Source organism: Hyalella azteca, unplaced genomic scaffold (genome assembly GCF_000764305.2).
Source record: "Hyalella azteca isolate HAZT.00-mixed unplaced genomic scaffold, Hazt_2.0.2 contig17278, whole genome shotgun sequence".
In the NCBI taxonomy this organism is placed as follows: Eukaryota; Metazoa; Arthropoda; class Malacostraca; order Amphipoda; family Hyalellidae; genus Hyalella; species Hyalella azteca.
The window spans coordinates 72-72,160 of record NW_025947067.1 but is presented as its reverse complement, the minus strand read 5'-3'; the positions used below and the strand labels follow the sequence as shown (position 1 = coordinate 72,160).

The following is a 72,089-nucleotide window of genomic DNA, read 5'->3' as shown; positions in this document are numbered from 1 at the left end:
TTACCATATTCGATGCTATATAAGGCCCGCAGCGGAAAGGGGCGGTGAATTCCACTGCCGTGTTTCTGGCGTGAAAATCAAATCCTATTCTTTTTCAGGACGGACGACTGAAGACCATGAAAGCCCCTTGCACGATCCCGGTTGGTTTAGGAGTTACAAACAAACTCACCCACATGGTTCACGATTCTCAACTGTCCACTCATTTCAAATACTGTCCGAGAGGAAACTTCATTGTCGGTGATCCTCGCCAATTTGACGAGGTGAGAAATTGTCAGTTTAACGTTACGCGAGTTTATATTGACATCATTGGGAAGTCTATGAAGCATTCATTGAGTCTTCGAGCATTGTCTCACTCTCCAAGAAACATCGTCCACTCATAACTCATGATATATAAAGCTTTGCTCCAATCAGCTGCAGTTGTGGCAGCATGCACTAACTACAATACCACTACCATGCAGTAAGCATCTAAAGGGTTTCTTGCATTTATCACTGAATTAGATACGAACAAGTTTTTTGCAGGACATGTTAATAATTCCAAAATATGAATTTTATCCTGCTCCGCATGTCTGTATTACATGAATATTATTTCTGTATATCATACCGTGGATCAATCACTGTGGGTTTTACCTAACTCGGACACGTTCTTTTCAGATATTTAGGGTCTACAGCTTCAACCACGACGTCCCGACGTCTACATTTCAACATAACCCACCGGCTCTGGCCAGCACGGCGCAATTTATTGCTTCCGCATACTGGACGTCTTCATTTGTTCCATTTATTCTCAGTGTAACGGGCGAAATCGTCATCGCCTGCGATATCACAGGAACAGCCATCGACTTTTACCACTTGAGGGCGCCGGTACTGACCAAAGTTCCAATAGATTTAAAGCCCTTTCGTAGTTTAAAGACCAACTCGCCGTCCTCAATGGCGTTGAGCCCAAACTTAGACATCTTCGTGACCGGTCATTGCTCTGGCCGAATTGTATGGTATAATCCTAGACTTTGAATCAAATACACTATAGAATTTTGAGAAGGTTCAATAAAACATTTCTTTACCGAAGGTGCAGAGGTACCGTTCCACTCAATTTTCTGTGTTCTTGATGAACATTGATTGGCTAACAGTTGGCCTACAAAAGCTTTACATTTCATATTTGATTGAGAAGAGTAAAAACAACCTAGATAGGGATTTTAATTGTGGAGTTAAGTAGTTATGTGGACAGAATTTTGTTTATTTCTCTCCCGTCTCTCTCTTGCGGGTAGACGCCTCGTGTGGGCCATGAACGAATTTTGACGTGAGAAATTCGAACTAAATATATCTTCCCTTCGCGAACAATGTTTATTCTTGTATCCCAGTGCGAGATAGTTTAATTGCAAACCATTGTAAACAAACTAATTTCAGAATTTTGAATGTGTTCACTGGCTTGTGATGCCTTCTAGATGAGCATCAGCAACTTCAAATACAGCTTTTATAAAAAAGTAACTCTTATTGAAAACAAGTCAAGACGAATGTGAGTCGTTTCATTGCCCAGCTTTGTTTTATTCTCCAAATCATCAGCAGTGGCCCAAACTAGCTGCCTCAAGCAGCCTCAACAAGCGAGGCAATGTAAACAATGATTAATTAAATAGGCTTTACGTCGGCTTCACATTGTGGAGTAAAAACGTGAACGTGCTCTTGCACAAAAGTTATTATTCAAATTAATTGCAAATTTATTCATTCAAGGTAAAATCAACTATGTGAGGACAAATAATAACAATTTTGTGTTATTATACTGAACTCAGATTATATAATAGAAATTTAAAATTCGTAATGGGCTTTTTTTGAGGCATTTTAACGGATCATGAAAAATTTGGCTCAAGCAGGCGTGACTTGATATCAATCTATGCTTTTCACCAGAGTAAATTTAATGATTATTATCTTCGTACTGACATGTTTAGGTTCCTTAGAAAATTAAAGTCGGCGTTCAAAAATAATTTCCAATGTTTCGGCACAGGTTCTCCAGCAAACTACAAGTAATGTTATTTAGTCACGTATTTACTCTGCGTCAAATTCACGGGACCGTGTGGATTTTACTTAAAAAAATATATATATGATGTTTGAAAGCGAAGCAAGACCAAAGTCCTGTGTAGACAAGTCCTCGCCCCACAAGTATATGTTTCAGTCACAAGACGCGTTTATATTGGTCATGTCAAGACCCGATTAGAAAATTCCTGCTAGAGGCCAAATTATGTTGACTCAAACCATATTCCAGTATGGAGCGCGAGCTAAGTTGGCCAATCAGACTTTACGATAATAAGGCATTTAATTTTACCGTGCATTTACGAAACTAGTTTTATATACGCATTACAAATTACTGTATTTACGTTAATAAAGTAAACGCTTTTATAAAAAATTAGATTGAAAAACTCTGACCTCAAGCATTTACTTTTCCATCTTCTGCATTAATTGGTGGTTATTTGTTAAAGGATGTATTTTTTTGTAGAAAATTTCACTGCTAGCTGAAAGGGATTGCTTAGTTTTTTAGACCCATTAGGTGTAGTCTAATGGGCCTTCCAAGCTCGTGCTCAATACTGGAAAATGATTACAGTCTGCATAATTTGGCCTCTATCAGAATTTTCCAATCGGTTCTTGACATGACGAATATGCGCGCGTTTTCTGATTGAAGCCAACTTGTGTGTGGAGTACACAGCAATACACGCGGCCTCTCACGACCCTGGTACACGTCAGACATTAATGTTTTTAACTTTCAAATCAAACTTCATGTGGATACATAGTTTTAATTTGTAGGTCTCTTGATCGTTTGACGCAATGATTGATGAGGCTAGATAATATTACACTTAGGGTTTAATAGAGCAACCGGTCCAGAAAGATTAAAATTTATTTTTGGAAACTGAATTTAATTTTTTAATGCAGCTGAAAAGTTGAAAGCACGTGGATAAGATTCAATTCAATTTAATCTGGGAAGAAGCATAGATTTCTAATTCCTCAAAGTGGATTAAGCTCATTTCTTCCTGATTCCTTAATAAAGAGTCGTATATCTCAAGTCGGACGACTTTGAATCGACCTTAAAAACACTTGTTTCTAATTTTTAATTTCTATTATACAGTGCGAGCTTGATAATTATACCAACTCGTTTTTATTTATCTTCAGATGGTTGATTATACCATGTTCGCATCAAATTATCAACGATTTTAAAGCAGTTAAACAATAACTTTGGTGCCAGAGCACGCTCAGGGTTTTGCTTCATATAATTTCCATCGGACAAAAAAGCAGTTTATTACTGCTTCCCTGGCCCCGCTTAATTGTTCAGGCTGCTTGAGGCGGCTAGTTTGGACCGCTGCTGATGATATGGGTAATGGAACGACTCACCTTCGTCTCGACTTGATTTAACTGTCACTTCATTATTTCGGCTGTATTGTATAAATTGATGCAAATCTAGAAAATTCCGTGACAGGACCGATGCTGTTTAACGTCTTACAAAGGACCTAAGAGAGTGGGAGTTCACCCTGGAGACCTTCAAGAGACAACTGATCATGTTCCTGGGCACAGTCCCTCATCGTCCGCCCTGCATCATTACCAGCGGCGAGAAGCAAGCAACAGCATCGTGCATATCAGGTGGCCCAAATGAGGGCGCATATGCGCGATATTCAGAGGCGGCGATACATCGTGGCCTGGGACTGCTACGTCCCAAACAAATACTAAGGATACTAAGGCATGATGAGCCAATGAGCACTTTCTAATGTTTTTAATTTATTAGTTTAGTTCACCGGCCCAATGTTTTACGAGTTCTTCAGCTGTTAATGTATTTTTCACTGGAAGACAAAAATAAACATCGTTCTGGAAGGGGAAGATATAATTACTTCAAATTACTCTGATCAAAAATCGTTCATATAATCCGCAAGAGGCGGAGTCTCGTCAATGCACGGTCGCTTACATGAGGCGTCTACCCGCACGAGAGAAACAAGAGATAAATAAAGGAAATTCTGCCCACATAAGAACTACACAACTAAGATCCCTGTCTAGGTTGTTTTCAATCTTCTCAATCAAATATTAAATGTATAACTCATGAAGACCATTTGTGCCGATCAAAGTTCATCGTGTACGAAGACAAATTAGTGGAAATACAAGGAAATGTTTCGTAGTACCTTCTCAAGATTCAGTGATGCATTGCATCTAAATTCTAGGACTATACCATACCACTGGTCCAGAAAAAAATGGGCCGGTCACGAAGATGTCTAAGTTTGGGCTCAACGCCATTGCATAGCATGAGGACGACTTATTGCTCGTGATACTATGAAAGGGGTTCAAATCCATCGGACCTTCGGTTAGTGCAGGCGCCCTCAAGTGGTAAAAGCCGATGGTTTCAAAGATATCACAGGTCACGATGATTTCGCCTGATGCACTGAGAATAAATGGAGGACTCGAAGTCTTTCGATGTCTGGAGGCAGTAAACTGCGCCGTGCTGGTCAGAGTTGGTGGGTTATGTTGAAATTTGGACGTTGGGACGTCGGGATAAAAGCTGTAGACCCGAATTTTCTGCGAAAAAAGTACACAAAAAAGATAAACCTACAGTGATTGATCCATTGTTGATTTACAGAAATTATATTTTATTTCTTTATTTTCTTTAGCTAATTCATCGACAAAATGCAGCACACTCCTTAGACGTTTGCAGCTCCATGTTATTGGGGAAGCTGTTATGAACAAAGCTTCAAATCTCAAGTACGAACGTTCCATTGACCATCATGAATGATGAATGTATGATGTTTGTTGGTGAGTGAGACAGTATCATAGTCAATGCTCGAAATCTTAACGAATGCGTCACAGACTTCCCTAATGATATCAGAATGAGCTTATGTATCGTTAAGCATGTCAATTTCTCACCTCGAATGGTCCACAAGGATCACCGACGATGTAGTTTCCTCTTGGACAGATTTTAAAATACTTTGACAGACGAGAATCGTGAACCATTGTGGGTGAGTTTGTTGGTAACTCCTGAACCAGTAACCACCCAGAATGGGGCCACTGTGTTCCATGATCTTCAGTCGCCCGTCCTGAAAAAGTATAAGATTTGCTCTTTATGGTAGATATGGGAACGCATCGCCCCTGTCTGCTGCGGGGCTAGCTGCAGCTGAGCATCGTATAAAATACTGTGCATTTGTACTTCATCGGTACCTCATAAGAGTTCGCCTCAACATTCTGTTCTAGTCGAATTGCCTGCTCGACTCTGTGAAGCTTTACATCTAGTAAATTAAGCACAAACCAATTTACCTATAGCAATAAAGCTAATTAATTGTCGGAGTATCATTGGCAGATCAAGGCACGCATTGGATAAACACGAACTCACTCTGATACTATCTGTTGACTCATAACAGACATCCGGACATGCACGCTGGATGCATTTCGATCAAATTACCAGTCATAATTGTGCAATGAATTTCAAAAATTATTTGCACAGTATTGATTTTTCGCAACAGCGGTCTCGAAGGACCATGTAGGACCAAGTCTGTGCAAATCGTGACTGGCAACGAATAAGTTTATTGTGGTTTTAGTGGCAGTTTTGCAGCGATGGCTATGAATTGCTTCTCACCTCAAACTGTTTGAGAGCTTCGTGCAAGGTTGCTAAGGAAAGATTGTGCACAGCTAGGAAGCTCTCGGGACTGGGTTGGAACACAAGGCAGCTGTCGTCCGGTGCCAGGCCGAACCAAGGATTTCGTGCCCATGGATTACGGAAGGAACTCACAGGCGTCGCATCTCCCGACGTCGAAAAGCTGAGAAGTTTTGACGATTAATGTCGAATGCCAATTAACAAAAGCGATTGTTGAACTTGCCTCTTATGTGGAATATAATATTTGTAGAGCTTGAAGTTATAAACGATAAAAATCTAATTAATCAAACATAACATTATATGCTTCTTTATGCTAAATTTGTGTCCATATAAGCAAACTGCTGAGTTCCCGATAAGAGTGATAGTAAATAATATAAGATTAATGAAAAGTACTCAGAAGTTATTGTAGCATAATATTCCCGTACGATTCATTCACTCAAGCCACATAAATCATTAAGCTACCGAGTAGCAGCCTAAATATATTAACCAAGAAAAATAATATAAACCAAATATTTCGAATTATACCCTGTTTACCGATCCGATGAATACAAACCTTGATTTATTGTATAACGATATTTTCCAATGATCACCGGACTTGGAATCAAATACGTTGGTCAGGAGGGACCTCTCCTTCTTGGAGTATACATATTGATCCACCATCGCATCACGGAAAGAAATCCTTCCGACATGTGAGGATGAAAACCTCAAATCCCAGAGCTGTAATTCTGGATTGTCTTCCATACTCCAGCAATCGAGGATCAGTTCGTGATTGACGTCTGTGAACCTTTGGGTTTAGAGAAATAGTTATTTGTCCTGCAATGAAGTTGGAGCAGAGCTGAAAATCAATCCAATAGAGCAGCAATCGCCACGTCAATGTAATACAGCCTAGAGTGTTGCAAAATATGCCAGTTTAAGTTATTTTTTGATAATTATCCGCACCTGCAATTGAAATAAAATGCTGAATTTCATTGCACGGTGGTTCATTCAATTTAAAAGTTAACACTATTAATTGTCTCCGCATCTCATGCGTCACAAGGGCTGCATGGTGTGACCCCATGTAGCCCTTGGACCCCATGTAGCCATGGAGTGTTTTTGATCAATCAAAAAATATGGAAGCAGCGAGTTGGTTAGAATACGAAACCCGCTCATTAATTGTGAACATTCTAGTACTATATCGGCAAGGTGGCCGGATGGTTGAGAATCGGCGACAAAGCCTATAACAACGCTTTTACCGCTATATTATNTTGCTCCAGAATATTGTAAGAGGATCAAAAACAGTTTACTTTTTGTTTCCATGACTCCGCTTGGTTCAGGTAGCTCGAGACCGCTAGTTTTTAAGTTAATTACTTTAGACAAATGGCCTAATGGCTTACCAGCGCTCCAGCTAATAGACTATCTCGCACTGGAAGTCAAGAATAAACGTCTACGAGAGAGACAGGTGATAAATAATGAGAATTCTGCTGACATAACGACTTAACCTCCCAACTAAGGCCCTTGCTCGTTGGTCTTCACTCTTCCTAAATTAAGTCATGGCTATTGAAGGTCAACTGATAGCCAATCAATGTTTATCAAAAACCAAATCAATTGAGTAGAAAGGTAAGGAAAGAGGTAATTGTTCTATTTTTTTAAATTCTGTGATGCATTTGATTCAAAGCCTAGGATTGTGCCATACCACTGGGCCATAGTACTGAGCGGTCACAAAGATATCTAACGCTTGAGTCAAAGCCATCGACTTCACAGGTCTCTCACTCTTTAAACTATAGAAAGGTTCTAAATCTATTGGAAGTTTGGATGGTACTGGCGCTCGCAAATGGTAAAAGCTGGTGCATGGTTCCGAGGCATCGTAGGCAATGGCGATTTCGCCGCTTGCACTGAGCAGAAGAGAATCCCGTTGGGGATATCGGTCAGCGGATGCAATAAATTGCGCTGTGCTCGTCAGAGTCGGTGGGTTTTGGCAAAATGTATTGGTCGGGACGTTGTGATCAAAGCTGTAGACCCTAAAAAACTGAAAAGAAAGTGTCCAGGTCAGGTATACCTATAATAATTATTTCATGTAATAAAGTACAGAAATTATCTTGACATATTACACATACGAAGAGCAAGAACACATCGTAGACTTCTCTGACGTCAAATAGAGCCTATATAACTTCAAACATGTCAATTTCTCACCGAGTCAGTGTCCTTAGGAACAACTGCGATGAATTTTCCTCCGGAACAGATTTTGAACCTTCTCCTCTGAAAAGAATCGTGTACCATGTGAGTGAGTTCGTTTTTATCTCCTGAACTACCGGTGATCGGACCACTGGCTTTCTTGATCTTCAGTTGCACACCCTGAAAAAGTATACTATTAGTTTGCTATGTCAGATATTGGTATGCATCGCCGCTATCTGCTGCTGGCCTAGCTGTAGCTGAGCTCGGATAAAATGCGCTGGATCTGTACTCTTTCGGTACCACAGCATCGATGAAGCCTCTACACTCGATATCAGCAGAGTTACATGCTCGACTCGGTGAAGATAGACAATTGGCAAATCACACACAAACCCAATTGCCAACAAGCAACGCGAATATCTTGCAAATTATCATTCGCAGATCAACTTACATATTTCATAGACAGAAACGCACTCTGATATTATTAATTATCTCTGAAATGTAATTCATGCTGAATTGGATACTTAGCGATCGCATTACCACTCATAATTTTGCAATATATTTCAAAATGTACTGATTTTGTCGCAACAGCGGTCCCTGAGACCAAGCCTAAATAAATCGTGACTGGTGAACGAATTTGTTCATTGCTGTTTTAGTGGAATTTTTACAGCTATGATTATGAATAGTTTCTCACATCAAACTGTTTGAGAGCGTCGTGCAAGGTCGCGAAGGAAAGATTGTGCACAGCAAGGAAAGTCCTGAGAGTAGGTCGGAACACAAGGCAGCTGTCGTCCGGTGCCAGGCCGAACCAAGTAGTTCGTAAATTTTGTCCCCACGTATCACAGAAGGAACTCACAGGCGTCGCTTCCCCCGACGTCGAGAAGCTGAAAAGTTTCGACGCTTATTATGCAATACAAAGTTACTGGAGCGGTAGTTGCAGTCACATCTTTTGGAGATGTTTATTAGTTATATAACTTATAAAACATAAAAATATATTTAAGAAAAATTAAATCAAACATCGGTTTGTGCTTCGATAAATCAAAATCTAGAAAACTTTGACTCAATGTGAAAATAAATTCAATATATGTACATCTTACGACTACCCATCAAATTAAATGCATCAACGTTAAATCAACGTTCGTGACCTATTTCCCCATTAGAGTGATAGTAAACAATTCAATATTATTGGCGAAAAAAATGCTAGCTTAAGTGTCTGCTGCAAAATATATCCATGCTTTTCATCCTCATAAGCCACACAAATCATTTAGGTGACGAAAAGAAGCCGCAATCTTTTGAACAGATGTCTGAAAAATATTTCTCATGATTGCCTGATAACTGTTCAGTCCCAGTGAATACTAACCTTGATTTGTCATACAGCAATATTTTTCGTTTCTGGTTGTATTTAAAATCATATATATTGGACAGGAGGGCCCTCTCCTTCTTGGAGTATACATATTGCTCAATCGTCGCATCACAGAAACGAATCCTGCCGACATGTGATGACGAAAACCTCATATCCCAGAGCTGTAACTCTGGGGTGTTTATTTCCCTGCCGCAGCAATCGAGGATCAGCTCGTGATCGACGTCCGTGAATCTGCAGGTTTTAAAGAAATACTTAATCATCCCCCCAAAAAAGTTCAAATAGAGCTCTAAACCAAGCCATTCGCACAACGACCGCCATGTCATTGTAATGCAGATGAAAATACCGCAAAGCATATTCGTTTTTAATTTGTCTTTTTTTTATAATTATCTGCATCAAGATATGATATAAAATTCTTAATTTTATTTCAAGGGAGGATAGTAAATCTAACGTTTACACAATTATTCATTTCTACATGGGCTACATGGAAGGGCCGAATGGTTACGACCATTAAGATAAGAACAGCGAGCAATTGGAGTTCGAAACCCGCAATTAGTTGTGAAAATTCTGATCGAAATCGGTGAGGTGGCATGGAAATCAGTATCGGCGGCAGACCAGCATGGCCTAATCAAAGCTCTCGCCGATATATTATATCTATAGAATTATCATAATGCTCATTTTTCACGTTTTACGTGAAAAGTTGTTTATAGTAAATCGGCTGCCTCTTTCGAAAAACTTTATGTGTCTTGAAATTCTTTCATTAATAAAGGGTATATTACCAAAAAGACAACAGCACTCACTCGAACATTTGTCCATACACTTTTAATCTGATCCGTGGCAGGGTGTGGACGACTCGGCGAGTCCGCGGGTCCAAAACCTCAAGCAAGCCGTCCTGGACCCGCACCAACCGCGAGCTGGAAAAAGCTTTGATTTATTAAAGATATGGCGGCTGATATTCGGCGTTGACGAAGGAAACGTAAATTTAAACATAAGCGACATTCGAACCGCTTTTCTTTCTTTGACTCAAAAAATTAACATGAACAAAAATATTTTATTCAAGCAATCAGATTACCGGAAAATTATTTTCAAGTGCTGAAACCAAGAGTAAAACAAGAAAAAATTTAGCGTATTTTTGATTACAGAATTGTCAATTTAAAAACAAAGAGACTGTTGGTAACATCCACGTATGCATATCTTTAACGGTAAAATAATATTTATAGTACTTTCGATAATAATAAGAGACAATTGGTCACAATGAGGCTGTTTACAAAGTCCTAGAATAAAACAAAACTTCTTACAAATGTTAATGTTATAAAAACGCACCCATTGTCATTGAATTTCATTTTAAGTGTGTAGCTACCGTCTAACACTTCGGTCTCAAACACCACCATACTCTTGCACATGCGCAGCTCCATTTCTCGTATGAACTGCAAGCGATCTCCTGAGCTCCAACTTCTGCTGATCAGTTTTTGGATCGTCGTGCTTCCACTCATATTGCACAAATCACCCATTAAAAAAACGGAATCTTGTATCGAGCTTTTCAAAGGGTTGATTCTTTTATAAATTGAACGTAAAATCCACAACCACAATGGAACACCAATAATAACTTGAGTTTTGCCCACGCTCCACGTGTGTTTGAGAGGAGCGACTTGCGCACGAGACCTCGACTGCTAGAAAAATGAAACGGTCGGTCTAGTTGGGCCTAAAGCCCTAAACAAACGTTCCACAACGGCTGGCCTGCCATGAAAAACATGAGAGAGCATTTAGCATTCCAAGTTTTGGGTCGTCTTTTAGTTCCGAGGTTTATATGAAGATGTTCGACAAAATGAAATGACACGTTCTTCCTAATTGTTTCTCAACTTATCTAAGCCGTGAAATTAAAATAATTTAAATTGAACCAACCTTCCAAAATGTCCTCAAAGTTGATTTAATCGCTATATCGGCAGTTTATAATTATACAAATATACGCTGGTAATTTTAATATTCTTAAAAGATATCTGATTGTTTCAAAATGTTTGTGAAAATAGATTAGAGTTATAAATGCCTGAGTTTCAGATTTACTAATTTGGGAAATAACACAATAAAACTAATATATTGCTCTCTGTTTGCATTGTTGCACCATCCCAGTCACTGTCTGCTAGGATCACTGCAAGCTGAGAAGCACTGAGTTCGCATTCTAAGTTTTGGGAGTTCCCGCAGGCGGGCCAGGATCTTGGAAGCCCTCTTTTTGGGGAAGAGACATGACTCGGAAGCGGATGGTTTGCTTCGGCTACTACTCTTCGCTTCACGACCTTCACTTCACATGTACACGACACTACACATCACTTTACGACACTACACTTCACTTTACGACACCACACCTCACTTCACGACACTACACTTCAATACACAGCTACCCGTTTTCTGGGCTCTGCGTCACAACCGGCTTTTTAAGAGTTACACACCACACGTCTTACTTCAACGAGTGACCAAACGAAAACCTTACTCTGACTATATAAGAAAGAGGCGCAGCTCTCAAAATTAGCTACCTTAAATGTTACGTCTATCACAAAGTTTTCCGCGGTGCTATCTGTTCCCATTGTTCTAGGTTTTGCACCACATTTTCCTTATATTTTACTGATGGTCTTATTTTGATGTGCTTGCTGAGTTATTTGTTTATTTAGGGTGCATGCTTTTGTCGCCTCATTTCGAACACTTTGGCAGGCTCATCAGGCTTTGTCAGTTACCTCTGAAAGAATTATGAGCTAAAATTGAAACTTATCTTGACCAAAACCTTAAATTACTATTAAACTCTGGTTGGCGGGTAACGTTAAACCTTAACTTGACTTTAAGCTATACATTAACTGAAGTGCCAAGGTGTTCAATCTTCGTGACGGATAGTAACTTGCGGAACAGTGGCGACCAATTAAATTGTTAACGGTTGCGGTTTGCGAACAAATAAATGCATCCGCGATCAAATTTACGTATGGCAAATAACATATTACTATTAAACTTAACTTCTAAAAACACTCTACAAGTGCACTTATTTTTTATTTAATAAGGTGAGCTCTATTTGAAATAAAATTGTTACATTGAATCTAATAATTGCTCAAGATTGAGCGCGTTCTATAGAGTCAGCGTGGTTTAACCTTTTGCGTTTCTTCTCCCAGTATTAACTTCATCTAACTTCAAGTCTCGGCCCAATAAGCTAACCTGGACTTTTTTTCGATTAGGATTACGTCCCCGGAAATAAATACATGTGCGATAAGAACTACAATAAATCTGTTTCAACGTAATTAATCATTACTTGTTCAATCCTTACCCCCTCATGCAGGAGGGACTTCTGACGCATGTCTGTGCTCGTCAGAAGTCCTATGGGATCTCGCGCTCCTATAGGGGGATTGTTCCCGAGCGCCCCACCGCTGAGCTCGCGGTGTCTGACTGCAGGTCTCAGTTGTGGGGTTAAGTAATTATGTAGGTAGGATTTCTTGCATTTCCCTTCTCTGTCTCTCTCGTGCGGGCGGCCGACGTCCCGTGTAAGCGACCTCTTGTTAGAGTGTCTTCGTTTCTGTTGTTTTTCACCTGTCCCTCCTTGTCACTTTGCCTCTTTGAAATGCTAACATAGCTTCCTTCGAGCCAGCTTCAGTGGGCTGGACAACTGATCGAGACCTTCCGAATAATTGAGACCTTCCGCCTCGCTGGCGATGTAAACTTTTGACCACCGGTGCGAAATAGCTTGAAAGCTGAAGCGCTAGTAAACCATTTTACTACTCACTTACTTACTTTGTTCAATCCTTAAAAACTTTTTTCGATAGACTTCTAGAAGAGGGTTTCCTCTGGCGTAGGGAGAAAATTCCCTACACTTATATGCAGCTGTTGTAAAATATCTCACGTGTCCGACCTGTTGGATAAAACTTTGAATTAGTAGTTATTTCTGCAGCTGAATATTAACTTTACCAGTACATTTATAAACCGAATACACAATAAAAGTAGTTTAGAACATTTTTTTTGCAGGTATAATACTCCAAATTTCCACGTCTTCTCTGTGAATGTCACTCATTAACTCGCAAATGGTTGACGCATCCTTATTTAATACAAAGAAAAGCGAAAAGACAGCAAAAATACTAATCAGTTAAAGAAACATAGTGAACACGTACCTTATATCCAAGACGTCTATGAAGTCTTGGAATAGTAGATTATAATCGTTCAATTTTTTTCTGAAAATCCTCTCAATGTGGCTGCTTTGTATGCTATTAGTCCGATATAAATCGAGTCACATGTAGCCGAGGTATGAATGTTCAGATAAAATACAGGGTTTTTTATATGATGGTCTGTTTAATAAATTCGTATATATTTGATCTCTAAGTGTAGATTCACAATGAATCATTCATACACTAATAGATAGAGAAAGATTCAAACTTTTTTTACATATATAAAAATGTCCAATATGTCTCCCTTGTGCCACACGGCAAACATTTAAAATGACCAGAAGTTACCCTTTGAACCAGAAGTGTAAGGAAAGATCTTCATTTCAAAGGGGGAAATGAAGATCAGGCATAAAAGAAACATATTGAACACATATAACTTGATATAAGTATGTAAAAAATTTAATCTTCTTCTTTTCATTTGTGTGTGATTTATTCATTTCGAATTTATTAAATTGGATTCATCATTCAAAATAATCCCATATAATTTCGATCTATAAAGTTGGTTTTCTGGAACGCTTAGCCTGATAAATTCATGTCAAGATTAACAAGCAAAGCCCCAGCTGCCTCAGCGCTCCAGTATAAAAAAATCTGATTATATTCCCTTAATAAACTCACAACCATGAGTCTCTTGCTAGGAGCTTGGCTTCATGGAAGGCGCGACATTCACTCATCTGCTAAAGAATCACGTAGCATTAAATTTGACTTTTGTCGAGGAGAGCCAAAAACAAAATGAAGTACGAGCTTTAAATTTAGTAAGGCTGCATAACTTTATAACGTAACAATTTTACTTGGAGTAGTTTTAGTTGAACATAATATACGTTTAAAAATAACTTTTAAAGACAACACTTCCAAAGAATCCAGTGTTTGCTAGACGGAAAACAGGCCGAAGTGAAATGTTCTATGGGTGCCTTCTCCCTCCTTCACCAGGGCATTCCTTCATTGCCTATGGCCCAAGTCAATTAGCTCACGATTCAATGCAGAAAACTCCAAATTTGTGTACGCCGAAAGAAGGTAACAGCGAACAAAGCTACACCACAATGGAGAGCGATGACACACAAGATTATTTACAAAAGTAGTATTGGGCACACTCACATCTTCAGTACAAAGCCCATAGAAGCAGTATGTCTTTTCGAGGAATAGAGAATACAGTTTTAGAATATAGCGTTGATTAGGCCGTGAGACCTGACGCCGATTCTCAACATCACGGAACATATGTACACCGCTTGTTGCGGTCTCGAACACTCAACTCCCTGCTCCAATTTTGCTGTGCTTGACCGCCCGGCCTCCTCGCCGATTATTCTGACAAGAAACTGGCGCAGATGGCAGTGATCAAACCCGCACTTATATCATAGTGTTGTCGGCACTGAAAAATAAACCTGGTGTTTCCTGTCGCCGATTCTTGTACTTTCCGTGACTTGTTCACAGGGGATCTAAAAACAGGCCATTTGACCTGAACTTTAGAAAAAAATCTATAGAACTGACACTTATTTGCTCCAAGCTTGGTATTCTGGAACTTTAACCACATTGCCACTCTGCCTGAGGACAACTCCCAAGCGCTAACATAAGTAGAGTATAGATGCTGGAATTTTCAGACAAATATATTTGGAAGTTTGATAGATAATTTTAATCTAACGCATAAATGTCATGTTGCTGAGCTTACATACAGATATAGAACATTTGAGGTATAAAAATTGGGCATTTTAACGACAATTGCCAAATATGATGGTTTTAAGAGCGAGCGCGCATATTAGCCTTCTATACGAAAGCAATGGTAAGCTAGAGTGCTGTTATTTTTCATATGCTGTTCTTATGCGTCAAGGTCATGTTTGATATCTCTGGTTTCTCCTCCAAGTCTATAATGAATTTATTTTATACGGTTTATTGTATGTCTCTGAGGGTGAACGACCGTCATGAGATTTCATTGTACGACATTTATGAGTAACAATATGATATATGCCTAAATTTTTGGATGAATTGATCATTTTTAAATGAAAAAATGTGTAAAGTTTTAATTATTATTCCATTAAATACTTCGACGTGTGGTATAGAGGCGATATATAATTCGAATATTTACCTAAAAAATACATTCAAAGTTTTACTCTTTATTTTCTGTTATTTTCAACCATGCTCATTCTAATGACGGAAAGTAAAGTGAAGATTTCAAACTACCATGAAAATACAGGAATGAGCCGTGGACAGTGATGGTAAGAGAAAATAACGTAAATAAAAATGACGGTGTTATTTCTAGTCGGTGACTACAGTACACTTTTTTCGTTACCTTATTGTTTATTTGTCCTCACTTTATAACTATCTTGATGATTACGAAATATACCATGCAATATTTTAGCTGTGTGCCTGATGTTCCTTGTGAGTGACACGTATATACGGTATTGTTTTACTTCTGGTGAAGAATGTTCCCCCAAGGGACACGTTATATATTTTTTGATGATGCAATGAAATTTGAAAATGGAATAAATATGGCGCTATTGCATTGCAAATGACTCGAAAACGATGAAATAAAAATAATTTCTTCATGATTTCGTATTTCTGGCGGTAGAGGGTTAGGACGGTTAGGAACTTGTGATATCAGACATCTCACGTACACAATGTTTAGCTCGTGAAAATTGTTTAGATTTTGCCAATGCAAGTTTAAAAATCGGCCTGAAAAATGCCGGTCGTTTCTCATTTGCCAGGGGCCCACATGCATCACTAAAGAATATATGCTTCAGTCACAAGCATACGAGTATACCGTATCCTGATATATTCTGGTGCGTGCCACTTTTACATTAGGTCTGAATTTATATTCCATTAGCTGATGGTTCTTCCTGATAATATGTTATCTCCTTCGGGATTTATAAGTAGGAATTTTCAAGCTGTAACCACATCGAAATTGGGATAACCGGATGTCATGAAAGTAATATTAATGATTGTATGTTAAGGTCGGACGATCTACGGCTTTATTGTGAGTAACTAGTCCAGTCAGAAAAGTAGCTGAATTGGGTGAAGAAGTTTATCAGTGTTAGCCTTCGTCTATTGTAAAGCATATAAACGCATTCATCTGCCATTACATCGGGGCTACAGCGTGTCAATGCATTTTGAGCAAACAAATTATAAAATATATAATTTTCAAATGGCTTGCTCGATATGGCAAGAACGGTTTTGCTCGAAAGAGGAGGTCCAAAACTGTCAACTTTTACGAGTGAAGCGGGTGAGTAATTTAATTCTATGTTCTACTGCATAAAATAAATTTGTCAGTGCATAATTGACGTATAATTTGAGAGAGTAAATAATCTACGTATGGAAAATATTTGACGTAAATATCTTATGCTGTTAGCCTATCGAAATAGTCACTCGAACAAAAATGATTCATTTCTTCAAGAATGAGGTTTTTTGATGAAATTAAATGTTGCTAACATGCTGTTTATTTTAATTTGATGAAAAGTATTTTATTTACCTCTGAAAAGCTCATGACTCTCAATTCCGGTAAAATGCGCGTATATGGACAGACGCGTTCAGTCAGGAAGCTCCTGTTTAACTGACGGGGCTGGTAGGTTGGCAGCTGAAGACTGAAGTAATATGAATAAAACTAAACCTTTTCACAAACAGACATTTTTGTCATAGTTTTAACTTGAATTGACATTATGTAATTATTGGATAAAATCTATCCTTAAGTATTTTAGACTTAGCTGTGCTGAAATTTTTTCAGTTTCATGGAACCACTACGAGTACGGTAGAACATGGATTGTAGCCTTGTAGGTAGCCTCATTTGTAGGTATATCAATACCTAATTTTAATTTTTAACACATAGCTAGCCTACTGTCAATGCAGAGACTTTCTTAGACTCTTCCTACAGTTCATTTTTGAGTAATATAAGTACTATTAAGTAGACCAGTGAAGTATCATGGACACAAGTATCATGAAGTTGTTCTTAACTTCTTACATAGGCCTACGGTAGCCTATATCATTGGTTTAAATCTTTCTAAATAGGAGATTAAAAATGAACTGATTCTAAAAAATCTGTGGTTTAGAATCAATATAATTATATATATTTCAATGTATATACGTTTTAGTGGTGTAACTACTGTTCAAAAAACTAATGTTTAGTGTTTATAATGCAAGATATTAATTTAATATAAACTATATATATATATATTTTCATATATTTCAGTATCAATATATATATATATATATTATATATATTCAATCAATATATTTATTTTCATATATTTCAATGTTTGTGGTTTAGGTTATAATTGCTGATTAGCCTTGTTATAAAATTATTTTAAGATTTCCTACCAATTTTGTCCCTTTCAAGTGTCAATTCAATATACCATCATTCATTCATTCATATTATTCATATATGTAAACTGTAAAATGTGCAACATTGAAGCAGTTGAACAGTTGATTCAATAATGGAATCTTTGAGAATAAATTGTAAATTTCAAGTTTACCTTGTGTAAATGTTGGTGGTTTGTTCCACATGATGAGTACTTTAAAGCATAGAAGGCATGGTTCAACAAAAAATTCTCTGTTCCATGTTGATCTACCTTCTCAATCTCAGCAATATGAAGAGGTAAGGTTTACATGGTCAGTTGTTATTAGTCAAATGTTAATAGTCTCAGGTTGGTGTATGAGTTATCAGGTAGGAAGTATCAAGTATGGTTTATAAATTCTTATCTGTAAGACTAACTTTATTGGAAGACCAAAACTTCCATAAGTAATCTAAATGCATGTTTAATCTGAAATATTAAGCTTGAACTTGTGGCTTCTGTCTGATTATCCATCATGACAATTGACAAATTTCTTGTTTATATATATAATCATATATTAAATTGTACATATATTTTATCAAAAGTTTTTTTTTTCAGAGAGGAGTTGACATTCCTGAAGAAGAGCCAGTCACTCAGCCTGACCTTTTTCCTGGTAAGCATTTATTGAATATCATTTAATTTATTATTGGTAAAGGAAATTCATAACAAGTCAAACCAATAATATCCTATGTTTTGAAATTTATATCTTTCCTGAATTTGACTTGGCTGGAAAGACTAAATTACAGCAAGAGTGCCTCAAATTTTCTGATAGATATTTTCTTTTGCTCCATCATTTAATTGGTTTCCAGTAAAAATATTTAACTAGATTGATTTTTACCCTGTGCTATTTGGCTTAAGTGAATTAACTATAACTGTTTTGTTGGGACTAGGCATTTTTAATTACTTTCTCCAGTAATAGATTTGTTCAAGAGCCTCTTATCTCTGATAATTTTTCTTTGCACAGGTGAAGTTGTTATTGCATCTGCGGATAACGTTTTGAAATTCTCGCCCGGAGGAGAGCAAAACACAGGAATATCTGGAACATTATTCATTACAAACTTGAGGCTTGCTCTGCTCACTACATTGCCTCCCACATATCAAGTAAGTTATTCCTAACATTTATTATTTTTCTGAGCTGTCTGCTGATCAGACAGGAATTTTGTGACAAGTTTTGTGCGAGTCTAACTGATTAATAATGTTATACTATTCTTTCAGAAGAATTTAGAAAAAACTGTCCAGACTGGAACTACCTACTCAATTGAATGAAATTGATGAACATAAATTTAAGAATATTTTGAGTTGTACCTGGATATATAAATATTATCTGTCAATTTTATTCGATATTTTACAAAATATTTTCAATAAATTTTGTACGTAATAATTTGTCAAAAATAATGCATTATAAAACTTTTTCTTCAATACTTAATTACACAACAATTCAGGCAAGCTAAGTATTATATGCTCGTCATGAGCATGATAGTTTTATTATGAATTTTTTTATTTATACTGACAATTTTCATGTGGATTTACAGGAAGAGGCATTGCACCATCTCTCATTAAGTCACCTTTTCCTTGGAGCTCACGATGTCGAGCTGTGCCTTGTATCATCCGTGTGTTTACTGGATGAGCAGAACCAACGCAGGAAGACATTACTGCCTGAACACTTTCTCCCTGAGAAAGTTCCAGGCATTCAAGTTATATTAAAGGTATGACATTCTTTTGATACATGTGTTTTAATTGTGTAACTGCGGTGCAGTACGTTTTAGTGGTGTAACCTCTGTTCAAAAAACTAATGTTTAATGTTTATAAAACAAGATATTATTTTTTAACTAAAATAAACTTGTTTGTGCAGAATTTTCGGGTATTGAACTTCAGTTTCAAGTTTAGTCCATATGGAGAAGATGGCAAAGTCATTCGTGCATTGCTGCACCACACCAATCCTTCAAATGTGGATCTCCTTTTCCTGACGCCAGGAACTCCTCCTCCCAACACCTTCATCCCTACATTCCGGTACTGTCAATGAGGACACCCTGGCTTGTTACAGTCTTTGATGACAGCTGCTCTCATTACTGTAAATAAGAAATGTTCCTCCTTTATGAATGTTCCTCCTTTAGGTTTTTACTTAAGAATTTGGTTGATTCAAACACAATTCGGAATTAAGTGGAAATAATCCCATTGAATTAGTAGAATTTTTTATTTCAATTGTATTACAGAACATATAATGACTGGATGTCAGAACTGGAACGAACTGGCTGTCCAAACTGGCGGGTCACTCACCATAATGAGAACTACAATCTCAGCGCCACGTAAGACTTTCTTCTTTATTTACAAGCATATTGATTTTCTTGGAGTGTTCCAGAACTGGCAGGGGTTAATTGGAACTTCCTCTCTCGAAATTCTCATATCTGATTTATCTTTTATTATGATTTGAAGGCCAGTTTGAATGCATATTTTTTATTTGTTCATGTATATTTATTTATTAAATAATACATGAAAAAATGTAAAATTTTTACTTGGACAATTTTTTTGCAGTTGAATTTTTTTTTAATTTTCTATACATTTTATTTAAATTTAAACTAGTGGGTTCAGGGACGTTCTACAGGTAACGACCTATGTACAAATAGCAGCCAATTTCTCGCCTGTGATTGGTATTGGTGGGTTTATCCTCAAATGCCACCAGCGATTTGCTGAAGGAGTTACAAAGTTGTAACTATTTTTCAAAGTATGGTCGCTGGTGTGTACAAAACAACTATCTACATCAGGTACCCTCCGGTGATGGTGGTGCCCAGCAGCATGGTGGATAAGGACCTGGAGAAAGCTGGTCACTTTTTCAGGGAGTCGCGCCCCCTGCTGTGGCTCTGGGGGGCGCCTGGGGGAGCGGCCCTTGTCGTCATGGCTCAAATCTCCCCAAACATTCCAGACACGTAAGTCAATACTCCCTTGTTATTTGTCGATTGAATTATTAAAAGCTATATGCAGTTTTTTTTTTTGTTATGGCTCAAGCCTTCACAAGCATTCCCGACACTACATACTTCCTTGCAATGTCATCAGTAAAATTAAACTATTCATCAAAGGCTATATGCAGTTTTTTTCGTAATAGCATAAGTCTAATCGAAATTTTACAACTTGTCAGTCTATATCTTCTAGCAGTTGGTTGTTAGAAAATTAGAGTACCACTTCTTTGGGCGGCATGCAGCTCTTTTAGTCACGGCCCAAGTCTCCTCAAACATTTCTGACATTTCAGTCTTCACTCATCTACAGTCAGTTCGTTAAAAAATAAATGAATTACTTATATTTCTAAGGCAGTCTAATCATTATTCGTTTTGTAATGATTTGTTTCACCTCAAATATTTATATTCAAGTTTAGTGACAGAGGCACCCTCCTATTTTCTGTGGTAATTGAACTCCCTGAGTTAGATATCGTTTAGCTTGACTGTTCAAATTGTGTGTCATGTCACTTGAAGGAAAAAAGTTAATATAAGGTTACCACTTTGTTGTCGGAGTGTCCAATATGATTTAATTTTTGTTACGGCCTCTTATGCCCGTGTAAAACGGGTTACATGTCTCGAATTAGGCTCAGAAATTGAAGGCAAACGAGAATCTTACTGCTGGACAACAAATATTTTGGTTGCTACATATGCAACCTCGGAATCATTACGTCCACGCTGAACTATTGCTTCTCTGAACCAAGCTTAGCTATCACTTAAGTGTACCAAGTTAACTGTACTACTTAGCTACACGTATTTCTTATACAAACTTTGTGCCCAGAACAACTCGCCCGTTGTACTTAACTAAACGCAAATTGTAGGCCATTTACTTTTAGGACAGAAAGTAAATCATGAATTGCTCTGTCCCTTTTGTTGTAGATTTACAAATTATTGTTTTCAACATCCCTCAGAATTTTTCGTATGACTGTAGCCATAGTTGAAAAAAAACTTCCGTGAAGTTAGAAAGCATAATCAAGATGCTAAAAGTTATAGAAATAAAATTTTTAAACCAAAAAAGTCGAGTTGTACGTTGAATCTTGCTTATTTTTTCTAGGATGTCTCTGAATCCTCGCAGTTTTGGCCAGTTAAAGATGAGCAAACTTGAAGATGAAGCTAAGTGAGTAGTTTTGTTGTTTGCTTTGGACGCCGACTCACACGAGTGGACAAAAGGGTTCGCATGACGACAAGTATACTTCACCTAACTTTCAAACTGCCGGCAAACAAAGCTCTGCGCTCTTCACTAACTCTAATTGATGCTCTCTTAACGTACTTTCGGTTTGCACATTCACATTAGATGAAGCATGAGTCAGAATGACACACTTGAGCAAAATAAGATCTCATTGAATAGATGTATTTTAGAGACCTTTTTGTATTAATTTTTGCTCAATAATGTGTCGTCCTGGTTCACATATTACTATGACTGCACGCTTATGGTGCGTGAGGTTGATTTGATTTATATAAATTGGAAGTTAATTTGAACATCTTCCAACACACATGCTCGGGGAAATTTCAACATTATTTTGGATATCACATTATTTCATCTTATTTTTCTGCTTTCTCCTTTTTTTACGATTATCTCGTTTAAACTGGAAACTCTTTCACGTGTATTTATCCTAATTTTACAAATTATATTTCTTGTCATAGTGATGGTCACGTTGCAGAATACTATGGCCACTTTAGAATTATGTAGCTAATGGAAATCTTGAATATATGACAAGCAGTTGCATCAAGGATGTCAACATTCATGAGGTTATTATTTGTTAGAATCACCTATACTTTTTTAGTCCTTGTATAAAATACTCATCCCAGGGTGAAGTTGTCGTAGGCATCAAAATTTTAGGAAATGCTGCAATATTGCTAATTCTATTAACATCTTACTACTCGCGTTGGAGTTGGAGTGTCTTGAAAGTGTGCATTAATTTTCATATTTTTCTCCGTAATTTTTCCTGCTGCTAATTTTCCTCTTTTTTTTGCCTCTACAAAAACTACTGAATTTCTGACATAGGCTTTTGTTCCAGGCGTGTTTCTTCATTAACAAGATTCTGTTCTACAACTTATCTTCTTGTAAATTAATATTGCTGCTTGAATTTGCTCGAATTTTGTGCTTAGGGATAATTTTTTGGATGCCCACAAACTTTACTCAAAGTTGAGTTGCCGCGGCTGAGAAAGTTCACTAAACTCGGCTTGAGTGAGTGAAAGCTGAATATTGTTTGCAAGTCAAACTTCTTAAATTTAGTCCAGTTTGAATGAGAATGACTAATCACGGATAACGTTTCTTGAAAGTTTTCATTAACTTTTGAATAATATCTATTCATGTTTTTTTAATGTGAAAGAATTTACACAAATTTTTTGCTTTTTATAAATAACATGTCTTTAGTTCAAGGCCTGCATTTAAAGTTCATACTTACTTGAGGTAGAAACACAAAAAAACTTCTCTCTTTCCTTGTTTCTGTTATTCTGTCAGTTTCAAAGTCATTCAAAATAATTTGAGGCAAAATTATGCTAAATAACATTGAATACGTTCACTGCGATAATTAATCAAAATTAACTTTTTCCATGCCATGTCCTTCACTCGCTTATTAAGTTAATTCATAATGTAACCATGTTCAGAATTAATAAAAGTTTACCTATGGAACTGTATAGTAGCGAGCTAGTGAGTGAAATAGTAATATATAACATACTAATGTTTAGTTACCTTATCTTCAGGGCGATCGAGAACTCTGTGATAAAAGCCGTCTTCCGGAGCAACTCGGAGTTCCAGGAGTGCCCTGAAATTATCAATCTGGAGAAGGAGCTTCCGCAGCCTGGTGATCTGCAGGTGGCCTGTAGCAGGCTGCGTGCCCTGCATTTACCTGGTCAGAGACATACCGCTTTTAATGAACTTTTTGAGAAATTTTCAATTATTGAAATCTCCTGCCTTGCTGGTCATGTTAATTTTCGACCTCTGGTACAAAGTAGCTTGTTAGCTGAAGCTCTAGCAAACCATCCTACTAATAGTACTACTTAGTCTTCCATTTGATGATTATTCCAAGAGTAATTACTGAATAAGATATATATTGAACCATTTTGTTTCTGAAGATAGGTTATTTGGCCCTCTTTTGATATGTTCGTTACCACAGACGGTGCGAGTGCGAGCTCTTACTTATCGCGCTTCGAGAGCAGCAAGTGGCTGAGCTACGTCAGTCGTACCCTGGAAGTGGCATGTAGAGCGGCTCAGCTCATCACGGAGCACAACAGAAGCGTCATACTCCAGGGTATGCACCACAGCAAACATTCGTAATTCATTGAGTAAAAATGCTGACGGTTTTCTGTGTTGTGGTCGTGATGGGTAAAACTTGAGTTACAGTAACGTTGATAAAGCAGTTATGCACGAACATTGCAGAAGACTGCGTTGTGTGTTACAGAGACAAGATAGTAACAGGTGACTGCGCTGAAGAAGAGCTAGTGCTCGAGATAGTCAGAGATTCAACTGTGATTGGGTTTGCTGAACAGTGGCAGCTGACTGCAAACAGTAACAGCTGACGGTTGCAGACAGTGACAGCTGACTGTAGCAGACAGTAATAGGTGACTTTAGAACGGAACAATATTGGTGCAAGCCAGTAAGAATTATATATAATGTTGCAGAGGACTGTGGTCGTGACGGAGCGTGCGTGGTGAGCACGCTGGTGGAGGTGCTGTGTGATCCGTTCGCGCGCACCGTGCGTGGCTTGCACTGCGCCATCGCCAAGCATTGGGTGGCGCTGGGCCATCCCTTCACTGCGAGGCTCGGCCACACCAAGCGAGAGAAGCACCTGCAGGTAACACGTGCCTTCTTTATGCCGTGATTGCTGTCATGAATGAATTGTTGCTGTGAGTAATGGGTTCTTCATTTGTCAAACGGGTTACGTGTATCATCTACACCTTATGAGTGGATTATGCATTTAGTGAACGGTTTGTGCCGCATGTATTGCTTGCACAGCAAGCGAAAGAACGCCTACGGATCTTGTTTGGCTTGCTTATGCGTTGTTACCTGTGACATATGCTTTTCTCTGTGTAAAATGAGTTGTTTTATGCGCCTTGTGGGCTGTATATACACCTAGTGAGTGGTTTTCGCATTTGTGTTTTGTTTGTGCTGTTTGGATTGCTTGCTCACCAAGCGTGAGAAACACCCACAGGTACCAAGTGCCTTTTTTGCACTATCTGCGTAGCTTCGGCGCCATGTAGGTGGTTTTTGTATCTTGTGAGTTGTTTACGGTATACATTTTGTGAATTCCTGGTTTCTGCTGCTACCGTACCATGAGTTACAGGGACCGTTGCCGTATCGTGAGTTGCAGGGACCGTTACCGTGTCGTGTGTTACAGGGACCGTGCTGGCTGCTGCTGCTGGACTGTCTCCATCAGGTGTGCGTGCAGCAGCCTCACCTCCTGGAGTACACGCCGTGCTACCTCGCCGCCCTCTGGAGCGCCGCCCACTGCCCTCTGTACACCACCTGTCTCTTTGACTGCACCAACAGCCGCCACTCCACCATCTCGGTGAGTGCTGCTCTCACCAGCAGCCGCCACTCCACCATCTCGGTGAGTGCTGCTCTCACCAACAGCCGCCACTCCACCATCTCGGTGAGTGCTGCTCTCACCAGCAGCCGCCACTCCACCATCTCGGTGAGTGCTGATCTCACCAACGGCCGCTAAACCATCCATAACCCCTGTACTTTTTTCTAAGCAGTTATTCTATTAGATTTTCATTCATATTTTTTGTATGGATTGATTGATTTGTTTCTTAATTAAAACGGTACTACTTTTTTGAGGAAAGTATTACTTCACTTTCTTCCACTTGAACAAGTTCGCTGATTTCGGTTCAATGGCGCAATTAATTATCTCTGTTTTATCGTAATCTGTTTAAGAGTTATTGTGAAAACGCAATTTCCTCTCAAGGAATTGTCACTCTTCCTCCCCGATCTGAAGCGTTAATAACTGAAATTACTCACAAACTCGTCCTTCCCCTGCACTCTATTCGCTTTCCATAAATTTGATCTTATTTATGTTTTTTCAGAGACTCCAGCTGCAAAATATAGAAATATCAGAGCTGTGGGAGCTATGGTGCTGGTGGGCGTCCTGTAAGTCACAATCTCCCGCCACTAACTCGGTTGGTGATGGCGCCTCTCAGGGCCTCAGGAACTCTTCATCCAAGTCCAGCAATGGCGCCGCGAACTCAAGTAATTCACGATCCAGTTCTTCTTATACAACCACGCGCACCGCCGAGACTAGTTTTACTACCAAGAACTGTAATCACTCTTCTACGGACACGGGATCGTCAAGATCGTCGTCTACAGAGTGCAGCAAATCTTGTATTATTGCTCGTCGCCATTTTATATCGCCTCTTTTTGTACAAGGTTTACTCAATTCGCTCCTAAGTCCGGGGGCGTTGGACAGGATACGAGATAAGTTTTCAGTGGCGCATCACACATGGGGACAAATACAGCGTCTTCTTTCCCCCAGTGTTTGTCATCTTCCCTATGACGGGAGCCAGGCACCTGCACCCGTGCGTGGGTGCTCCCCCAACACGGTCACCAGACCCCCCACCAGGAGTCGGTTGCCCCCGCCTGTTTATGTCAATTATTCGGTTCCTCGTCTCACGGTTTGGGTGGAACTTTTTGGTCGGTGGCTACCCGAGACGGACGTGTCGTGTGATGGCGTTCCTCTGTCGTCTGCTCTCCACTCTCAGAAACGCTGCATTTTACGTCCTGAAAATCCCCACCTGCTCTTCTGGGACGACATCTACGCAATCTATGACGTCATTAAAGGATACGTAGATATAACTGCTGACGGGATTACGAGAGACAGACGGCAGGAATACGCTTCTTAGTCTCACAGCTTCCATGAGCTCTTCCATGGCTTCGCTCTGATAAATGAATGGGTCATATTGTCCAATTAGTGCAACACTTTCTAACCCAGAGCCCGAGCGGAGAGATTGGACGTAGCACTGACACGCTCTTTTGCTGGGCCAAATTGTTCAGGATGACCCACATAGGGCAGGAAGTGCGTCGCTATTGAGACAAAGTCGCACTCATTTTTCTGAGTGCTGTCTAAGGTGAATCAATGTCTTGTTTGTTTACTTTCATACGGTCGGTGCTTGTGATAATTGAGCTTCTTAGGCTTTTTCTAGTGAACTTCCTAGACTTCCAACAGCGTTTACATTATAAGCTTTAAACTCAGATTCTTTGACTCCGAGATTTTCTGCGGTAGAAGCGTTGATATTGTGCATGTTTATGCTACGCGGAATGAACTTCTGTGTGGATGTTCCAGAACCCGTGTATAAAAGTTGTGTATTATTTTGATTATTCCATTGAAGAATTCGTTTCAGAAGCGACTTATATGCATCTTATATTTACTGCACCGTTCACTGCTTCCCATATTCACTGATCGCTCACGGTCACTGCAGACTGCAATTAACTTAGTGACGGTATTTTTATGTTACAAAATTCAACTAAATCAACACTTTTTCGCTTTGTTCCAAACGAATTTTCCATGCTTCTTTATCTCTGCACGTTACTGTTGAATCCAACAGACGAACCGCTTAAGTTTATTCCTGTTCATCAGGAATGTAATCATCCGTACCGCTAATTAATCATTTTTTGAAGATGTTTTTTTAGGATATTAAAATTAATGGTATTTGAATTTTTTTCAATTTGAGGAGCAGTTGTCTTGAAAATTTCGTTCAATCTGTTTGATATTTGGGCACCACAAGCCCGAGCCCCAGGATAACCTTGCAAGCCAATGTTCCTTTAGTAATGTTTAACTGCACCTTAATCGTTTTTTATATTAGTGTAGGTGATACGAACGCATGGTGAGAGCCATGATAGTGAGCAAGTATTATGACGGTGGTGATTAATGGTGACGTTTGCAGGGTGGTGCACCATAGCAATGGTGCTGTGGTGGTGCACGCAATGCCAGCTCTTCGTTGTTTTTCTTGTGCACACAGGCTTCACGTATCATAGTCATGTTTGTTAAGAATATTAACTTATTCCTGTCTTATTATTACAATTATAGAACGAGAATTGAGATTGTTAGTGCTGATTACCCATGTCATGTTGATCAATTTTGTTGCTTAATTTCTCAATTAATAATTTTATCTCTTGTTGAGATGATCTTATTGAAGGGTTTTAAATGTATTTACATTGATAATATGTACCACCAAATTAGAATAAAAATTGACTACAAATCCTGTAACTACTGATAAAACCATATGTTATACTTGCCTTCATTAGGCACAAATTGGTTCGTTTAGTATAGCGGCCTTCGATTGTATGCACTTGTTTCTGATTTCATTGTGGCAGTTTTTTTATGATGTTGGGGAATTATAAATAAGCAACTTGTAATAATTACAGGTAAATTTGTACTGATAATAATTGACCTGACGAGAAAATGCATTGTGCTCGCTCCTTTACAGCGGACAAGGTGGTGCCTGCACTTCAATGAATGAAGGTTCATGAATGAACTCAGGTTCATGAATGAACTCAGGTTCTTGAATGAACTCAGTTTCATGGAAGAACTGAGGTTCTTGAATGAACTCAGGTTATTAAATGAACTCAGGTTCATGAATGAACTCAGGTTCTTAAATGAACTCAGGTTCATGAATGAACTCAGGTTCTTAAATGAACTCAGGTTCCTGAAAACTCCTTTGTTACATAATCCAGCTCAGCATCAGGATTAACGAAAAACTTAGAAAACTGATAGAAAAATTCCTATTTAAACGTAAGCACTAATCGTCATTCCCATCTGCATCATTGCCTCGTTTCACGCCACTCACCTAGATTGTCTCGTTTCACTCCGTTTCAGTTGTCGATATTAACAACCTAGAAAATTTATTTTTATTTTATTTGGTATAAGAGGAGTAGAAATGTACAGTCAGGTTTGAAAACCGAATGTGTTAAAATATGAATACCATTGTATGGCTTCACATTATGATTCTTTGAGTTGTTAAATGTTACAAGAAAAGAGTAATTTAAAACTTTCAAGCTCGTTTCATATTTGAAGTTGTTGTAGGCGTCGCAAAATAATTCGTGTCTCAAGTAGATCCTTAGTCAAACTGCTCACAGAGATTCTCATGATGTAAACTACCACTAGCCTGCCTCTGCACTGCCACTACTCTACCACTACCCTGCCTCTGGACAGGCACAGGATTACCACTACCACTACCACTCCGCGGCCGCCACTGGATTACAACCACAGGTCTGCGACTACGGGACGATCACAGGAATACCATTAGACTGCCACTGAACACTGATTAGACTGTCTCATTCGTAATTCATGCCTCTTAACAAATCCGACCTCGTAATTGACCTGACGAGAAAATGCATTGTGCTCGCTCCTTTACAGCGGACAAGGTGGTGCCTGCACTTCAATGAATGAAGGTTCATGAATGAACTCAGCTTCTTGATAACTCCTTTGGTACATAATCCAGCTCACTATCGGAATTAACGGAAAACTTAGAAAAACTGGTAGAAAAATACCTATTTAAAAGTAAGCACTAATCATCATTCCCAACTGCATCATTGTCTCGTTTCACCCCACCCTCCTAGATTGTCTCGTTTCACCCCACCCTCCTAGATTGTCTCGTTTCAGTTGATATTAACAACCTAGACTTTTTTTTATTTGGTATAAAAGCTAAAAATTTATTTGAGTTCTAATTTACAGTGAGGTTTTAAACCGAATGTGTTAGAATATGAATGCTATTGTATAGGTTCGTTCATATTATGATTCTTTGAGTTGTTAAATATTACCAGAACAGAGTAATTTATAACTTGCCAGTTCGTTTCATATTCGAAGTTGTAGGCGTCGCAAAATAATTCATGTCTCAAGTAGATCCTTGCTCAAACTGCTCACAGCGATTCTCATGATGTAAACTACCACTACCCTGCCTCTGCACTACCACTACCCTGCCTCTTTACTAGGTACCTCTTCCCTACCTTTTGTTTGCTACTATTCCACTACCTTGCCTCTGCACTGGCACAGGATTACGACTGGACTACCACTCCGCGACCGCCACCGAACTGCAACCACTGGATTACCACAACTGGTCTGCGACCACTGAACGATCACAGGAATACCATTAGACTGCCACTGAACACTGATTAGACTGTCTCATTCGTAATTCATGCCTCTTAACAAATCCGACCTCGTACTGATTCCAACTTCGTGCCGATTAATATTTCGTGCAGTTTCCTACTTCATTCCTAATCTTACTTAATACAGATTCCTTACTCGTACCTATGCCTACTTCTTCCCAATTGATGCTCTAGACACAAGTATTTTTGTGTATGCATTATCATCACATCAGGAAGCGAGAAGATCATTGTATGTCGAATATTTATCCTGGTTGCTAACTAATTATTTTGAACGTTCATGCACGTTCAGAGTCGGCTGACTTCTGTACCAAATACCTAGAACATAAGTCTTCTATTTATGAGTAAGCTAAAAATTTGTTGAGAAATTGTGTCTTTAGTTATTAATAAAGAATGTCTTGTATTTATTCTGTATTATGTTTCGTTTTATGTATTGGTGGAAGCTCGAACTTACTGTACCAAAATGTGAAGCTTATCACTACATCTTTTGTCCATGTATCCCACTGGGCATCTAACGTTAAAATTACGTTAATTAAATGTTTTTTTAAACGAAATCTACTTGTAATCAACGTTTTTTTTTTCAACGTCATTTGCCTGGAGGGTAGTTTTTAGTTTTTTACATTATTTTTAGAAGCAGAATTGGAACTATCAAACCGTGTACATTTAATTTCACTATTCTGCAAGCTTTCCCATTACTGCTTTAATTGCACCGAAGTATTAACACGATGCCTGCATTAAATTTAATGTACCCAGCAAACGTTGCAGTTACGCTTCATCATTTTTTTACTTGAATTGTTAGCATTCACAATGGCCAGCAACTGTGCACGAAATTCGCTTACGATGTGCAAGATCTTTACGTGACGTCATTGCATTCAGTCTTTTTGAAGGGAGATTTGTCTTTATTTTGTAGTGCATCGGCGGTTTAATGCTAGAAAAATCCCAACAACGCTCGGACTGAGTCTACTTATTCTGTATCCTTTTAAGGTCAATTCATAATTTTGTTAGGTTACTGGATTACCATGAATAACTGAGCGATACACCAATTGGTGAATAGTTTTTCTACCTCATTTTCTTGCGTCATGGATGTAAAAAATATCAGATTCTCATTGGTGCATAATTTGTTGAGGATCTTGTTAACCTCTTTTTTTTCTTAGCGTGCGAACAGCTCAGAATTAATTCATTTTCCCGTCTACCTAAAGTTATGTTTATTTCCATTTCTTGAGAGCCGCTCTTGGCTTCCTCGTAACTGTTATTGCTTCCTAAGTTGATCGATGCTCTTGTTATTTAATTTATCTTTGTAATAATAATCAATGATCATTGTTATTTAGTGGCCTTCTACTGAGCTATTATTTAACCATTTATTTTAATTTAAATTAGATTTTAGAACTAATTGTCCTCAGCACTTTAATTGAGTTCGTTAACTGAGTAGCGCCTGAGCGTAAGCGCCTGAGCTCATCAGTTTAATAATCATGCTTGAATGGAATCAAAACCTAGAATTTTTTTAGTATTTTGTATTTGTTTTCTGTGTGATATAAATTTGAGTAGAATTAGCACAAATTATCGATCGGTTACCTTGACAGGAACCACAATAAGAATTACTGCTCGGTAATACAGTCACAAACTCCATGCCTTCAAACGGTAACAGAAATTACGATGATCGTACGAAATTACGATGATCGTACGAAATTACGATGATCGTATGAAATTACGATGATCGTACGAAATTACGATGATCGTACGAAATTACGATGATCGTATGAAATTACGCTGATCGTATGAAATTACGATGATCGTACGAAATTACGATGATCGTACGAAATACGATGATCGTACGAAACGATGATCATACGAAATTACGATGATCGTACGAAATTACGATGAACGTATGAAATTACGATGTTCGTACGAAATTACGATGGTCGTACGAAATTACGATGATCGTACAAAATTACGATGATCGTACGAAATTACGATGATCGTACGAAATTACGATGACCGTTCGAAATTACGACGGTCGTACGGAATTACGATGATCGTACGAAATTACTATGATCGTACGAAATTACGATGGTCTTGAATTGTGATTTCTTGCGTGTGCAAAGTTTCGATTATTTTTCTATTCGCCTTCGATCAAGAGTTAAGATTTTTAAGATAATAATTCGAGACAAGTTGAGATCGAACAAGATTTTGCTTTATCCTTCAATTTCAAAGCTAAAGCTGATATATACGAGCGAGAGCTTATAACGTGCGATCGTAAATACAACGAACATGATAAATTTTAAGAACATCGTAAATTCTATGATCATCGGAAGGTCATACTTACTGCATGATATTGAATTTTTTATTTGAAAATAGTTATTAACGTTTTGATATACTTAGCATCATTTATTATTCTGATTTTTGATCCCACACAATCGCAGTTGTTATGGTGCCTAATTGTTGCATATTATTGTACATTGTTAATGGAATGTGATGCTGGGCGCTCCAGTAAACTCTACCCGTCATGCCGACTTTTGTTTCATTCCTCGTACATAATTGTTGATATTTTTATCGCTCGTGTATCATTCAGCATACACAATTGGTGCTATTTTCACCGCTCAGCGTACACATTTGATTCCGGAACATGACTTCTCTCGCAAAAGCCTGAATATTTCTTCAGCAAAATACAACTTTGTTTCAAAGATCAGTATTGGCAAGTGTCTCAGTAGATACACGCTACAAAAAAGGTAAGATACGATGTAGAGAAAATAGTACTCGCGAGGACTTTGGTCACGACTAATTAGATAAAAGGGCAATGGCATAGCGAAACTGTGTGTCTATTTACCGTAGACTACCAAAGGCTTTGCTTCACCTGCTAATTTCGTCATCTAAGAACCGAACTGAAGTCCGTACTGTCAAAACTCGCTCTGCAAGTACACGTTGCGGCCTAAGTACACATAGCGGCATTTTTACACGTAGAGGCGTGAGTACGCGCAGCGGCTCAAGCACACACAACAGCCCAAGTACACGTAGCGGTCTTTTTACACGTCGAGGCGTGAGTACGCGTAGCGGCCCAAGCACACACAGCGGCCCAAGTACACATAGCGGCATAAGCACGTATACAGCTGTCTCTTATACACATCTAGATGTGTATAAGAGACAGATCCTAAGCATACTGCAAGATCCACAAAGAAATGGTTCGCTGATAGAAATGTACACGTTATGGAATGGCCAAGCCAGTCGCCGGACTTAAATCCGATTGAAAATTTGTGGCGGTATTTGAAGATTCAAATTAAGAAAAGGTCCCCAACAAACATTGACAATCTTAAGGTGGTGTGCCAAGAAGAATGGTATAAAATACCAGTCAGCATCTGCAAATCATTGGTCGAGACGTATAGAAATAGACTGGTATCTGTTGAGCTGAATAAAGGGTATTCAACCAAGTATTAAATTAAAATAATGCGGATTTATTGTTTTGTACGAATACTTTTTTCACCCGAAGAAGTTAACATGTTGCATTAATTTTTGTTGCATTGAGATTTAATTTCTATTGATGCTATTTTTGAATACAATGCGCCTCTATACATAATATAAATCACTTCTCCTGTTCAGTTTGTGTACTTACATACATTAAAATACGATTTTTCAAGTGTACGAATATTTATTTCCCCCCACTGTATATACACGTAGCGGCCTGCGTACCCGTAGAGGCCAGTTTCTCGTCTGTGATCCGGGGTTTTAGCTCGAAAAGCTGTCTGTTATTGGCTGACAGAGTTAGCAACTCTGCTATTTTTCATGGTACTGTCCATGGACCTGAGACCGCCATGTACATTTTGATTGACATCCTGATGATTTGAATGTGATTTCCTTTGCCGGAAGACGACACTTTCATGACCGCTCATTCAGCTCGTCAGGTAACATGTCAGTCAACTCTTGCACTGAAACTCTATTGTCCCTATAATTTAAAGATTGGCTTGTAATGTACTATGTAATGTAAAGTGATAGCTTTTTCAGTGTCAATTAGGCCGTAGGCCTGCCGCCGATTCTCAACATCACGGATTAACATTCACAGCCTGTTGCGGTCTCGAACGCGCAACTCACTGCTTAAATTTTGCTTTTGCTTAACCGCCCGGCCTCTTCACCGATTCTGACCAAACTGGCGCACAGAGTTGGGATCGAACCCGCACCTCACTGCCCCAATCTTGGTATTCTGAACTGTAATGACTGGGCCACCCTGTTGCCTGTTTCTCGCGACATAACTCTGGCAGTAGTAATTTAAATTTGGTTGAAGTCGTAATACTGGTAATTAAAAAGCATACACAGTCCGTCTCCACACGAGACAGCAGTTCGTATTGACATGAGACAGCAGTTCGTATGCACATGAGACAGCAGTCCGTATTCACACAAGACAGCAGTCCGTATTAACGTGAGACAGCAGTCTGTATTCACACAAGACAGCAGTCTGTATTCACATGAGACAGCAGTCCGTATTCACACAAGACAGCAGTCCGTATTCACATGAGACAGCCGTCCGTATTCACATGAGACGGCAGTCCGTATTCACGTAAGACAGCAGTCCGTATTTACACAAGACAGCAGTCCGTATTAACGTGAGACAGCAGTCCGTATTCACATGAGACAGTAGTCCATATTCACACGAGACGGCAGTCCGTGTTCACATGAGATAGCAGTCCGTATTCACATGAGACAGCAGTCCGTATTTACATGAGACAGCAGTCCGTATTCACACGAGACGGCAGTCCGTATTTACATGAGACAGCAGCACGAGACGGCAGTCCGTATTCACATGAGACAGCAGCACGAGACGGCAGTCCGTATTTACATGAGACAGCAGCACGAGACGGCAGTCCGTATTCACATGAGACAGCAGTCCGTATTTACATGAGACAGCAGAATAAACATCAGCAGCAGCATCAAATGGTCAGAGAAATGAACATCACCAGCAACATCAAATGGTCAGAGAAACAAACATCAGAAGCAGCATCAAATGGTCAGAGAAACAAACATCAGCAGCAGCATCAATTTTCAAAGAAATCAACATCAGCAGCATCATCAAATGGTCAGAGAAACAAACATCAGCAGCAGCATCAAATGGTCAGAGAAATGAACATCACCTGCAACATCAAATGGTCAGAGAAACAATCATCACCAGCAACATCAAATGGTCAGAGAAACAATCATCACCAGCAACATCAAATGGTCAGAGAAACAAACATCAGAAGCAGCATCAAATGTTCAGAGAAACAAACATCACCAGCAACATCAATTGGTCAGAGAAACAAACATCAGCAGCAGCAGCAGCATTAAATGGTCATAGGAACAAACATCACCAGCAACATCAAATGTTCATAGGAACAAACATCACCAGCAGCATCAAATGGTAACAGGAACAAATAACACCTGCAGTATTAACTGATCAGAGTAACAAACATCCCCAGTAACATCAATCACGGTTTAAAAACAACACTAATGGCTACAGAAACATCACTAACACCACCAAATGCCCTCAGTGACCATCATCACGTTCACAATCACTACCCTAAATATCCTCCAAATTTAAAAATCCCAGAACCAAGCTCACGAAAGACCTAAAATAGTGACGGCAACAAACCTCATTAGTGGGAGCAACACAAGTGACCAAGCTGCCAGTCTCGGTGGCGTCACGCTCGAGTCGCGTCGCCCGAGGCTGCGCGGTCCGGAAGGAAATGCGTTATCAAGTTACGGCTCCGCACGCGCGGAAACGCCGCTAGCCATCGACGCTGCAGCGCGGGAGGAAGCAATGGCGACCGCTGCCGCCACAATTATACCTGAAACAGTCCAGAGTCTGGCTTATTGCGGCATCTTGATGAAGGAATATTAGGTCTCTATTAGTGGTCGGGCGTTTCATGTCGATGTTTATAATTTCGGCACAGAAATTTGGCTTTTTATGTATCATTAATACTTGAAATACCGATTTTATGTTTTCGTCACTTCTTTGGAAGAGTTTGTATGTACGAGGGTGTTGAACCAAATTTATATTATATGTTGGGGGGATATTTCTAGCACGAACAACCGGCGGTTAAGCAGGTGAAGTTAGGATTGTAAAATTTGGTTTCTTTAAAAGCATTGGTGGAATTGCAGGGAACTTTTACGTAAGCGCAGCAAAATTTTTATGTTTCGTATAGTCCCAGAGAAATAATATTTTCTTGTGAGAACTAATGTAATAGTGAATTCGGGAATAAATACTTTCGTTAAAGCTTAATGATAACATATGTTTCTTGTTCTTTATTGCGAGGTTTTCGTTCGTTGTACCAAGTTACATGCAATATGGAATCCACGAGATTTCCGGTATAGCGAGCGATGCAGCAGCGCTCGAGTTGCTTTTTTCTCATTGCAACGTCCGTCACTTGCAGAAGAGGATCTTCTTCAACAATTAATAACTCTCAGAGAGCGACTTTACAATGAAGTGCATACTACACTCTCCTTCAATTAATAACTCTCAGTGAGCAACTTGACAATGAAGTGCATAGTTTACTCTTCTTCAATTAATAACTCTCAGTGAGCAACTTGACAATGCAGTACATACTTCACGTTTTTTCAATTAATAACTCTCAGAGAGCGACTTTACAATGAAGTGCATACTTCGCTCTTCTTCAACTAATAAATCTCATAGAGCGACTTTACAATGAAGTGCATACCTGACTGATATTATTTATCACACAATATTTCTTTCAATAAAGCCTGAAAAAACGGATAAATTCTCGAATAGGAAGTTGTCAGAATTGGTTGGTTATACTGAATAATTCAAGTCGTCAAGTCATCGAACACGAAATAGTTATAATATGACGACTGGAAAATATTGATTAAATTCATAATAATTTTCCTGACAACTTCTTTTAATAATAAAAGAACCGAATGCAGGGTTCGTTACTTACCACAAATTTCTTAACTTATGTCAAGATTTAATTATTGAATGAAATTAATAAAGTTTTAACTATATTTAAGCGAGATTAATGACAATGAGCGACGTGACCGCGGAAGTAGTCAAGGGTGTACAAGTGGCATTTCTCTAGTGGACAGAACATACAAAGCGTCATTAAACGGTACAAGGCTAAAGCAATCAGCTGCATTAGATCGTTCTTGATTCGCTAGATTGACAGCAATCCGGAGTCAGTTTGTTCAACCTTGTGCAGTAGACTAATGTCTCCGCTTGGATTTCGTGACACATTTAAATTTTCCAAGAGGCTGCAAAGAACCTCGAGGTTTTCGTTTAGTAATTCAAGTTAAACGGTTAACTTGAATTACTCTGAATTAATTCAATGGTAGTATTTGACAGTTATTATTGCATAAAGCTTTTATATACTGCATTATCTAATTATAATTTCATGATTTATTACAAAGTGATCCATTGAGGTACTGGGTCTACACTCTGTTAGAATTCACGAACATCGTAGAGTGTACGACCATCGTGGAATTTACTGGGAAAGAATTTATTCAGGAACTTACGACCACCTTAAGTGGTTAGGAGCACGCAGCTCTCAACCAATCATTGACGACCACCGTAGCAAGTTACGAGCACGCAGCGCCAGGGTTGTCGAACGCTGCTAATGGTAATCAGTTTTGTCGGTGCTGCGGACGCACGGCAGCGAGCCACATCCGGCATCCGCCGGAGCGCGACGCTTTACAGCAGCCTGGGGCTAGTGGCTCGTGCGCATGATGGGGTTGGAAGGGTCGGGGGTGCTGCTGGAAAGGGTTCATGCTGCCGGAGAGATATCGGGCTGCCAGTGTAGGGTTGTACTGCCGGTGAGGTATCGGGTTTTCAGTGCAGGGTTATGCTGCTGGAAAGGGTTCATGCTGCCGGAGAGGTATCGGGTTTTCAGTGCAGGGTTGTGCTGCTGGAAAGGGTTCATGCTGCCGCAGAGGTATCGGGTGTTCAGTGCAGGGTTATGCTGCTGGAAAGGAGGGCTTCCAGTGCAGGGTTATGCTGCTGGAAAGGGTTCATGCTGCCGGGGAGGAATCGGATTTTCAGTGCAGGGTTGTACTGCTGGAAAGGGTTCATGCTGCCGCAGAGGTATAGGGTTTTCAGTGCAGGGTTATGCTGCTGGAAAGGGTTCATGCTGCCGAAAGGTATCGGGTTTTCAGTGCATGGTTATGCTGCTGGAAAGGGTTCATTGCTGCCGGGGAGGCATCGGGTTTTCAGTGCAGGATTATGCTGCTGGAAAGGGTTCATGCTGCCGGGAAGGTATGGGGCTTCCAGTGCAGGGTTATGCTGCTGGAAAGGGTTCATGCTGGTGGAGAGGCATCAAGTTTTCAGTACATGGTTATTATGCTGTTGGTATGGTTTCTGGCTGCTGGAGAGGCATCAGGTTTTCAGTACAGGGTTATTATGCTGCTGGAAAGGGTTCATGCTGCCGGGGAGGCATCGGGTTTTCAGTGCAGGGTTATGCTGCTGGAAAGGGTTCATGCTGCCTGTAAGGTATCGGACTTACTGTGCTGGGCTGTGATTGCTAGAATAAAGCTAATGCGACTGACAGCGGTATCGGGCTGCCGATATACGTATGGGTGTGCGGGCTATATGATAGCTCGAACAAGGATTTTCTTTAAGAACTGGGAAGTCCTAAGAGAAAGTTTATGCTGTTGGAAAAACGGATCAAAAAGAAGGATATGGTAATGGCTAGAAGGGTTCATAATGCTGGTCTAGGAAACGAATTACGCTTTAGCAGAGGCGGTACCGCTGTCGAGAGCTCGTTTTTCTAGTGAAGTGATCGATTGGTTTTACTCATGTTAGAAAGAGTTATAAATATGGCATACTATGTCTGCCGAGTCATTCTTTTATTGGTAAAGGAAATTTGACGATTCATTGTAATTGGAAAATAGTTTATTATTCCACATGCGATTTGTGCTTAGCCTATGACCAAAATGTCGCGCTGTTGAAAATAAAATCGGTTGCTGACACTGGACGTAACTTTAATGTTGATTCAAAATTCGATTTTCTCACTAGAGGTTGGAAGTTAAGAAAAATTAAAATCTCACGATGACGTTTCATCCGTGTGCACACTTACCAAATTAATGTTGATGATGGGTATTGGGCACGACAGAGCTGCTCACATTGTATTCCGTAGTCTGAACATCACACGCGTAATACGAAATATAAATGCCCGTAATAAGCCGCTCGGGAGCCCTTACGAAGAATCCCTCCGGTGGAAGTTCGTAGAAATGCATACATGAGAGAAGTGTCACGTTTCTACTATATTTTCAGAAACATTTAACGTCGTCAATACTACTCGTAGCTAACTGTATACTAAATTGAATGTATAACTTAATTTACTGTCACTCGACTAACAAGTTGTATTTTTATGTGCGAATTTTTTCCATGCAAAGACTGGGTAGCCTTAAGGAAGTGAAAAAGTTTCGCCTAGTTTGAAGTAACTGGGACGGTTAATGCCAATGATGGTAGGTAAATGTCAAGTAGGTATTTATTTAAGTAATTTTCACTCACGGAACTCGAGTTACACGTAAAGTTTCACCACCGCTTGTCATCAACTCTACGTCAATCAGTAGCGCCCCTGTAAAGAACCGCCATTTATTTCTTAAGAGTCGTAAGGAAGATACAGCGCGTGTGCCAATCTTGGTAACAAAACACGAGCGCATTGCGCATGCGCGTTTAACCTCCAACCGTTGTGGCTCACCTTTGAACGCCGAAGTCGTGAGGAAGCATAACGTGGATCTGGTATGTCTTTTTATTACATTTTTGCGAAAGACCTGAAAGCAGGATTGATGAGGAAGGAAAGGCGATTACCTTTAAGAGAGTTTCCAGGTTAACAGGGAGGGTAAAACTGATTCCCTGAATGTATTCTCATCTATATTTCTTACAAAAAATTGTATTTCATCGGCACTTGTTACAAAATTTTTACGAACAAAAATTTCAAATGTATAATATGGCTCCTGCATAATCCATTGATATTGCAAAAAAAACTCCATATTTTAACTGCCAGTATTTTACTTTACGAATCATTAAATGCATCTGACTTTTCGATGCAAAAACTAGCAATTTATTCGAAAGCATTTAAAGTATCGTGAATGTTGTCAAAATGGGATTACATCATATAAAGAAGAAATAAAACGCGAACCCATACCAATCGAGGAAGTTTGCCGAGCCAGAGGAAGTTTGCCGATGTTGCCAGAAAGCCCAAACGCTTGATTTTCACTGAAGAATTTCACCAAAATTAATTTCGCCGTGACTTGTGCGTCGTGAAACGACGACCTCACGCGCCCTCCGCTGCTGACGAGGTGACGGCGCAGGGCAATCAGCGTCGCATTTGTACGCTTCGTGTGATTACTGGGCTTTGTTCTTCCGTTTTGGCTAGAAATTAACTTAACAAGGGAATTAACTTACTCGATTTAGAAATTTTCAGTTATTTTATTGGAGAAGACATTTATTACATGGGATCAATGTGGATTTTTGTAGCCGAATTTGAAAACGTATTCGGGCATTCTAGGGAAAGAGAAATTTATTTGGTAAAACACAGAGAACTGTAAATTTTTTCCTTTAATAAATAGAAACTTTATTAAAAGCACAAACCAAGGACGCGAATATGTTTATCTTTAGTGTTTAGCAGCCATCTCACAGATATCACGGAAATACACCACAGCCGATCACGTACTATCGCTCGGCTATGTTAGAAGACATTTTATTTATATATTTATTTATTTAGGCCAGGCGAATGTAACAGTATTTTCGACGCAGCCCATTAAAAAAGATTTTATTTAAGTAGCTGGAAACACAACACGAGGGTATAATTATTCGACGTGGCATTAGCAAGCGTCGTTAGCGAGAACTTCCGCTCTTTGTCGACCTCCTCAGCGTTTTTCTTTAAAACTTCGGGATCATTTTTAGAAGACGGCACTTGAAAACCTCGGTCACGTGACCGCACCTCACTTGATCACCTTAAAACCCCGTAGAAAACCTAAGGCCGGAAAAAAAATTGTTAAGTGGTTTATTCACTGATTAAAATGATCGTCACATGGTAAAAGTTGGTAATATAGTTTCGGTGTTGCGGGGCAGTGATCGCTGGGACAGTGATCGCTGGGACAATAATCGCTGGGACAGTGATTCTGGGACAGTGATCGCTGCAGGGACAGGGATCGCTGGGACAGGGATCGCTGGGAACAGTGATCGCCATGTCAAGTTCAAATAGTTCCAAAGCGATGAAAATTTCCACGCATACTTGTACTGAGGTTGCACAACTTCATATTAGATTCATATTACTGTTTTGAATTAAAATATTTGGATAGGCTGGTTATCGCTCAGTCAATTGTTAAAATAAAATTGAATTTTACCGATCTCAAGATTAGTAAAATGAAACGTTCCAATTGTGAGTGCGTGTATATAAGACTTACAAGTTTTGTTATAAAATTCAAATTTAAAAAATGAAGAATAACGCATGTTAACGATATAACTAGAAATAAATGTCAAACAATTTTTTATTGCAATCACGTTAAGCTTTTGTATAATTTAAGTAAAATCTCTTCGCATCAGTTGAAGCTTGCTTGCCGGGCCAAAAAAATTGAATACTTACCTCAGTTTTGCAAGCGAGTTTACATCGCTTTCATTGAAGTATAAAATTTTTATGATGTGCCAGTTAAGCTCAACGAAGTGAGAGCTAAATGACACTAACACGTGTTCTATGGTCCGACATTCGCGGACAATTGCGAATAAATTCCACACTAACCGGACCAAGCACTTTCATCCATGTTGATAGTTGTGCTTAAAAGGTGAACCACGAGAAATTTAAACTCAATCTTTACATTGTTACTCTGGCGAAACCGGGGTTACTTTCTTATTGACGTCGCTTCAACAGCTTGGTTAAAAAATTTATATTATAGCTGTACCTAAATGCAGCCCATTATAATGATAAGAAACATAATGGTTAAATTAAATACATAGTTATAAACAATCAATAATATTTATAACTAACAACAATCCATGTTATAGCTGTACCTAAATATAGTCCATCATAATGACAAGAAACATCATGGATAAATTAAATACATAGTTATAGACAATCAATATTATTTACGCCTAACACCAATCCATATTACAGCTGTACCTAAATATGGATCATCATTACGATCAGAAACATCATGGATAAATTAAACTCATAGTTATAAACAATCAATAATATTTATAACTAACACCAATTCATATTATAGCTGTACCTATATATAGTCCGACATAATGATAAGAAACATCATGGATAAATTAAATACATAGTTATAAACAATCAATAATATTTATAACAAACACCAATCCATATTATAGCTGTACCTAAATATAGACCATCATTATGATCAGAAGCATCATGAGTGTAAATTGAATTTGAATGCATAGTTATAAACAAACAAAATTATTTATGACTAACACTAATTTCAAAAATTGAATGTTTGTGAGAAATAAATATTGTTCGGTATTAAAGAAAGGCTAACAACCTTCTGTTAATATTTCTCGAGCCTGCATTTTACACAACATTTGACGACGCGGATTTGCTTCTTATAAGACGAAACGATTTCACTGAAATTGTTTCATTCGGATTTCCTGATTATGCTACGTGAGGACATCTGAGGCGCCATATGAAATCGTTCAGCGCCATTCCTCGCCGGAATTTTGATAATCAACGTCAACTAAAATATTTATTATAAAACAAAACAATTTCAATAACATAAAGCAACATATAAGCTCCACTGCCCCAGGAACAGAAGCAATAAGTGCTCACAGGCATCATCGAAGAACAATAAATTCCGACGATGCTGGAGCGGCGGACGCTCGCAGTATTAATGAACTTTCCAACCGTGATTTACGGGACCGATCACGGCGCTAGCGGACCGCCCAACGGACCTTTCCATAAGTCCATAAGAATTTCATCAGCAGAAGCACTCAGCTGGAATGATTGTTCTCGATGATACATTTATTCTTTCGCTGTCCACCGTTTATAGGTATCCACCGTTATTCTTTAGCTGTCCATTTCAAATTGAATCCAACGCAATAATGAAAATCATCTGACCGAATTCCTAAAAGTTGTGTTTTATAACGGTAAATGAACGATTCACACAAATATCAAAGTTTACTTCATAGCTTATGCGCAGTGTGAGCGAGATTGATGCATTTTACGGTCCATCAAAGTAGAGGTTGTGTGCATCGATTGTCTGGTCTATTCATGTCTTGAAATTCTTGGTGTAGAACAGTCCAGCCATTCTATCTCCATGTCACTCATTAATGTCACTAATTGCAGATCGTGTATACTTTCATTTACACTTCACGGAATTATTATTCTAACGTTTCATCTCAATATTAGCGGCCGTTAGTGCATCTCCGTAAATAGCTACATATATTTATACATATATCAAGTTTTAATAAATAAAATTCATCTGTTGTATAAAATCTACCACGACTGGCAGGTCAAGACTTTGAGCTCATGTGATTTTGGCTTCTTGTATTAGGAAAGATATTCCGAGTGGGAAAAATAAAAATATCTCATATTTTTCAAACAGTGAGCGCACGTTAATCTTCCTAGAATTTGATGTAATACTATCATAGACAAACGTAAATACTAAAAGAAATTATTCATACTCGTTATAAAATTTTTTTCATGGACATCAAGAAAAATAATCAACCACTCCCCCACTCCTGATGACCACACTCCACGTCCGAGAGAGTGGGAGACGACCACTCCCCCACTCTTGATGACCACACTCCACGTCCGAGAGAGTGGGAGACGACCACTCCCTCACTCCTGATGATCACACTCCACGTCCGAGAGAGAGGGACACGACCACTCCCCCACTCCTGATGACCACACTCCACGTCCGAGAGAGAGGGAGACGACCACTCCCCCACTCCTGCTGACCACACTCCACATCCGAGAGAGAGGGAGACGACCACTCCCCCACTCCTGCTGACCACACTCCACATCCGAGAGAGAGGGACACGACCACTCCCCCACTCATGATGACCACACTCCACGTCCGAGAGAGTGGGAGACGACCACTCCCCCACTCATGATGACCACACTCCACGTCCGAGAGAGAGGGACACGACCACTCCCTCACTCCTGATGATCACACTCCACGTCCGAGAGAGTGGGAGACGACCACTCCCCCACTCCTGCTGACCACACTCCACGTCCGAGAGAGTGGGAGACGACCACTCCCCCACTCCTGATGACCACACTCCACGTCCGAGAGAGTGGGAGACGACCACTCCCCCACTCCTGATGACCACACTCCACGTCCGAAAGAGAGGGACACGACCACTCCACTCTTATTCCACTCCTGACCACTCCATGGAAAGAAAGACGATATTAAGCAGCGTTATGCATGTCGACAACCGCACTCGTTTGCCTTATCAGCGTATCAGAGATACGAGTTACAGTTCCCCGACGAGTTGGTTATGGCGGCCACACTTTACGGTAGTTCGTTTTAATGACCTCCGTGTGCACTAATGAGGAGCACCTCGCTCTTTATCTACGCAGTTAGTGATAAACTTAAACAACTGACGAATTCAAGCTCTCATCACATAGTATTTAGTTTGTGTCAACAAATCTTGTCCATAAACACCTCTTTTTAAGCTCCTCGGCTTCATAAAATCACCATGAACTCAATTCCTCATGTGCATTTGATTTGTTCAGAAAAGTAACATTTGCTTCATTTCTCTTTTTCCGAAATTGGTTTGGCATTTTGTAATTATTGCGTTACTTATGTCGCTTTTCAATTCTACTTAATCGTTGGTTGACCGCTTGACAGAAATATGTACGTTATTTTAACAACACTTCTCTTTAACTTCACTTCTTGTTGTTTGTCTGCTACAAATCTAATAAACGATTTTTAACACACTTCTACCTCTCCAATCGATCTGAAATTTTGCACACTTGCGTAAAGTTGGAGACAATGCATGAATCAATTGACAGAATAAATAATGTAAAAATTAAATTATTTTTGCAATATTAAAAAAATTGAAGAAATGATTTTGTCTGCTACAAATCTTATAATCGATATTTAACACACTTCTAGCTGTCCAATCTATTTGAAATTTTGCAGACTTGCGTAAAGTAGGAGACAATGCATGAATCAATTGACAGAATAAATAATTTTGAAAGTTTAATTTCCTTTAATTATTAAAATAATTACAAATTATTTTTTTTAATATTTGAAATTAAAATTAGAAATTCATTGTACATGTTTTACATTGGAGACATTGGATTTTTTAGAAGTGTTGTCTTTAAAAAGTAATTTTTAAACGTATATTATATATGAATGCTCACATACAGCGATAATTATATCCAATCAAAACGCATCTATAAGAGGGAATTAAATGAGTTTATGCAGAATATGAAGACGTTGAGCTTGTGATGTTCAGAATATGAAGAATTAGATCCTCTGAAGTTGTGCAAAATTATTCCTCAAGTATATCCCTCCCTTCGTAATGAGGTGCAAGCGTGTATCGACTTTCTCCCCATGTTGGTATCTGTGGTCACAAAGCTCGCACAAAACCGAGCTAATAAAACTGCTCGTATGGTTTATAGCTGACAAAATTGTTATTTTTATATTGACGCAGCAATTGATCGAATTGGGCTGAACGCGTGTCAAATTTTCCTCCAAGGGTGTCACGTAATTGACTACGAGGCCTATAAATCAAACAAAACATTTATTGTACGAAATATTCGAGGCCGATGGCTTGGAGCGATAGAATTCATTTAGTCTGTTGCCTGCGAGAAGCAATTCGTGACAGGCAATAAAATATAAACAACTTCTGTTTCTTAAGCTGGATATTCGAATACAAAAGTGTGTATTTCGAAAATAATCTTAATTATACCTGTGAAACTAATTTATGGGCCTGCTTAAATACAGAATTTTCTTATGATAAATTTAGAAATTAACCGTTTTGAATTCATTCAACTGCTCAACAGTTTATTTAGCGATTTTTATTTATTTTAATCGCTTAATTTCTAGTCAAGTGTACCCGATTTTTATTGATTCCTATTGTTTGGAATTCCTGCATTTTATGACCTTTGTGAATAGTTTTCCCTTTATAATTATGCTATTGTGTTTAATGGTCAGGAGTTCCACGACGTACTGAATATTGTTATCGTCATCGTTACAGCCAACAACGTATGATGTACGCATGCACAGGCTTCTGTCGGATAATGAGCGTAATTAATGCGCATAATAACGCAGGCATTGCGCACGCCTTAACGCATGTCGTGCGCCGTCATGCGCTACGCTCATGCGCTGAGGCAAGAGAGTAGTTAGTCACTAACCATCCATGATGTCCGAGTTGGAAATATGTTATCTAATTGATGAAAGAGCTGAATGATTGATGAAGGAGCTGAATGATTGATGAGGGAGCTGAATGATTGATGAGGGAGCTGAATGATTGATGAAGGAGCTGAATGATTGATGAGGGAGCTAAATGATTGACGATAATAGAACTGAAATTGCTACTGGTAACATTGTAAAGCTGCTTCAGAATTCCCAAATTTTTCACTGAAATCTAAATATTTAAAATTTGTATTTATTGGATTTTATTTACAATTTGGGATCACCACAATTGGGATCAACATTGCAATTTTTACTTTCATTTCCTCACGTTACCCGCTGCATATGGAGTCATTTTATTAGAAATTCAAATTTGAGACGTGGTCCTAATTTTTTGCAGTTGTGAACCATAGCGCAGCAAAACACGATTATAATTCAGATTGTACGTCCGACGTCCGACAATATTGACACTTGAAGTCCATATTGACACGCCTCTTGCACTGAGATAACCAATAGTTCAGAGTTACTAGAATATGATTCTAGAGCTTCAATAAATATTGTGTTGTCAGGGGAGCAACGCAATATTCTTTACACAACAACAAATTGCTTCATGTGAACGGAAATTGACGCTAGCGCACGCAACATCTTCGAGTGATCACGACATGCGCATGGGACACGAGCATCGCGTGGTGCGCAATGAGTGAGCGTGTATTACATGCATAATATGCATGATGCTAATAGCATACATAACCTGCACAACAGTCATAACTTGCAGAACCTGCATAACATGCATGACGCTAATAGCATGCATAACCTGCACAGCAGCCATAACTTGCTGAACCTGCATAACATGCATAACATGCATGACGCTAATAACATGCATAACCTGCACAACAGCCATAACTTGCAGAACCTGCATAACATGCATAACATGCATGACGCTAATAACATACATAACCAGCAGAACAGCCATAACTTGAAGAACCTGCATAACATGCATAACATGCATGACGCTAACAGCAGGCATAACCAGCACAACAGCCATAACTTGCAGAACCTGCATATTTAATAACCTGCACACGCGTAAATGCCTACCATGTACATACATGACCGGCATTCCCTGCATATACAGATAAACGCATAGTACCTATAACGACCAGCGGCTGGCGGTGATTGGATCAACCTGTCACAGTTGTAGTAACTCTGGCGTCATGTGATGCATTTAAAGTAAAGTGCCTTTCTCCACCAGACCAATAATATTGAAACGATGTTTAATTATCTTTAATTCCATGAAACAAATGTTTAATTCGACGTTGATGCAACGCCATATGTCTGGTGGGTCATTGCTATGCGAGACGAATTATTTTCTGACGACGCTGCAAAAGATGTATAGGAAGTTTTTTCTCGGTCGAAAAAACGTTTTTTTATAAGAATAACATATCTAATGGTGAAAAAAATGACCGACGGAGGCTATTGAGAAACCATGGAGACAACATCGATGGTATTATGTCAGAAATTTTAAGGCACACAGTTAGCCACACTCGTGTTTTTGGCAGCTTAATTTTGTTGTAGGTATATTTTTGTATAGTTTGCTCCACAGCTTGCAGGATCACTTTGCACAGCGTGCTGCAAATTATGCACTTTTGATTGCACACTCGGGATTGTAACTTTTTGGCACAGCTAGTTTTTCACAGCTTAATTATTGCAAAGCCATATATTCGCGTCAATTCGCCTCTTGGAGCCTGCCCGAACTTCAGTTCCGTACAGGTTGCATGGAGCGAAGAAGAGATACGTAGTTCTTGCAATAATTTCATTGCATTTAGCTGCTTCTTCTCAAAAAAGAGTCACGTCCGGACGTCGAGATCGCGAGCGGCGCTTTCCGAAACCGCGGAAACGGTCGTCTCTAGGGAATGGCCGCGGGGTCTCGCCGGCGAATGTGTATATGGGAGGAAGGCACGGAGCATCCACCATATGTGTTGGCTATGATCACTACCGTTGCAAGCAGTCACGGATTTCAATTGATACAATCAGAGAATGTAATGTTGTTTCAATAAATTATAATTCCATCTGGGTGCACAGGTTTTCATAGTTTACTCGTTTTATTTTTATTACAATGTTAATAAAATTTAAATCCAGGAGTGATTGAAATTGTATGTTAAGTATTCACCCTAATCATAAGGGGTACTTTAATGGGTATTACTGGCTGAATTTTTCGGATTTCATGAATTGCACTTTTATTTATAAGTGATGTTATAAATTCGTTCATATGTTTATGGAATTCACCAAGCAATTTAAACTTTTTTTCTCCAGCGTTGGTAAGATTTACCCTACCACAAGATAGTAAAAAACGACTTAGAGTGCTGTTTTCATAATATTTTAGCTGTGTTCCATTCATTTCACATTTTTAGCTGTGTTCCATTCATTATATTTCAACAAATGGAACAATGGGATTGAATGAAACAATGTCATCATATTGATACACATGAATAAATATTGTCAAGACACACGTAGACGTCGTTAGAACGTTGCACATCTCATTGTTGGCTTTCAAAATGTCAATTTGCACGCCCCAAGTTTTAGTCTTGGTCGAGCTATCCAGCGTTGCCTAAAACAACGCGACATTTTGACGCTCCAGTAAACCGAATTCGGTTCAGTGGAATCTGTGGCGTAAAAATACTTGTAATTTTACGTCTAGTAATGACGAGCGGTGATGGTAGTGTTGAACTAAAGTTCTAACACGAATAGCGTTTAAATAATTTAATTTAAGTAATCATTGACACAATTTGGGCTTCTGAATACAATTCAATTCGTATTTCGTGAATACGAATACATTATTTACATTTTTAGCGCATTTTCTCATTTATTGAAAAAATGCCCTGTTGAGCTCGTCATGCCCGCCTGTCAGTCCGTCCGTCTGTCCGTGACTTCACGTTTTCGTCGACGAGAAAATGCGCTCTCTGTCACTCACTGCAGTGAGTACTGAGTTATAGTTTGTGTATTATTCGTTCTTGACGATCCTCGATCAGTTTGAATTGTTCGTGACGATACTCAGTAGGAATCATGTGTATCGATCCTCAATAGGAATTCCGCACGTAACAATTGGGCAGTTGCGTAAAGTTAGGCATTTCCTTGATTTGAATTTTACATGTAGTATTGTACATGTAATGTACATGCACGACGGTATATTACATTAAACGACGAGTTTAATGTAATATACCGGAGTTGTATGCATCATGTATATACACGTTGCATTGCATATGTACACGATGCATTGCATATGTACACGATGCATTGCAAACGTACACGATGCATTGCACACGTACACGCTGCATTGCACATGTACATGATGCATTCCACATGTACATTATGCATTGTACATGTACACGATGCATTTCACATGTAAATTGTTCACGATGGTATATAGCACGTCTACATGCAAGAAGGCACCCTATATCAGAGGATAACTACTTTTCAAGCGTTGAGGTCACTAAATTTAATGTGTTGGTCGATGTACTGTATGGTAGTCCAGTAGTATTGCTTCTATATAGTCACATCGACGTTCATAATTGGGTTAGTAATAGAAGCAAATAATAAAAACTAATTCTGTCAAGTTGGGCCCCCACACTGAATCTTGTATTTTTCGTGACAGGTTAACAGGGGGTCTAAAATCTGATCGTTTGACTTGGTTCACCATCAACTGACTTTGGTGTTTGTAAACTACTGAATTTAGACCAGTTCTAGATGATTATTATACTTACATATGCCGCTTCATCACTATGTCGGGTCTGTTCTTAAAGATTGTTATATTGCAAATGAATAGTGAGAATGTATGTGTGGGAATGAGATGAAATGATTAATATATAATGGAACTTTTGGTTGGGATAAAGTGAATTAATTGGCTAGTATATGGCTAGAATGAAGGTAAAAATTAACAACAGATAAAGCTATATTACTTAAGTCTTTAGTTAACCACAATTAACTTCAATAGAAAATTTCATGTCAAATTGACATTTAAAAGCGTAAGCTTCGACGCAAACAATCCAGTTCATTTTAGAAGTATATACCGGCATTTTACGCTCGGCTATCTTCATCAGAAACGGTCTTGTGTCATAAAAAAATGGTCGCCAATTATTTCTTTGAGTGACCAGCTGCAATAAAGCTCAGCCCATTAATTCTTTACAGCCTCCTCCAGTTATTGTGTTTGGACGCTCGACTTTTTACGCCGTTGTTTTGCGGCTGCTGGAATTTATTGTGACGGCCACAATGAAAAAGTAATATAGATTCTGTTTAGACCTTTGAATTTTGTTTGTCTTAAATGAAGGTCATAGGAGCGAAAGAATCTTATATATCTAATTTCGAAAAATATTATTTTTATTAATAAATGTATTTTATATAAATGCTCTGAGTGTACGTTCTTTAAATGGAGCATTTTATCCTTAGTACAAAAATTTATTTGTCTATTTTCTGTGCATTTGTCTATTTTGTCTATTTGTGTGAAAATTGTAATTGTCTATTTGTACAAAAATTTCATTAGTCTATCTGATTTGGTAGGTCGGAAATCGACCTCATTGATTCAAAGCTTAGTGTGTGCGCGAAAGTCAAGTCATGGCCACAAATGCTTCGCGCTCAAGCAGGTTTGCGCTATTGGGCGATCGTTGAGCCTTGCCGTTGTCATTTCCACCGAAGCTCTTCATCATCAAATCATCGCGAGAGAAACTATCAGTGAGCTGCAATTCACTTTCCAAACGAATGATGAAGCGACCGACCGTTGGAGTGCTATGAACCTTTCCTTGCCTGCAACACGTCAGCCTGAAATGAAATCAGAAGCTTCTCATCGTCACAGAATTTCTCCATTCTCGTCAGCTCCTCCTCCTGCGAAGGTCCTTTGCGCCGCCATAAGCTGCTGAACTTCGTCTTGCTCCGCCCCGTACAGGGAGCTGTCTCCCCCTTGTGTTCCGTCACGCTTGGTGCTGGAAGAACTTGTACTGTTAACTATCAAAATGGTAACACAGAGAACAACTGATCAAAATTTGAGATTGAAGCATATTTTGAAATGTTTTCTATATCCATAGGTTTTACCTCTGCAGGCGTCAATTTTTCATGAAGAATTCCCCTAGTGGGGCCCTCACTGAGGACCCATTCTGTTGTTTAATAGCGCACGACCACAGGGGGGCGGAGCCGATACCGACCTATCAAAATGCTGGAGACTTCATAAAAGACTTCACCACAATCACATTACAGGCTGCCTAAACGCAACGGAGAATTATGTTCAGAGCTTCGAAAAGGAGACGCTGCCATTCAATTTGTTGCCTGGTTGCACTGCGGTGAAACTTCTGCTCGAAACATGAAACTCTTTTACACGTATTCGTAATCTACTGGTTTAGTCCTCAAGTTCATTTCGTGACTCAATGGGTTAAGGAAGGGGCGAATGACTTGAAAGATTTGAGGACGTTAGTGTACCAGTGTTAGCTGCACCTTGTGCTGTGCTGTGAACGAGCTCGCTTACTCCAGACTTGTTTATTGGTGTTGGTGAAAACAATGTTCAAACTTTGAATGTTTTGAGAAACATATTTTATGTATTTCATTTGTTCAACCGACAATTTGATTGAGGGGGCAGGATGAAATAAATAGGACAGAAAAGCGCTCCATAATAATAATAATATAAATGTCCTAAAGTGCCTTGATGCAGTGCCGTGTCAGTCAAAAAGTGAGTGCATGGTGAAGAAACTTGTTTCTGGTTTTACTCAACAACAAATTTTGGTTAGTCTTCCGAACTGACATTTAGACTGAAAATTCTCTCGAATACTTAACTTGAAAAACAGAATGTTTATTTGCACAGTTGGAGTTAACTTTGTGTGAAGCTTAGTCAGAAAATATTCGTGTTCAGTTTATTAATTGATCCTCTAAATATTATTTCATTTGCTCCTTTGGCATTGCTTATCCTGGAGTGAACGCCACTGAAGATCGGTCGTCAATTTCACGAGTTGGCAGAGGTAGGTTTGCCGACAACATTTTAATTTTTTATAACAATTTTTCGGCAAATTTTTACTTTTTTGGACTTTTGAAACAGTGAAATGCTGAAACTGCTGTTCGATGTTTAATTAACCAAATTTCAAAAAATACACCTTACCGTAAAAGCCTTAAAGTGTAATTTGTAAATTTGACTACAACAATTAAATAAATCACTCATGTATCAAAATTGACGTCCATTTTAAAAATGATAAGTATTCAGGCATTCATACTGCACAGTTATCATGTATGATTGAATTAGAAAAAATACATTTTTTTCGCACTGCATTGCAGTTCACTTGCTATTGCGGTTCAATTTTTTTACTGCTGGAGTTCGAATCAAGAATCGTTAAAACCTGCAGTTTTCTGCCACAGTGCAGATTACTGAAACAATAATAAATTATATAATATAATTTATATATGTTTATTTCGCTTATAATAATCTGACAAACAAGCAACGAATGTATTTATAAAAAATGAAAATTGTAAATAAGCAAATATGAATGGATTCTCAAATAAATAATTTGGAAAAAACTAATTTTGTAATGATATCAGCTCACATATCTATATGAGTGAATGAATGTTGCAGGCTGAAACGTTCGCTATGCTCGCCGTGATGTCGACCCTCAACGCTGAGCCCCACTCATCACCATCGTCACCTCAAACGCGTTTACAAACTCCACCACCCTTTCCTTCCAGCTCATCACATACCTCTACCTCTTCTCCTTCTCCCCTTCCAGCCTCAATCTACCCTCTGAATTTCTCCCGCCATCGGAGAGATTCTTCTCCTCAGCCATACGACGTCCACTTCTCCACCTCACCAGCCCTCACTTCCAGTTCACAGACTCTTACTTCACAAGTTATTCCTACTTCCTCATGCGCCGCGATTTTTTCCTCAATAAGATCAATGGCAACTATGGGGTCTAGACCCAGCGACATGCCACCAACTGCATCCCTCCCTTCACCAATCAATTTCCCTTTCCAGTTAAATTTAGACGGTGCTCGAGCTAACATCCTTTCTGGATCCCGACTCGTTCCGCCTTTGTTGCCCGCGGCATCTTTTTTGCCACCGCATGCGTCCGGAATTTCACCTCGTCAATCTTTGGTTCGAAGGACCCAGCCGGGGATTCGAGAGCTTCCTTCAGGAATTCGTGAACTCCATCAGGTGTCTATGAGTGAAACCAACCGCGGTATTAAGCGACATTTCGATCAGATGAACAGTGAGCAAAGTTTGTACAACAATGGAGAAGCGAAACGTGACATGGGCGTTCGGCTTGAAACGTCCCACGACAAGTTTCCGAGCGGGCACTTGGGTGTGATGGGTGGCAGTCGCTTGCCGCCCCACGGGCCTCTCAGGCTCATCCCCCCGAGCTTGGAGGAGCCCAGGAGGAAGCAGCGGAGGTACAGGACGACCTTTACGACCCAGCAGCTCGAGGAGATGGAGCAGGTCTTCATCAAGACGCAGTACCCAGATGTCGTCACCAGGTAATGATAACAAATTTCTTTTTAGGATATAATAAGTAGAAAATTCGAAAGTTGAGCTACTATTATGAATCTAAAATAATATTTGTTGGTTGGATTACTGGAGGTTATTATAGTCTTATATTCTTCAATGAAAAATTGCTTGCGAGTGTTAATTGAAAATTGAATGTATTTATATCTTTAACGTGACACTGGCAATACAAATTTAAATTCAATACATATATCTCACAACTTGTACATATCAATGAATCATGTAACCTATATTATTTTCAATACAAGTCCTAGAGAAATAACAGAATAATGTGTTGTAATCACAAACCTAACCTAAATTTTGATAAATGCCTCGCAGAGAAGAGTTGGCCATGAAGATCGGCTTGACAGAGGCCAGGATCCAAGTATGGTTCCAGAACCGGCGAGCCAAATGGCGCAAGCAGGAGAAGGGTGGGTCTCTAAGTTAAAATTATTAAATTATTATTATCAAAATACAATTAACGGATGAATTTATAATTAATATAGGCTTTCAGCTGATTCATAGCGATGTTCATTGTATAAACTAGGAGAAGGGTGGGATTCTATACATTCTGTAGTGTGATTAAAATTTTGCACGTATGAATTTATAATTAATTGATTTTTTCAGGCGATTCTTAGCGATGTTCGTTAGATAAATAAACAACGTGAAGTAGTTCTCACTAAATGGAAGTGAAGTAGTTCTCACTATATGGAAGTGAAGTAGTTTTCACTATATGGAAGTGAAGTAGTTTTCACTATATGGAAGTGAAGTAGTTTTCACTATATGGAAGTGAAATAGTGTTCACTATATGGAAAGTCAGAATTCGAGCTCATTCTAAAATGCTCACAATAACCTCCGTCAATAAGCATTGGTTTACAGTTATTTTATTGACAACTTCTCTTCATTTTTTCTCTGCAACAAATTCTTTTTCGACAATTTGTGTTTTGAAAATCTTCTTTTTTTTCCATAGATTTGAACTTTTTACAACACTTCTCTTTAACTTCACTTCTTGTCTGTCTGTCTGTCTGTCTGTCTGCTACATATCTTGTAATCGAAATTTAATACACTTCTACTTATCCTATCGAATTATCTACGCTACCTGTGTTCCGCCAAAATATATATTTGCTTTTATAACAATTTCAGTACCACTTGTTTTCACCCATCACTTGCTTCTAACAGTATCGGCAAACATGTAACACCATCTGATTCTAAGGATACCTGTTGTCGGCAAACGTTGTTTTCCATATCTCATGCTGTCAACACCGTATATTTTCAATACTGCATTTTTTTAAGGCTACTTGATTCTAACGCTCCATTTTTCCAACTAAACCTTGACGAGACCTATTTTAATCTTATCTAGCTGTTATTGACACTTTTGGTCTTTCTTATCTCATGTTCTCAACTTTACCTATTATCACAGCATTCTGTATTTCATGGTCTCAACTTCACCTATCATCACAACATCCTGCGCCTCATGGTCTCAACTTCACCTATCATCACAACATCCTGCGCCTCATGTTCTCAACTTCACCTATTATCCTATGTGTTGCCGTTATCTTGTATTTCAGCATGTCTTATTTTCAACTCTCCCTATTTTCCACTCGCAGGCATGAACGCTGCAGCCGCCGCCGCGGGGCAACAGGGCTACCCGGCCGAGTTGCTGGCCAAACTCCACTCACTTCCCTCCGGTCCCTCCCCATCCCCTCCTCCTCCTCATCACCAAGAAAAAACTGATGTGCGATTCCCTCAGCACCTCATCTATGCTCATCAGCCTCCACGTGACACTTCCCCAGGCCCATCCTGCTCCTCCCCCCGCAGCCTCAGCCCACATAATGAGAATTTTGCTTCCTCCCGTGAAGAAGCTCACGACTTCAGGTGATTAAAATGTATAAGTTAAGCATAATCTAATTGAGAGCAACAGGAATTTACAATTAACATTGAATGGAATAAGGTTAAATTTTAATTGGTAGGAAATGAGGTTAGAGTAGCGGAAATATTGAACGGGAGGTCGAAAAGTCCACGGTAATTTCACCCACAGTGTCATTTATTAGTATTTTTTCTTGTTAGGTGTCATGCGATGATTCCGTACAATAAAACTTAGTCAATTTTCGATATTTTATAAGTTTATTTTGTTTAATTATTCTAACATTGCTCAGACTGTTTTTCTTAATTAGTATCATATCCATTGATTTATATTTGATTGAGCTTCTTTTGATTAGAAAAATGATATATCGTTTTATCATTTTCAGAATTGTTCAAATTTTTTTCCTTAATTAAAAAAACTAAATTGATTTTAATTATCAGATACCCGCTGCTGACGCCATCATCTCTGCTCTATCAGAATTCCTTCCACGCGTTTGTGGCACATCTTAAATCCCGACACGAGCAGGCCGAACTCAGAAGAAAAGATATCAACGCGGCTGATGATTCAAAGAGCAGCGTTGATTCAAACGAAGACAGGACAGAAGATAATACAGTTGAAAGTCATGAACCAAGAGAAGGATCAATTGAAACTAATGCGAAGGAGGAAGAAAACAAATATGAACCTGATCACGATGTTGAGCCCACGGATCTCAGCAACAAGAAATCCATGACCGACGAAAGTGATGCTGCAAACGATGTTGCAAAACAGGATATTGGAAAACATTTATTACAATCTCACGATGAACCTTTTAGTTGGCGATTTTCTGAATTCCAGCGCGGTTCAGTCGAGCCATTACATTCTTCAGCTCCAGAGGGAGCTGCACAAAAATGTTTTATCCCTACACCATCAGGCACTTGTCCTGGAGGCTCGAGATCCATTGACAACTCAGCTAACAAAATAGAGGCAGAAGAAACCGAAAACAATGTCACCACACGTGAACATACGACCTTAGATCTTCAAGCTATGGTTGCGTTCAGGGCTCTGGAGACCAGCAGGACTCTGGATCTTGCAACTCTGGAGCAATACCGACGTTTGTTGGAGAAGCGAAGTCTGGAGGCCAAATTAAAGCAAGAGATGAGCCGTCAGTTGACTCTGGCAGGTCTACATAGAGCTCATGATGACATACCACTACCTTACCATAACAACATCAAAAGCAACAATAACAATAATGATTCCATGAAGTGTAACAATGGTAAAAGTTTTCATTCATTCCCCGAAATTTCTTCCCCAGGCCGTACGCCTCCTCCTACTCTGGCTGAAGATAAGGTACAAGGCGATAATGTTGTTCCAATTAAGCTCGAGCCCAGCCAAAATAACGAAGAAGGTTGATGCTGTAATTACACCGGAAACTGCTGCAATTAATGGAATGCTTGTGGCTCAGAATCCATGAAACAGTTCGACGAAATATTATGTTTAAGAAACCATATTACATAAAAGTTTAAAATAATTTTAATCAGCCTCCAGTCACCTTCAAGAAATCAGTATCTTAATTCATAAACATGTTCAAATGTTATCTTAAAAAATTGATCTGTTATTCCATAGGTATTATTTGTTTATTAAAATGTCACTGCATCTTACTTTATTTGTCAATTATTACGTTACGAAGCACTTTGAATTCATTTTAACACGTTAAGTGCGACACGACCTACCGGCGCTTTAATTAAGATGGCCTAAAAACGGCCAAGTTCGCGGATAAAAAGGCCTATAATTCAAAATATACTAGTTAATTTGTAGGTTCCGGTGCAGAAATTTATAGAATTTGTCCGAAAAAAACCTGCAGCCCACCGGTGGGTCGTTCAGCCTCTAACGTGTTAATACATCAAATTAATCAATTCATTGTATCATCGAGCTGTATCAATATTGCGGAAAAAGCACGTTCTATATCGTATTATAAATAATTATATTCTTCCAAACAACTAATTTTATTGAGTATTACCGATTCATATTATCTTACAAATAACATACTTCCGTATCTGTTAAAAAAATGTCGTTCAATCTTGAGGTTTGACTGCCGTTGAAAAATTCTTTAAACTCTTACAGCAATTAACTGTCTTTTTCTATCTATTTTATCTTCCCATTTCTACGATATTTTTAATACAGCACGCAGATCGCGCGCAAGTAAAATCCTGTACAGAACTAAATGGTGTAATGGATGTTAATGTAAATGAAATTTTCAATGGTATAATTATAAGCAAAATTTGTCATATATTGTGAGTAATTACTTTTAATATCATATAAATGTGAATAAAGTAGAAAAACGCATTAACCAATCGTCAATAAATTATAAAAATCTAATGATTGTCACTCGCGTTCTGTATAAAATTAATTTCAGAGCAAAATAGTATATTGATTCTTACCTTATGTGAAGCGCTGTCATATTGAATCTGATTTTATTTTAGCGGGATTTTTCAACAACATCTTAATTTAAAAGATTTTCTACGAATTCACAGTGCTGAAAAATATATTATACAATATATTTACCTTCAGGTAATTCATTTACCTTACTATTTACAATAAATAAAATATTTTTCATTTATATTGATAATGTTATACAACTGAGAAAGAATTGTTGTGCCATGTTCAGCATCAGTGGTTTTTCACATTCTATGTATAAAGAACGACAACTGAACTGTTTAATAAAACTTGGAAATGCTTTATTTTGATGCAGAGAGATCCCAAGCCCTTTAGATGTGGTCAAATTGTTAAGTTACTCCAGAATTACCGTCGTTTTCTTTGATTTTTATTTGTTCGTTTCATTATTTTTCGGGCAAGTTCCTCCAAATCTTCGTGCGAGTAGAGCGTTCGCAATGGTCACCTGGCTGTCTGCGATCAGTAATGCTTCAGTTTTGTGAGTGTGTGGTTGTATGGAGTTGATGAGAATATGTAAACTGTGTGATACTACATCGTTGAGAAGGATTTTATTATCCTGACAAGCAATTAACGATCTCAATTACGTTCATAATGATCGACTGTGAACAAAGAATTCGTTACCCGCTCGCTGCTCAGCTGAGTAGTTCAAAACAGCGGAAGTGAGCGGTGAATAATTTGCTTGACAATAAAAGAGGCTTCCGACTAGGTATCGTGGGCAGTTTAACACGACTTCCAAAATATGAGTCGAAACGGGGCGTACGGGTCGCAAGGAGGACCATCCTTTAAAAAGAAATTTGTAGATCTTTTCCGTCACATATCCCATCCTGGGAGCAATGGGAAAGACGGAAGGGAGCATCTGGCCCCATCACGACCAGACACTTTCATCAACAAATATCTCCTTGGGTGAGTAAAACATAGCCTTCTGTGCTCTATATTCATCTCTTATTCTTAGTTTACATCTATTCAGGCTTTTAACAGGATTTTAGCCGTGCAGGAAGAAACTACAACCTTTTAAACTAGCGCATGCGGGTGGTTCAAGAAGCGTTTTCCTGTTGGGGTTGCGGTTCTCAACTGCCAATCAACGCCAACAATCCCCAACACATCCGATCACTCATCCGTTCTTTGTCAGTTGTCGCACTAGCGTGCGTTTTCATACTTTGTGGCCGTAAAAAATAGCTGACAATCTCTCGTGCAATTGAATTAATAACCTAATGTGATAGATGTGAAGTTATAAAATTTAAAATATGGTAACGTTCGAAAGAGATATGTATACCAAACTGAGCGTGACCTGGCCTTGGAGTCTCCCGTGGCTAGTAGAAGTCAGCGATGCGAGTTTCTGGGAGCCCTTAACTGGTCATGCCTCATGCGTGCTGCCCTGCACGGTGCAGGGCAGCACGCACAACAGACACCGAACTCCGAAGTACTCCTGAAAGTTTCCTTATACTCAAAAATGTAAACAAATCTTGGTATTAATTGAAGAGAGATTAATAATAATTCATTAGTCAAACAAATGGACATTTGAGTGGTATATGTAATTTTGTTAGTAAAATTAATGTTAACAAAGAATTACCACTGTATATATTATCTGGCTGAAAGGATCAACTTCATTTTATAAAGGATTTAGGTTTGCTTCTCTCGATATAAAGTTTTGCTATTATAGGTCCACTAGAGTTGTTTGCGTTTGCAGCATATGACCTAAAGTCTAAAGTTTCTCTAAACTGTCCCGCTAACCCGCGCCATGATTACTGATGTATGTTACAGAAAATAAATTTCCTTATTTTTTGTTTGACGATACATGTTATAAAGAATTTGCTAAAATATGAGAGTACCCTGAACATGACTATCTCAGGGAGTGCTCCATCTATTGCTCAAGTCAAGTGTGACTAACACTTTGCCCTAACAAGGTGGCTATTATCCATGTGACGTCAGTAAGTGCGTTTAATTGTTAGCATTTTTTTATTGATTCACTGAAGTTTTATCAAAACTTATTGAACACGGAATTTTTTGCTTATATCGGAAGAGAAGGGTAGCTTTCAGAGCTTCAATTATATTAACCTATCAGTATCGGGCTCGAAAAACGTATTTTAGCGCATGAACCAAGTGCGGAAGTGTGCATCGAAACCAAAGACACCATTTAGACGATCCGAATCTTGAACTGGACACTACGTTCTTCATGTGAATAATGGCCCTTATTTCAAGCTAAAATACGATCAAAAGGATTATTTTTCACCGCCTGTGTTACTGTGTTTTATATTCGTACGTTCTTTCAGTGTCCAGTTCAAGGCTTAGCGTCAAGTAGCGCGTGATTGATTCGAGTAAGCTGTTGAGGGGCGCTCAGCCGTTTGATAACCACTTCCTTTCAATCAAACAGAATTTTTCTTCGAGCCGACTTACGTATGCTCTAATTCCACATACATAAAGAGGGTTATTTTGAGAACAGAATTTCCTCAATATTATGGTTGCAACTCTAGAAATTTATTGTGAACTTGGTGCTATCGTACAGACATGAGAATTCGGTCGGTGAGAATGTTGTGGTTAGGAGAGCGACAGCGTCCTACATACTGCCTGCATATGCGTCCTACTAAATGTCGTAAGAGCTCACTTCAGTTCAGACTACTCTTGACTCATTTACTAAGGAGTATTTACGAACAACCAGACTAATCAGTTGAATATTAATTGATGACACACATAATTTCACCGTTTCTAGCAAGAATAGTCTTTGTTCACTTCTAGTTCGTTTAGAATTGTTTGCATGAGAATAACTAGATTGTTTGTGTAACTATTTAGTTTTTTTATAGTTTATTTATAAGTTTTGAAAATGGGACGAATGAACTTGAAATTTTCATATGAGTTTACTAATTGTTCTTCGCGCAAATGATGTATTATATACGTCTATTTTGTTTTGGGCTCAAAACATGTAAGAGGTGAAAGCGAATCGAAGCTATGATATCTGTGCAGGGTATGCACCTCACGACCGGCAGCCACTCTCCCATTGAAGGGAATTCACTCCAATTATCGTACGGTCTGGGCGCCTAACTTGATACGGGTATACGTCTGGCGCCGACACGCTTTACTGCATCTGCCTGCGCAATATATTAAATACACGATTAAAAATGTATACTTTCCAAAATAAATGTTAAAATTTGGAATTTTTGGTTAAATTTTAGGATTTAGGTTTTTATTTTCTGAATCTAAAACATTTCATTTTTTTAATATCGCCAAGAAATCGCGAAGACGTCAAGGAAATAGTAACACAGATAAGGAACAAGGAAGAAGGAAATCAAGAAAGTAGTATAAGGTCATTATATACGAATATACGGAATGCTAAGGTTATGATGCTTAACTCGGTGGAGGATGACTGCTGATATTTGTTCATGTTCTAAACTATTAAAACGGTGGAATAAAATTTAATTTGGTTGGTCAGAAGTTACAGAAGTTAAAATGAGGGAAAGGCATGCAGATTATGTTTGTGATACGGACGTTCCTGTTGACGAATATAATGACCCTAGTGCGAGATCTGTGTCTATACTGAAAGGGGCTTCAACCTTTATCATAATATTAAAACACCTGATATATCAAATGCGATAACAATAGTGGCTGTGATCTTAATGTTTTAGATGACCATGAGTCAGATACTAAGGAAGAGGGCATTGATGGTAAATACCAGTTTTAGTGATGGCATTGAAAGCTGCAGACTCGCAGCTCGGTAGCATGAGCGCGTGGCCCACAAGGTCAGCCAGCGTCTGACGAGCGCTGGTCTTGATCAATATACTGTAGTCGAGAACGATGCAGCTGCTGCTGCTTGCTTCGGACTTCTGACTGACTACACGACGTAATGTTGTTACGCCACGGTAAAACGCCTCTTATAAGATTATGTGATTTTAAGAAGGAAATTGTTTAGTTTTAAATATACACGTCGTAATGTTGTTACACAACAACATGACGCTAGTCCAGATGACGCCATTTCAGAAAGAAATTTTTTTTTGCTAACTTACGAGACACGCTCTGAGGTTCTGACGCCTTAGCATTTTCATAGTAAAGGCACGGTTATGTTAAATGTAATACAAAATTTTTAGCTTTCACTCCACGCCAATGTGGTTGCATCTTTACATATTGCAGCATTGCTGGCTGATTAAGATGACGCAATTGTTTCACGCAAGAATTATCGCGTCATTTTACCTGTAAGAACGAATATGGTTTCGACTAAATCTGTCTCTTTTAACCGAGGGCGTCGTGCTCATGAACATAGAACGAACAAACGAATGCCCAGTAAATATTTTTATGTCCAAAATGACGGCAAAGGTATTTATTTATTGTCAAAACGGTTTCATGCTTGAAATGACAGTAACAAATTTTAAAATGTCAAAGATTCATTATTTATTGCAGAGAGTCTCGCGGAGCCCAGCCACAGATCTTGAGCGGCCGCAGCTGCGACGACTTGCCCCCAGTTCGGATCGGCCGCATGCCGTGCCAAGTTTACTCAGCCTTCACGGGCCCTGGTGGGGGTCTGGCTTCGGTGAACTGCATCGCTCCCACACTCAATATTTCAGATCAAGATGTGGACTTCATCGACGAAGACGCCGGCCTTCCTGACGATCAGCCAAACGCCTACGTGACGTGTCAGAGACCGCCTCCACGTAAGAGTCCATTTAGTGATATGGCCATGTACTTCAGGCGGCCCTCTATGGCAACCAAGCCTGATATAAGATCAATTCAAGAAGATTTACAGAGTAAGAACAACAATATTATTGTGCGGGATGATTCAGGTGACGATAAAAGCAGGACTGGGCTTAAATCATCAGATTTTAGTGGAAAAGCCTACGGAAATTCTCTGGAGTGCATTGTGCCTTCTTGGCGCGGGGAAGCGCCGTCCCCTCTGTCCCCAAACCTCACACGGGCACCTCCTAACGCAGTCATACAGTTTGGCAGCAACCCTTTGACTTACGAGCTGAGTATTGGCGGCACTGCCTACGCAGGTGTAGATTGTAGCGGCACTCGCAGCTGTGAGAACATCTGCAGCGCTGCGTCCCCTCTATCAAACTCCTGTTCCTCGTTTTGCGGTGGCAGTCTTGGCAGTTTGGAGGAATTGGGTGTGGCAAGAGCACAGACGGGTAATGACCCGGTATTGTTCAATGGTAACGATTCCAAGAACTGTGCTGCAGCTTCGTTGTCCCATCTTGACGGTAGTGAACAGTCAACTTCGGTCCCAATCCCATCTGTCTGCGGAGCATTAAATGTAACCCACGAACCACCATTCTCATCAGCATCCTTGCCTACATCTTCGTATTTGAATTACATTTCTAATATGGACCAGAATTTCAATCCTGTCAATGATCCTTGTATCAAGAAATCTCCTCCTAGTGTGACGAGAAGCAATCCTATAGGTCGTCATATTATGTCCCCCACTAATGTGGACCATTCCGAGACATGCAGCGCCCCTACCACGCCTAGGAGTGATCCTGGTGACAGCCAAGTATGTCATCCACAACAAAGTTCCATTTCGTTGGCTCCGACAGAGTTACCTACTAAAAAACATCAGGAAAATCGGGCGGTATCCCAAACGCCTCTGCAACAAAAACTTCTACAACAGTCCATTGCCAGCAAATCTCAGTCTCGAATCTCGAACTCGAACCTCAACAACAACATTCGCAACTCTCATGGTGACTCAAATCTTAATAGCTCTCACATAGTTAACAGTAATGATATTAATTTTTCTCCCGCGTGTAAAGCGAACAACAATGTCGTAGGTTCGGACCTCACTAACGAAGGTGGTTTGATAAACCACAGGGCCAAATTCCTGACGCTGGATCTAGTGGAGGGCTGTACGCTCTCAGGTTAGTGGAAGACCTCATTAATTTTTTGATTGAATTTTTGTTCTCGTTGTGAATTTGAAACGCGTTAACCAGCCTCCGGCATGTCTGTGGCATGTGGACTTGCTTTGTTTTCGAACTAATCGCCTATGAGCACTCTCCCGCTTCTTTATTCGGCTCGTTCACTATCACGTTAGCGCCGTAGTTGTTTCTAATTCTTGCTTAATATTTTCTGCAATAATGAATTACCATCTTCAAAAGTAGATATTTTCAGAAAAGCAGCAGTTTAATCACTATATATATGCTTATCAATGAAACCAGCATTAAAGAACAATTCCTGCCGAATTGCATTATCAATAAAACCTGCATTAAAGTACAACTTCTGCCGAACTACATCGATGTTTTCTGGTACCGTTAATGTGTCTTTAAAAATTCAAAATCAAATTGTAAAGACACGAATATGTGTGCAATGCAACTCATAATTTTTAAAATTCTTCCACTAAGTGTGTTGGAATTTATCCACTATTGTTACTAGTTCAAAGAATCACTCCTTATTGAGAGCACTTGCACGTCTTTACCTTCGTGGAGCACCAACGAACTGTTATTGTTGTTGTAATTACTTTGATTTTTAACGATGCATCACTGCGTGACAACATGCTTTCTTCTAATTCACGTACATATTTTGTTGTGTTGGCGCTTGAGCGTTCGATGAATAGTTTTGCCTGTGCAAACAATTTAAATATTCAAGAGGTGCTGTTCGTTATTGTATAAAATTATTTAAGGAGTTGATTATCTTTGTTATAAACTTCTTAGCTCGTTGTCACCGGTTCGAGAGAAGGCAGTTGGAACAATGAAGCGCAGTAGTACCAATTTGCTTGTAATTTGCATGACTGTGTATTCGCGTATACACTGCCATTCGTTTCTTAAAATATCACTCAAATTAATAATAATCTTTTTATAACAACAGCACGAACACAAATCTAAAGTGTGAAGGAATGCATAAATTGTTTCGCTTAATTAGAATGCTAATAACTTTAATTGGCTGCGGTAGTTTTATCACGATTCTCATGTTGGATTTAAGTACTGCTTTTAAACATGAAGTTTTTGCGATTTTTGACCAGCTCGCATCAAATTGGCTCTGTAAACATTGCTGGTTTGAACGATCTATGCCAAATTCTAGTTGACGTTCTTCCATTCAACACATTCATTATAAGCCGACTGACATCTGTGCATCTATGATGCTGATGCAGTTTTTCTAGAATGTACCTGATTAATTAATCTAGAAATAGCTTAGTGGTCTTGTCCCAAATTATAATTCCATTATACTGAGTTCAAGCATTGATATTTTCGAACCGCGAAAGCCTTCTGTTTTCCAAACTGCCGTTTGTGGTACTCAAACAAGCTTGATTCATAGTCCTGTGTCAGTTTGATCATTTATCAGCCGTATGTGGCAGATTCGGTGACTTTGCAGGATACCTGTAATGTAATAAAGTTCAATGTAATGAAACCAGAAAATGTAATAAAGTTGATTACAGTTTTATTATAGGCCATATTCATTGCCTATTTATTATAAGTTGTTACTGATGACATAAATTTTATTATTCATGATCTATTTTAGGTTGTTACCAATGACATAGATATTAATATTCATGACTATTTTAGGTTATTACGTACTAATGACATAGATAGTAATATTCATGACCTATTTTAGGTTGTTACTAATGACATAGCATAGATATTAATATTCATGACCTATTTTAATCTGTTACTGATGGCACTGCAGCACCACACCCTGCGCTCAAGCGCAGCGAGCAGGAGGAGGTGGCAGGCGTTCTCAACTGGAACAGACCGAGCGAGCGCGCCTTTGGTCTCTCGACCACCTTGTATGAACGCCACCCAATCACGCGGGAGAGGGCAGGTCGGTCCGGGACTGTGCTTTGGAAAGTATGGAATTTTTTTATTAGTCTTTGTTTCGTCCAAAGTAACAGGGAGTTTACTACCTACACGAGGAATATTTGTGACTCAATGTTTCACTGAGAAAAAATTTTGTGCTTTCATTTGGAAGCGCAATCGTAGTTGTCCAAGCAGTGCAAACACACTCTGCAGTCTGCACAGTCATAGCATTAATATGCTTGACTGTGCCTAATGTTCATAAGCTCACATAATTGTTATTGCATGAATTTCATGGGAAAGGACGAATTTTTGCATGCTATAGGGAAAGGGCGATAGGACTTTCCCATGCTCTCATGGGAAAGGACGAAAGTTTGCATTGAGAAGCGCTGTATGTAATCATCTCCCTCACGTATGAAAATATTGTACATTATGTACGAAAAAATGTCACTGTTACGCAAATCAAGTACGACGCACTTTGGTCTGACCGGCCAATTTGAGGCGAACTTTTTGAAGTTATTTTCTATACTTGTATATTTACGGAATGTTTTTTTTAACACAGGAAACCCCATCGCTGATTCTTTCGGGGTCGTAGCTCGCTACAACAGCGCTTTACTGGCTCTTGCTGACGGTGTGAACTGGGGGGAGAAGGTGAGCTCCATAGAAGAGATGCAGCAAAATTTAATAATTTCATTTTCTTAAAAGTTGTTTTATTTAGCATTTTATAATGAGTAATATGTAATTTTAGTGAGCCAAAAGAAAAACTTTCAACGAACATGAAGAAAAATTAGCTCCTAAATGAGTGAGTTAGACTGAAAAGTTGAAAAGTTTGACAGAACTTCTGAATGTTAACTCACGCAGATGAAATATCGGTACCTGTTTTTTTTTGTTCAGGTTAATTTATGCTCCCGATATTTTTAATGGCCTCGATAAACCCTGAGATGAAGTTCTCATCGAAACCGATTGAGGAAATTTTGCTAAATAATTACTGGAAAAAAAGGAATAAATGCTTTTAAATTGTAGATATATTTATAGATTTTCCTAGAATTTTTCATTTTTGATTTGTGCGCAGGCGTGCTTGGCGGCTCGGTGCGCGGTGCAAGGATGCCTGGCGCACCTCAACGCGGCGATCTTCTCGCCCACGCTCGCGCACCCGCCGCGCACCACCACCGTAAGTATCACGGACTTGTTAATTAAATTATTGCAGTTACTAAATTATGTGTATTGGTGCTTGGCGTATGCTAGTGACGCGCTCACAGTACGAGTACTTGGGGTACGTATAACACGCATACGTACTCCAAGTACTCACATGGCGCATGCACATTCGCCAAATGTGCACTCTTAGATGTGCTCGCATGCTGTGTATTGATATGGCGTGAACTTACATTAAGTACATGTGCATGACGCGTACCTATAGACGTGTAGTCATAGAAATGTACTCGGATGACGTGTACTCTCAGAACGTACATTAACATAAAGTGCCCTCACAAGATGTGTACTCACAAGAAGTAAACTCTCTGGACGTGTACTAACATAAAGTGTACTGTACTCATATAAATAAAAGTCACAATATGTATACTATCATGTCGTGTACTGTTACAGGATTTATTCGTGGCGCTGCTGAGGAGCTTTCACGCGGCGCACAACCTCATCCTGCAGGAGGGCGGTCAGCTCACCACCCTCACCGCTGCCATCGTCGCCCCCGTCAGGTGCTCATATTACCTCTTCATTACTCTGTCCGTTGATCCATTATTCTGCCAGTTGATCCATTATTCTGCCCGGTTATCCATTATTCTGCCCGTTACTTCGTACTATTGTCCGTTACTCTATTATTCTGTCCGCTACTCCATATTTAACATCTACCGTCCATGACACATGTGTCGCCATTCAGCAGATATTACACTTGACTCGCCACTCGTCCACAAGAGCCGTATAGTACTACTGGTCAGAACTACTATTTGTAGGGTTCGGTGAACACATAGGAACTAAAATGTTTAGATCTCACTAGAAATTTAAGGTATAGTTTTATTTAAAAGAAAAATAGATCGTTTTTATTGAAGGCTGACGACATTAGTTTTAGCTATTAGGTATTTGTTGAATAGTGATCATTTACATGCACAATAGTTTGCATGTCTATCCGAGGTAGTATTGCATCTAGTTAGCATGTGTATAATGAGTTTTTAGACCGGCATCGTTCGTAGAAAGATGCTTCATGTTAGACAAGCCCAGTTTCATGTCGTCATGTAAAGTTTATAATTCTCCAAATTTCCTGCATGGATGAACTATTAATTGTAAATTGACAATTCTCTAAATTCCATACATGTGGAAATTGTTAATTTTAAAGTTGATAATTCTTCGAGTTCCGTACATGTATGAATTATTAATGATAAAGCAAATGTTATTGTGCAGCAAGAGCGGGCGGTACGTGGTGTGCGTGTGCAACGTGGGCGACTCCCTGGCGTACGTTTACTCCCAGCAGCACGGAGTCAGGGAGATCACGCAAGGTGAGTTCACTTTCTTTGAAATTGCGCAATGTGAATTGACTTTATTAAACCAGATTTCAAATTAGAGCCGCTAAAATTTCGTGTAAGTGGTGTCGAATAAAACGAGTGTTATGTTTATCTACCTGTGCATCATTATTAATGTGCCTTCATCTCGATCTTTTTGAGTGATAAATGTTCAACGAAACTTATTTGTTGATCAAATAAAAGTTGTTTATCGGAAACATACTCGTTATTTACTTTCTATACATACTACTAACTTGATACACGCACCTCTTAATTTTCACTCGAAAGTCACAAAGGTATCACACACGTTTCTTAATTTTCATAGCCACCAACTGGATACACGCATGTCTCAATTGCCACTTCGCCCAATGCTATCCTCTACATTATCACCTTCGTCGCATGACACCCATTGCTCACTTGGGGAAGGAAATTTCAGCGTTGCACGACGTACACATCCCACTTCACCTTCTGTCGCGCGAGATTTTAGTTCCACTTATTTCTAGAGTTACACGACATTCACTTCTCACTCTCCTCTTAGCGTCCCACGACATTTTCGTTCAGTGTCCCTCGAGCCTCGCATGACATGCACTCCTCATAGCATTAAAGCCATACTTGCCCCATGACATGCACGCCTCACTTGTCCCATAGCATTAACGCCTCAATTATCATATGACATTCACGCCTCACTTATCCCATGACATTTATGCCTCACATGTCACATGATATTCATGCCTCATTTTTCCCATAATATTCACAATCCCTATCCACTCCTTGGGATCTTGCAGCCTTCAAGTCATAATTTTGTGACATCCCAGAAACTTTCACGTCCCTTTTTCCCTGCAGCGTCGCACGACATCCACAGCATGCGGGACATGCGGGACGCCCTGGGGGCCCTGGGGCCAGTGGACGGACTCAACCCTGAACTCAACAACCTGACGTGCTCCATGACCTTTGTGGAGGAGGGTGACCTGGTCTTCCTCACATCCGACGGCATTTCGGATAATTTTGACCCGGTCGTCGGCAAGTTTGTCCTGCCAAAGAAAGAGGAAAGCGGGGAAAAGAGAGAGAAGACAGAGAGCGAGTGCATGCAAGAGGAGAAGAAAAAACGCCAAAAGCAGAAAATGAACTTGCAAGCACAAGAGCAACAGCAAAAACCTAATTTTTCGTTAACTAGCAAGAGTAAAAGCAAGCAGTCGAGAAGGCAGATGCAGTTACTGCAGAAATATGAGCAGATCTGCCAGCAAAATCCTAGAAAACAATCACGGGGACAGAGGATAAGACATCAGCAGCTACTCTCCGTTACCAATGGATTTAAGCAGGTATGTAAAACTAGGTTCTAATATTTAATCAGAACTCTAATATATAACCAGGATTCTAATATTCTACCAGGATTCAGATACTTATCTTACTTCCAGGGTTCTAATCTCTGATATAGTGTTCGGTGTTGTACCCACAGTTAATTGTACTCAATTGTAAGTTGTAAGTGAAGCCTTTTTATTAGCTGCCTATTACTACATTTCAGGGCATGAATACCATGATTGATTATGAATAATCTGTGGAGATGAGTGCAGCGTTAAGACAAATCGATCGTGTTACAGTTGGGTTGATCGATACGTTTGTACTCCATCATGAATTTCCATTTTGCAATATCAACAATACCTTTTTGAAATGTGAGAAATATATACCAGCGCGACGTTATTCCAGCGTTCAATCAAATGCTTCTGCAGTGAAACGTCGAAAATCATCCTATTAGTTATGTCTATTTCTCGCATTAAGTCTTAGCACAATTTCTTGCTAGCCATATATGCGTGGTGTTGTAGTTGCGATGTATGCGTGGTTTTTTGAAAGGCAACACCAGAGTTGTTCACTAGTAATTCAAATTGTGAACACAGGCTTGGTGTGCTAGCGATTTCGAAAATAATTAAACCAAAAATTCTGAGTCGATTCACACGAATCACACGATCTCGAAGTGATTACGAGATCAGGTGTTTCCTGATATAGTCAACATCATGGTAGGTAGTTCTTGTTAAATCCTGAGGTAATGCATAAATGCTGGTGCTGTTTGCTGTCACTTCCGAGTAAAATACAGGGAAGCTCGAGAGCAATTTCGTGTCTGTGACAATTCTAAGTGAATGTGTGAAATCTGCCATAATGTGTGAATTCAAAGTCTACATGTCATTTGTGAGACACGTGTCATTTTTGAGACTAGTGTTAATTTTTAGTCATTGTGTCAATCGTGAGTCAATGTGTCATCTGTAAATGTGTCAGTTGTGAGTTAGTGTGTCAATTGTGCATCGCAATGTGACATTTGTGAGTCATGTGTTAATTGTGAATCAATGTGTCAATTGCTTGTAAAGAGGCTGAGGTCCCGCCGTCAGGCCGCGTCCAGTCATATGAGGTTTATTCACTATTTCTTGGAACCATAACTCTCGTCCTAAATAAGATGCAAGTCTCAAATTTGGGAGACTATTCCAGCTATTTTTCTTCATTCCACGTTCGTTAAGATAGATTTTGCAAATTTTGTCTTTCAACTGTTATTAGGAAAGGGAAAATTTTGCACCCCGTTGTTCGTGAAGCGAGCGACTTTTCTGCCTTTTTCTCGATGTACATATGTTTAACTATTTATTCTTCATTGAGCGGTAAACCAATCACTTTAGAATCAGATTTCTGGAATTAGATATAAGTCATTATACCAAAAAAATTGTGTAGATGCTGGGAAATATGTTATTTGTGATTCAATGTGTCAATTGTGAATTAACGTGTCAATTGCAAATGTACTTCAGGTTGTGAGTCGCAGCAAGTCTCAGCCGTCGGTGCTGGGGGCGAGCGCTGCGCCGCCCTGTGGCTCCGCCGCACCAAAGCAAGCCTCGACCCTGGGTTCGGCTGGTCTCAGTGGCAACCTCAGCCTTACCGAAAATAAGAATTCTTCCTCTGGAGACACAAATAAAAACCTAGCAGGCAACAGAAGCTACTTGCAGGATTCAGAGGACCTCGTACCTCCTGAAGTTGAGGCTCATCAGCGTCACGAGCTCACGCTGCTTAGGATGGAAGATCTTCTCCGTCGCGGCATCACAACCAATAAGCCTGTTGTCAACGCACAGGTTTGCTTTTTTTAAATTATGACGTTTCAAATTTTATCGCTAGCACAGGTGTTTGTTCTCGGGGTTTATTACAGAAATAAATAAGCAAAATTAGAATTAGTGGGGAGAATTTAAATTATGTTGCTACAAAATATCAGTTTGGTACGAGTGGACTGAAATTTTACGCTCATGCGCATCAGTAAACGGAAATGATTATTATAAATACGACGTTTGTACAATTATTTTAATTGTTATTTCTTCTAACAGTGTAATTATTGTGTGCAGACACTGTGTTTGGAGATGGTACACTTTGCGACCAAGTTGACGTTAGCAAAGCGACGTGTGTTGGAAGATCCTGATCTGTATCCGCCTCCGAAGATCACACCCTCCACCGATGGAGTCTCGGCGGCGGGCACTGAGCAGAAGCCGGGCACCTCGCAACTTTCCAGGGGCGAACAACGCAATCGTAGACGAAAAGTAAGCTATATTTCCATTAAAGATTTTACAAATCATCTTACAGTATAAGGTAATATTTTGTATTGAAATAATTTAAGAATGCAATTTACGTCCCTTTTTTTATTGCTGAATCAGGTACATGAGATCGTAATAATTGAATTAGGCTCAGGTTTAAACCTGATTTGCATTAACTTTTCGTCTCTAATAACATCGTTCATTAGCTAGAATTCTTGAATCCTAACCCTCTACCGCTGTATGTCACTCTCCGGGAACATACAATTATACTTTAACTATTGAGTGGAGCAACTTGAGGACGTTTGTACGCAACAGAGAACATTTTAAAGTTGTACGTGGCGGCAACCATAAGTGCAAGTCATTTTGCGCTCAATAGCAACGTATCCTTTTTGGGTAGGCTTGTGTGACAATATTGCTCCGGTTACTCACGTCCGACAGTAGAGGGTTAAGGTGATTATGGTCTCTGAAATGGTTTCAATAAAGAATAGATAATTTTCCTTTGTTAGTATTTGATAGGTCTCCGTTCACACATAGTGATGTCGGCTCTGAAGT

General features: G+C 39.2%; 5 protein-coding genes across 6 annotated transcripts in view; 4 read left to right on the top strand and 1 right to left on the bottom strand.

Annotated features, from left to right (window-relative positions):
• LOC125179405 overlaps window positions 1–1,456 on the top strand; it is a 4,434-nt gene extending 2,978 nt beyond the window's left edge. The window contains exons 5-6 of the mRNA XM_047885195.1: window positions 99–260; window positions 652–1,456. Of these exons, the coding sequence (XP_047741151.1) occupies window positions 99–260; window positions 652–1,005 (516 nt within the window). The 3' untranslated portion in view covers window positions 1,006–1,456. The remainder of the gene's footprint in view (window positions 1–98; window positions 261–651) is intronic.
• Window positions 1,457–6,855: 5,399 nt separating this feature from the next.
• LOC125179404 lies at window positions 6,856–10,763 on the bottom strand. Its single transcript, XM_047885194.1, has 6 exons — window positions 10,434–10,763; window positions 9,911–10,024; window positions 9,111–9,344; window positions 8,445–8,634; window positions 7,772–7,933; window positions 6,856–7,607 (listed from the first exon to the last, which is right to left on the bottom strand). Exons 1-6 carry the CDS (start codon window positions 10,619–10,621, stop codon window positions 7,251–7,253), a joined length of 1,245 nt encoding a protein of 414 aa, XP_047741150.1. The 5' UTR covers window positions 10,622–10,763; the 3' UTR covers window positions 6,856–7,250.
• Window positions 10,764–17,577: 6,814 nt separating this feature from the next.
• On the top strand, window positions 17,578–27,219 carry LOC108671766 (myotubularin-related protein 10-A). 2 transcript variants are annotated; one of them, XM_018159337.2, is made up of 13 exons: window positions 17,578–17,870; window positions 18,166–18,220; window positions 18,572–18,708; window positions 19,140–19,313; window positions 19,460–19,617; window positions 19,821–19,913; window positions 20,370–20,531; window positions 21,649–21,711; window positions 23,301–23,449; window positions 23,714–23,848; window positions 24,219–24,391; window positions 24,935–25,105; window positions 25,623–27,219. In XM_018159337.2, the coding sequence occupies exons 1-13, from the start codon at window positions 17,778–17,780 to the stop codon at window positions 26,433–26,435; spliced, it is 2,376 nt and encodes a 791-aa protein (XP_018014826.1). In that variant the 5' UTR covers window positions 17,578–17,777; the 3' UTR covers window positions 26,436–27,219. The 2 variants fall into 2 exon arrangements, with proteins under 2 accessions (XP_018014826.1, XP_047741148.1); XM_047885192.1 differs by lacking the exon at window positions 21,649–21,711.
• A 24,032-nt stretch (window positions 27,220–51,251) lies between these two features.
• On the top strand, window positions 51,252–56,963 carry LOC108671768. The gene is made up of 5 exons (XM_018159339.2): window positions 51,252–51,977; window positions 52,583–53,478; window positions 53,825–53,916; window positions 55,093–55,360; window positions 55,790–56,963. The coding sequence occupies exons 2-5, from the start codon at window positions 52,598–52,600 to the stop codon at window positions 56,736–56,738; spliced, it is 2,190 nt and encodes a 729-aa protein (XP_018014828.1). The 5' UTR covers window positions 51,252–51,977; window positions 52,583–52,597; the 3' UTR covers window positions 56,739–56,963.
• A 1,018-nt stretch (window positions 56,964–57,981) lies between these two features.
• On the top strand, window positions 57,982–71,543 carry LOC108671765 (the record flags this gene model as incomplete). Its single annotated transcript, XM_018159336.2, has 10 exons — window positions 57,982–58,682; window positions 62,166–63,613; window positions 65,373–65,507; window positions 66,042–66,130; window positions 66,552–66,650; window positions 67,082–67,188; window positions 67,889–67,983; window positions 68,830–69,305; window positions 70,770–71,087; window positions 71,352–71,543. Coding segments are annotated over exons 1-10 (3,123 nt in total), but the record flags the coding sequence as incomplete, so codon positions are not given.
• Window positions 71,544–72,089: the final 546 nt, after the last annotated feature.

What these genes read in the sequence shown, in the direction of transcription:
- LOC108671766 (XM_018159337.2), top strand. Translation starts at nt 17,778, where the DNA reads ATGATGAGTACTTTAAAGCATAGAAGGCATGGTTCAACAAAAAATTCT. An exon ending in CATTGCCTCCCACATATCAA is followed by an intron (nt 18,709 to 19,139) that starts GTAAGTTATTCC and finishes GTGGATTTACAG; the next exon opens with GAAGAGGCATTGCACCATCT. An exon ending in CAGAAGCGTCATACTCCAGG is followed by an intron (nt 23,849 to 24,218) that starts GTATGCACCACA and finishes ATAATGTTGCAG; the next exon opens with AGGACTGTGGTCGTGACGGA.
- LOC108671768 (XM_018159339.2), top strand. Translation starts at nt 52,598, where the DNA reads ATGCTCGCCGTGATGTCGACCCTCAACGCTGAGCCCCACTCATCACCA. An exon ending in ATGGCGCAAGCAGGAGAAGG is followed by an intron (nt 53,917 to 55,092) that starts GTGGGTCTCTAA and finishes TTCCACTCGCAG; the next exon opens with GCATGAACGCTGCAGCCGCC. An exon ending in GAAGAAGCTCACGACTTCAG is followed by an intron (nt 55,361 to 55,789) that starts GTGATTAAAATG and finishes TTTAATTATCAG; the next exon opens with ATACCCGCTGCTGACGCCAT.
- LOC125179404 (XM_047885194.1), bottom strand. Translation starts at nt 10,621, where the DNA reads ATGGGTGATTTGTGCAATATGAGTGGAAGCACGACGATCCAAAAACTG. An exon ending in GTGTATGGACAAATGTTCGA is followed by an intron (nt 9,345 to 9,910) that starts GTGAGTGCTGTT and finishes TAAAACCTGCAG; the next exon opens with ATTCACGGACGTCGATCACG. An exon ending in TTGCTGTATGACAAATCAAG is followed by an intron (nt 8,635 to 9,110) that starts GTTAGTATTCAC and finishes GAAACTTTTCAG; the next exon opens with CTTCTCGACGTCGGGGGAAG.